The sequence below is a fragment of the Lathyrus oleraceus genome, chromosome 1 (genome assembly GCF_024323335.1).
Source record: "Lathyrus oleraceus cultivar Zhongwan6 chromosome 1, CAAS_Psat_ZW6_1.0, whole genome shotgun sequence".
Lineage (NCBI taxonomy): Eukaryota > Viridiplantae > Streptophyta > Magnoliopsida > Fabales > Fabaceae > Lathyrus > Lathyrus oleraceus.
This window is the reverse complement of record NC_066579.1, coordinates 392,850,914-392,923,002: the sequence shown is the minus strand read 5'-3', so window position 1 is coordinate 392,923,002 and position 72,089 is coordinate 392,850,914. Positions and strand designations below refer to the sequence as shown.

The window sequence follows — 72,089 nt, the reverse complement described above, 5'->3', positions numbered from 1 at the left end:
CGGAGCTCCTGATACCACTTGTTAGACTATGGCACGGATCTAGAAGGGGGGGTTGAATAGATCCCAATTAAAAATTGAGTCGGCGCTACCAATTAAAAATTGGTTTTGAAAATTTGTTTTAAGTGCGGAAGCGGCCGAGGAAAATATAGTCTAAAACAAACCATTATTGGAAAACCGGATATGCGACAAGCCTATGGATTAGTGATAATGTAGAATACGAATCACTACACTAGTCACACTATCAAGGATTTGTTTCACTAGCTCAGATTCCTAGTTCCAATGATTCAAAGAGCAAACCAAACTAGATACACAACTAAGATAGTTTTGGCTTAGGCAAATTATCAAACACTTGGTGTGCAAAAACACTCCAAGTGATATTTATGTTGAGTAAGAGATTTCAATTAGTCTAGTACAATATTTTATTGTACTTTGAATTCAAAAACAGAGTTTTAACTTCTTACTCAATTAATATCAAGGTTTGATAAAAGTGCTTATCCAAAAATCACTTAATTTTTAAGCTAAAACAAATATGCTGAAAAATAGAGAAGGCAAAGATTTGATGAGGCAGTTCCCCCGTCGTCCTCGCTTCGGGGTACGTCTGCCCTCAATTCTAAAACTAGAATTGAGATGATTTAATAGATATCACCTGTTGAATTTAACCGTTTATACAAGGATTGCAAAGCAAATATACAACAGAACTCTCAAGACGTTGAAGGTTGCTTCCACTCCTTGTTCCTTGATTCAAGGTGAATCAAGTCCTTCGATTGTTCTTGATAGACCTCCGATTCCAGCCCCTTTGTTGAATAACCCTCAGTTCTTCAAACCCTCGACCCGACTGATCTCAACTACAACAAATCGAACCCGAAATCTTCCCTTCAATTTCATTGAATCCGCTACTAGATTGACAAAGACTTCCTCTTCTCAATCACCTTCGCTCAGCTGAAAATTGATGAAGAATTCGTCCAAAAACCCCCAAACACAAACCAGTCTTGGAGGACAAAACCCTAACAGTTTTATTCAAGAAAAAACCTATCGCAAGCTTCAACCCGAACCGGATTCCCCAATCACGGCTTCGAACCTTATCACCTTTAACCAATCACAAAGCACTTCAAAAATGGTTGTGTGTAGTTGATGTTATGTGAGATGTTGAAGATGAAGATGATGAATCTTGGACACCTATTTCACTTTTTCTGGTTTCTTTGAACACTTGAAACAATTTGACAAATGTTAGTTGATACAAGCAACTAAACTTCTATATATAGTAACCAACTTACCAACCAAACTTAACAGTATTTCAAACAGAGTGGGAAATACACAAAAACTGAATTTGCGCACGAGCGGTCGACCATAGCAGGTCTATGCATCGATGCATGGCCTGCAATATCAGTATGCGTCGACCATAGGTCGGCGTGCGCTGACCCGTGGGAAAATGAAGGCTTCATGCGCCGACCCTGTGGTCGACTCAAGTCTCCATGCGTTGACCCGTGACCAACTGCACTATGCTATGCGCCGACCTGTGGTCGACTCAAGCCTCGATGCGCTGACTAGTGACCAACTGCACTATGCTATGCGCTGACCCTTGCGGTCGACTCAAACCCTGCAAATCTGCAAAAATTCATATTTTTATGGTTTTCATGCATTTTGTCATGATCACATTTTATCCACATATGTTGTATGAAATATAGCAGTTTTAGATGAGCATAGAAAAGGATATGATAGGTGATATGTTGCATTTGTTTTGTAGAAGTGGAATCGACAATGCCGATTCATCCATGGTGGTCATTTGTCATCATCGAAACCTATGATTGTATGTTGTATGACAATTTGCCCTTACAGTTGTACGTTTTATGGTTGTAGTAATGATACTTCTATGTGTGTTTTGTATTTGTTGGATTCTTGGGATTTAATGTTATGGTTGTTGATGTGTTTTATGTTCATGAATTAAAATATGTCACCAGTGGGGGTCAAACCCAAGACCTCCTTGGTATGGTACAAGTCTTACCACTAGGTCAAGGATTATGTTATTGAATACTTATGCAATGGATAAATGTTAACCTATTTCCTTGATTAAGTCAGATTGTTAAATTATTTGAGAGTTGTAACTCCGTTTTGGATGCGGACGGTTGCGTTAGAAAGATAAAGTAAAGGACTATTATTATTATTCCATGTTATAAAATGTTATGTGATTTATAAATGCTATGAATTATATCATGATGAAATTTAAATATTGTTGTTATGTTGAAGGTAAAATAACATGATTAAAAACCTTATAAAGATGAGTGAGGAAACCTAGGAGAATAACTTGGTAAATAACTTAGAAAGATAATCTAGGTTATGGAAATAAGTATACGGTGATGCTTGGGCGTAACGGTGCCTAGGTGTGTATCGCGGACAAGTATTCACGTGGTAACGAATCAATATGATTTGTACGGAACATGTGTGATATATGTATGAGAATACGATATTCATTCGTACGACGCTTATGTGGAGGTCGTGGACGAATTGTTGCCATGATTGAGAATGAGATGTATTGTATGGAACATGCCAAGTTATCATTTGTGTATTGTGGTGAATGAAGTCACCTGTGATTGATGGATTTTGTTATGGTTCGTGGAACCGATGATTGTGGAACCGATCATGTATTCAGAATGTGTGTTTTCTGTGGTGGTACACATCTCTATTGGTATGCTTAGATGAGTAAACATTAGGATATGGGACCAATGATTCAAGCCTCAATTGGGTTTGAGCCCCAACCATGATGGACATGGGGGAGAGGTGGACATCTAAGTGGGATGTGCCCCATACGGTGAAAGAGACTCAAAGTGGGTTTGAGTCCCATACGAGTGATGGTTCTTAAAAGTGGGTTCGAGTCCCATAAGGGAACCAGATATCCACCACGAAAGTCGAATCATACGAGCATGCATGAACCGGGCCTAGCTTAGACGTAAGTCCGTTCGGGAATTGATGTGTCGTGATCTGAATAATGATCGTGGTTGAGTTATGAGAACTCAGATGCATGTTGCCATACAATTGCGAGATAGTTTCCCAATCACTCAAGTCTTCGTTCCCTTGTTGACTTGAGTTGGATATGAGTTGAATATTGATTAGAAAACCCTGTAGAGCCGAGTGGACCCATAGGATAAGAGAACTCACTGAGATTATCATCTCATCCCATTATTGTTGTTATTTTTCAGGTAATCCTTGCAGGTTGAATCTAAGAGAAGTTGTCTATGGATGTTTCAAGGGACACAATTATTTAGATCTTCCGCTGTGGAGTTGTGTGGAATGAAGATATTGCACATAGTTCTTAGATTTTTATTGTTTAGGCACTATTGTATAACATGTTCCATTGATGTTTTTAGTTTGGACATGTGTATATATTGATGCCATTAGGCACTTATGTTGGATCAGTACCGATTATTAACACTTGTGTGATATTATTCTAGATATATATTATACGGGTTGTTACATTAAACATGCAGGTTTTATATATCAATCCAATTTTTTTTAGGTGAGATTTTTTACACATGCAACACAATAAGTTAAGAATCTAAAAAGATATGTAAATATATATATATATATATATATATATATATATATATATATATATATATATATATATATATATATATATGTTTATCAAATTTCCAAAGCATAATTTCTAATACATTCAAATAAGGATTAATGTAAATTTATATTAATTAGTCCTAAACTTTAAATTAAAAAAAATATTTATACAAAAGAAATAGATAAAACAAAATAACAAATCATGAATAAAAATTGACATGTCATTTTGATTCAATTTTATTAAACCATACAATTATATATAATACAATTGAAAAATCAGAATTATACTCGTGTGTAGGTGTCAGACCCCAAAATTTGCTTTTTCCTTTTTGTTTTGTGTCCATCTGACTATAAATTGATATCCATCTAACATCATTCATAATCATGCATGTTCATTCAAACCATTCATGACTTACGTTTGCTAACAGGTGTCACGAACTTAGGGTTGTGGCTGATAAAATTGGGGTTCTGGATTGAGGAATATGGTGTTACACATCATGTGGGTTGAAACGCGGATTCATGGCTTTGCTAGTTAAGGGCCTTATGTACAAACTGTCATTTGATTGATATTTATCCAGTTTGGTTCATAATCACTGGCCTAGGTCATTTAATTTAGGATATTGTGGTCCATATTCGATTTCCCGTAAGAATATAGACGCTGTTACCCAGTTGACCCAAATCGACCATTTACCTTTAAGCCTTAAATGCATAATCTCTGATTCATCTTTTCATCATGACCATCACAAATTCCGTTCTTTGTCTTTATTCATGTTTATATTGCTAAACCAAATTTTAAACCAAAGTCATCTTTCATTTTCTAAAATCATGAACCATCTTGCCTTTTAAGATCATAACCCTTGATTCATTTTTACCTCAATAAACATCCATATTACATTCACCATCCACATTACAAAATCATAACCATGTTCTACATTTTCACAAAATCATACCTATCTAAATCACACAATTACAAGAACATTCCCATACAGACATAGTTATTACATTCAAAATCTATAATTAACTCAAATGATAACCCCATTTTCATTCCATTACAATGTGCATCCTTATTAATTTCCACAATTACAACCCGTAATCATACTCATCACAAATATGGATTTTAATCATTTACAAAGTTTCAATAAGAAAAGGTTTTATATATATATATATATATATATATATATATATATATATATATATATTTTTCCTATTCCTTCATTGGAATGAATAAAGTTCGGTGACGACTCTGTTCGAACTAACATTTTCCGCGTCCATCGCGAGAGATCGCATTTTTTGAGGTGCGCCAGTAGGGAGTTCCCATAGCATCACTTACAAGTAAAGAATATAAGCAAGGAGGTGGTTGCTCAAAAAATCCTAAAGAAAGCATAGCATTTGCTCCACACTTTGCCATAAAATCTGCACATTGATTGCTTTCTCTATAAGTATGGGTAAATGAAACTCTCCAATCTCTAGAAATGACTTCTCTGATAGCCTCTAAAATATGAATATATTTGCGAGCATGAAATGATGGGTCTTGAATCATAGAGAGAGCATTCATGCAATCTGATCTACAACTCACATCTCTGAAGCCCAAGTTCCAAGCAAGAATTAGTCCATTATTTATGGCTAATAGTTCAACTTCTAAACTATCAGCAAAACTAACGGGCCCACTAAATCCTATTATCCAAGATCCATTATGATCTCTAAGTAATCCTCCATAACCAGCCCTTCCTGGATTTCCATAAGAACTCCCATCAACATTGAGGGCCACTTGATGCTCGGAAGGTGGAAACCAACGAACTAACTGCACCACGTAAATTTGATCACGATTAATTAAAATAAAAACAAAAATTTAAAGACCTATATTAATATTGGGTAATGCTAACTTGTGCCCTTGGGGCACAAGTTATGAAACCCAGAAATGAATTTTTTTTATTGAAAGTAACAATAGAATAATTAATTATGATTTTGTATTAAGTTCACCGCACAAATTCCAAGACTTTTTTACTTTATTTATCTCTTAATTTGTGCTCCAAGGACACAAGTTAGCATTATCCATTAATATTTTTGATTTTGTTGTATATTAAAAAAAATCGGAGACTATATTATTATATTTGACAACTTAGAATCCAAATTAATAAAATATCATTTTTTTTTAATTAACTAAAGTTGTTTAAATGTTTCATGCATCAATTATGATGTTTTTGGTAAAGTGACTGTGATTTGTGAAAGTTAATGTCATTATGTAGAACTTTAATCTCAAATCTCAAAGTTCATACTAATTGTTATTTTAAATTTTATGGATCAAGCATCATTGCTATCAACCGGTTTTAATGGGAATGTTATAATGTATATAAATTTATTCATTGCTATCAACCGGTTTTAATGGGATCAAGCATCATTGTTATTTTAAATTTTTATGCATCAAGCATCATTGCTATCAACCGGTTTTAATGGGAATGTTATAATATATATAAATTTATTCATTTTCGAAACAAACCAAAATAATACTAATCAGTTGATCTAGTGTAAGCAGTAAAGAGAAAATAATACTAATCATTTGATAGTGTAAGCAGTAAAGAGAATATGACAAATAAAATAAAAATTTGATATTGACATGATAAATATTTAGGTTAAAACATTTGTTATTTTAAATGGAAGACTCCAACACTATAATAATGAAATAAAATTAATTATAGAGAGAAATGAAGAATAAAAGAGAAATGAAGAGAAGCAGGAAAACAAAAGTTTGACATTAATGTTTAATTTTGATCACAAAACAATATAAAAATTATTTTAAATAACACACTTACCATGTTAAACACAGTACTTTAATTGTATTATCACAAGACAATCTATTATATAACATGAATGATAGGGTTTATGTTTTTATATTTGAATGTTAGGGTTAAGTGTCATGTTTAGATTTGATAGTAGATATTTAAAAGATATAATAATTGCTGTAAGAATATAACTGCCTCCTTTATTATTGGCGGCCTAAGAAATAGTAAGTTTTTCGTTAATATACTAACAAACTTCTTTTAATAATTTATTGTTTTTACTAATTGAATTGTTTTAATAAGTCACTTGCAAAATTTTGAAATTATTTTATGCTTATCAACTTATAAAAATTTATTCAACATGATGAATTTCCAAAAATAAAATTAAAAAAAATATTTAAAGAAGTTAATGATACTTCGCAACTAACAAAAACAAAATATTTCTGTTATTTTTAAATCCAAATTTAAGATCTAACAATAGCAATAACTTTCAACGTGATTTTATAAGTCTAGTATGTCCAAATTTATTTATAAATATTTATTATTCGTTAGTCATAAATATTTTATAACTCTGCATTTTTTATTTACCGTATATTCTTCTTAAAGAATAAATAATCTATTAAAAAGCATAATTCTATTAGATTTATTTAATTAATTAATTATAAATTGATACAATCAATTATTTATAAATTATTAATATAGTTAATGTTAACATGTACGATAAGAGTACATTAATGATTTATTTGTAGAAATATTCTCTTGGAATGTATGTATTTAAATTTTTGAAACTTAAAATATTGTTTTACTCAACACAATTTTATTTATTGTAGTATTCTTAAATTGTGTCCTTAGGGAACAAGTTAACAAGACCATATTAATATACATTAAGTTAATTGTTATTAAATAATAGTTATTGTTTGATTGATTTTTGTTTTAGAATGGACAGTCCATAATTTGTAACAAATTTCCATTTGGTCTAATAATGACTAGTCTGATTCCAGAAAAAGAGGTATACATAATTGTTGTACCCCAAAATTGCCCTCCATTTTTTCATCTTTCCATCCAACCACTTGACTTGGGGATCAGTTGCTTACATTAATAATTCACTCATATGCATCATTCATTCGATTAGTGAATCACCATAGATTCAAAAGTCTTGGCTTGTGGAGCTAGGGTTTGTATGTGGAATCATTTCAAAAGTATGACTTGGATTTTTCATCAAAGCATATGCTGTAAAACCCTAATTTCTTGATGATGGAAATATGAAATCAACAAGGTGTTATCTAAGCAATCTTCAGGGTTCTTCAAAACCCTAATTCTTGGTGATACGATGATGGATCTCTTGGAGCTTCTCTAGGCTTTGTCTGGGCTATCAAAACCCTAGTGGGGACTCATACATGGGAAGACTTGTTGATGAAGCATCTGTTGGATTCAAAAGGCTTGATTGGGGAAACAGGCCTCACCAAAACCCTAATCAATGAGGGAATGATATTGATGGACTTTGTGGCTTGACTTTCCATTTGGTAGCATCCAAAACCCTAGTTTCATCCACCTTTCACCCATTGATTGCTTGATGCCCACCTTTATCCTTGTCCTTTTGTCTTGGCTCAAGCCTTAGTTCCATAACTTCCATGCTTGGCTCCATCCATGTCATTTCAACTGATCATCTCAAGTACTTGTTCCACTCTTGGTTTGGTTTGGTCATTGGTCTTGTATCCAATCAATCTTGGTCTCAATATCTTGTTTGTTTTGTCCATGGATTGTTGGTGCATTCATGGCCTTGTCTATCCAAACAATCAAAGCCTATTGTATCACAATCTAATTGGAGGTTATGTCTATTGATTCATGGATGGCGTGTCATTCAAAACTTAGCCTTGTTTCACCAAGTCATAGCTAGGTTCATAAACCATGTTAATATGCTCATTCCATTTACAAATCTAAGTCATGTTCATAGTCCATTTCAATCTACTTCAAGTCATATGCATGCAATGGTCCATATTCAAATTCATCAATTCATTACAAGTATCAAGATTCAATTCCATGTAAACATCAAATTCAAATCATGTTCATATAAATTCTCTACAAAGTATCAATTTCATTCAAGACGTCAATTCCATTTAAAATATCAATTCCATCATTACGATACATCACAAATGTTCATACATGAAAAATTATACAAAAAAGAGGATATGTTGACCAATTGTTGACTTTGGTCAACTGTTGACTTTATGGTCAACTTTGACCAAAGTCAACTCCACCCTTTTTTTTCTATCCTAAAAACTCAACCCCTTTGTCAATATCCTAAACGTTTATCCTTGACCATTTGGTTTGCCCTTTGTACATGAATGCTCCAAAAGTAACTTGGTTACATGCTTTGTTCAAACAACCACCCACTTCATGTGCATGAGACCTATGAGAATTTGAACAAACCTGCAAATGAATATCAATTCCAAGCTGCTACCAAACCTATCAAATCAATAAGCCAAGCATGTTTTGAAAACTACAAATTAATGAACCATTTTAGCTGATTATAAACTGCATACCTGCCATGCCAAACCATAACATCCCCTGACTTGGAGTGCAACTGGACCAAGTTGGCTGCAACAGATGTAAGCAAATGACCTGCAGAGAACTCCATATCAATCCATTGCCTTGTTGCACCATGGGCCCAACCAATCCTGCAATTCAAACACAATTCAGTTCAGCTCATGTTAAAATGCAATCTGCAACCTGCTGCAAAGCTAGATCAATCCATACTTTATGGCCAATCCAAGTCTAAGCATCCCTTGCAATGAAGCCCTACAACAAGACCAAACAACACCAATACACAAGCATCATCATGTAGCAGCATAACAAATCATGCCCATTCAGGTAACATTAAAACTCCAACTGTGATTGTGGCCTCATTGATAACATGGATTTGCCCATTCAGCACCTTCACCAAAGAGGAATTCATCATCTTGCTCTGCAATGGATGGAAGCTCATGACTTGTTCTCTAGCAGTAACAGTAGTTTAGCAATGCCAAGTCTGGTAAGCAATATCCATCAACAGGATTAGCATACACACACCACACCCAACATAAATGATGCATACAAGCCATTCTGGATTATGTCATGAACACTACACTGCCATGAAGAGTATTCATTGCCCTGCAATGACATAACCACAACCAATACCTGCAACCACCTGCACTATGTCTACAACATTCAACCAACCATGTAATACTGCAGCAAAATCAGCAAGGCATGAAGACCAACATCCCCATGACATTCATGCAATGCATCATGGTCCATAAACTGGCAGAACAAGGGGTTGATCCTGCATCAAGCAAACAACAAGGACAGTGTAGCAGGGTCATAAGCATATCCTGTAAGACATTCAAAACATTGCCAACAATTTGCATCAAGCCAAGCCACACAAATGAATATTGCTACATCATTCAACATACATCCGTTCCCTTTCATAACTCAGCAAGCTACCATAATCAAATGCATTTAGAGTAGGTGTGTCCAATTATTGGAAGACATGAACATGTATTGATTTAGATTCCCACATCAAGCAATGGATAACATGGATCAACAACACATAACATTGCCTAAGTACAATTAATAACTAAGCTGGCAAAGGAACCTGTTCAACAGGTCATGAATCAATTTGCAAGACCAATTCCATTTAAGTTAACCTGCTACAACCAGTCACTCAAAATCAATTAACTAATCAACGTGAATTGAACCAACTAACTTTCGACTTAGTGAGTTAACAGAAAACTCTCTGAGTTCACCTCAACTAACTCCAAACCAAATCCTAACTGATCCTAAGCTTAGCTCCTAACCTGATAATAACTAATTCCAATCCACATCATTTCCAAACCTAACTCCTATAAATCTACATCTTCATCATCATTTCAGTTTCCTTAGCAATCATCACTCCCAACTCATTGCAATCATTTTCGAACTCTCTCTCTCTCACCCTCACTACACACATTATTCAGAAGCCATTGAAGCTCATCATCAGAGCTTCAATATAGCTTTTGGTTAGCCTCTTCACCAACTCTCTCAATTCACTACTCTCGAATCCAGAAGAAGAAGAAGAAAGAGGAGAATTCAAAAGCCAGGGCAAAAGAGAAAAGATTCAAAACCACTTACCTGGAAGCTCATCGTCGACAAATTGTCTTCTCCGACAAGGTACGTTTGAAATCTTCGTGTTTTCCCATTTCTTCATCACCAACGTGTAGGACATGATGAGAGGGTCCAAAGCCCCCATCCCTGGGGATTTGAATCATTAAGGTTAAAGTTTAATTTGATACTTTCATGTTAGGGTTCTTGGAGTGAGCAACTCTGGTTAGGTTTATAGAACTCCAATTTCTTGAAATTGACTGAAGCATCGAATAGAGTGTGAGGAGGTGAATATTGTAGTAGCTCCAAATGATGTTTTGGTGGCCACCGCCGCCGGGAGCGACATCCGGCGTGGTGGCCCATGGCGTGTCCGGCGAGACACTTTAGAAGGAAAGAATGTTTGACTCCTTTTCAAATGATGTTGGACCTGTTGTTAGTGGGCCTAATTTGGCCAGGTCCAGTAAACACCCACATTTCTAGTAGCACCTCCCTATAAGGGATTCATTCCGTGTGGGCTTTGTGACTAGGCCCACACGTGAATTATTGATGAACCCTGCACTTCCTTTCTGCATCCCTAGCCAAAGAAATTCCATTGGGCTTCCAGAACCAGGCCCATGCGCCTATTTCCATGTTGCACCTCCAGATTCCTATTAGTACCCCCTGGCCCATTTGTGGATCTATTGCATTTTAATTTTTTTAATTGTTTTTTTAGATATTAAAATTAGATTTAGAGTTTAATTAGAATGTATGAATTAATTGGAATTTTTGTATAGTTTTAATTGAATTTTAACATAGTTTTAGTTAGTTTAGAAATTAAAATGGTTAGATTTTAATTAATTTTAGAATTTGTTTAATAATTAAACATTAGGTTAATTGTAGAATTTAGGAATTAACCCATTTGTAGTTTCTAATTAGATATTAATTAGAGATAAATTTGTGTTCATAATTGGCCTTTTGGTAAAAAGACCATTTTGCCCCTTAGGGGTTATTTTGGTATTTTGACCATGAATTGCATGTTCCCTTAGATTTCTTTTGACATGGATTTTTAATCTAACTTTGATTAACTATAACATGATCCCTTAGGATAGATTGATTAATTTCTAACCATTAGAATAGGTTCTAACCTAGTTTTCTGATCACTTCAAACCCTCCGATTTAAATTGATCAAAAACAATTTTGATCAATTAAATCCTTTGAACTTGTATAATCCCACAGTCTAAGTTGAGTGACCAAAAGATCATTGTCACTTAATAAGACTTTTTTTTCTCTAATATGTGGAGCTCGAAGCCTCAAGTCAAGTTTCTCAATCAAGGCATCCTCAATCACATCAAGTAGCGGATTATACAAGATAAATCAAAGGTCAACACTTGATAAATATGATTCAAATTGTACAAAACGAGCCTTAAGCAATAGGGAATAATGAGACAGAGTTTCTCCTATCCTTGTCTAGAGTGACTTTGCGTATGGGGCGTAGGCCCCAAATATTCAAAGCGTTCGCCCTTATTCATGGACTTTAGTACAGTGCGAGTCGGATAAACTACCAAGTCTTCTTCATACAAGGCAACATCAATACAAGGATCAACAATGAAGATTCTTCACCAGCAACTTGTCAGTTAAGAGAAAGTATCATGTGCTACGATCCTTAAGTAGTAAGAAATGATGAGACAGAGTTTCTCCTATCCTTGTCTAGAGCGACTTTGCGTATGAGGCGTAGGCCCCAAATATTCAAAGGGTTCGCCCTTATTCATAGACTTTAATGTGATTCCTATCAATTGATTGTCAATTATCTTGTTAATCTATCCTTCATTCTAATCATTTGAATTAATCATTCAATCATTCTTTTGCCTCCAATCACCTTGTTTTCAACCCTAATGGGCTGAACTATGAGAGCTCTGATTTTCTTATTACACTATAAGGATGCGTAGGCAGAAGAATCCAGATTCTTCGCGAGCTACCCTATTTATCAATCAATCATTCTTCATTCATTCAGTCAATACCATCTTTTTGAGATCAATCATATGTCTCCTTGGACTCCTTGTCCATCCTTTTAGGACAACTTAGCGATAATCCATCTCATCAATCGAGAGTTGTTTGGGACTATACCCAAACACTTAATTCAATCTTTGTTTTTGGCTTTACCCTATAGTGGCGGTCTTGCTAGCCCACGTACTGGTAAATGCCTACCTTGCTCTTTGATTCAGATTCTATCTCCTTCTTGGATCCAAGATATTATCCTTCTTTGATCTCAAACTGTTTGTTCCCCATCCAGTGTTACACTATTCCTTGTACTACAGTACTGCAATCATCCCTTGAGACGGTATTTATCTTGTGAGTCCCTGTTGCTTAGACAAATATCTCTCTCCTCATTTCATGGCAGTTAATCTCTGAAGTTGGGTTATCTTGTGAGTCCCCGTTGCTTGGACAAATACCTTTTAATACCATTATGTTGATACAAGTTATACTTTTCATCACTGTATATCTCTTTCTCTGTTCTCGTGGTTCCACGAACTACGATTGCTCTGACTTTCTCATTACACGATGAGAATATGTAGGCACGAGGATACGAATCCTTGGAGAGTATACTCCTAATTATTCCTTCTTCTGCCCTATGGCATGATTCAGGAGAGATAAGGCTTAGAAATTGACCATAATTCCCTTACTTCTTTTTACATATTTCTAATGGTGCCCCTAATTTTCATTTGGTATATAATTTTACCATTAAAGGTTAATGAGGTGCCTAGAAATTATAGGGTATTACATCCTTTCCCCCATAAAATAAAAGCTGTCCTCAAATTTAAAGCTTACCAAAACAAATGAGGATATGATCCCCGCATTTCCGACTCGAGTTCCCAACTAGCTTCGCCCGGATGCAAATCCTCCCAAAGAACCTTCACAATGGGTATTTCCTTATTCTGTAACGACTTGCTTACATTGTCCGCAATTTGAATTGGTTTAGTTTAGAAAGAGAGATCCACCTCTACTTTAACATAAATAGATAGGATAGGATGAAAGGAGTCGGAAACAAACTTCTAAAGTTGTGATACAGGGAAAACTTCATGGAGACTGAAGAGGGGAGGTGGAAACATTAATCGATATGCCACTTTGCGTACTCGTTCAACGATTTCATAAGGTCCTAAATATCTTGGACTAAACTTCCTCCACATGAATGATCCTTTCTATTTCAACCTTGATCGCCAGACTTATGCCAAGAAATTACGCCCGGTATATTCTTGTGCTCCATGTGTATCTTGATTTCACTTAGGTCGCGATTGTAGGCTCTCCGTTAAACTTGAATGAAATCCCCAACGTGTTCTCTCCTTAACTTAGCGGTTTGAAATTTCGAATGGGGCTTATGAACAGTCGTACGATCCTTGTCAGTATCATCATTTGACAATAGGGCATCAAAAGAATCCCTAGAAGAAGCTCTTTTATCATGAGAGCTCCTATATACCCTTTCTGGATCAGAATCTTCGTAAAGGATATAACTTCATGGCCCATGTGATCATGGACAAGGGGGTAGGAGTTTAAGCCAGTGATATTCTCATCCTCACAAAAGAAGAAGCATCCCTCTCATAATCGCTATCTATGCGATTAAAGCTACCATTTATCTTGACTAAATAATAGAAAATGCTGAAGGTAAAAGTTTGAGGTGAAAAAGATACCTGGTAAGGAGAAGTTGGTGAAGCAAATGTAATAGAGAAAGGTAGAAGTTTTAAGTGAAGAGCTGCAACTATTATGGTAAATACTTCAAGGAGGAAAGAAAGGAAGATACTTGCTAATAAGAAACGCTCGTGAAGGAAAACTGACTTGCAAGGATTGCGAAAAAAATTCTCTACACTCAACAACCCATGTATATAGGCGAAGGTGGGCAACGAGGAAAATCAGTTGCAAATGGAAGTTACAAAACTAACAGTTGGATTTTCCTTGGGAAACATAAACAAACCCGAGTGTACCCGAGTGCACTATAAAAAGCAACATGCCTTGACTAGTCACTTCAGCCCACGTTTCAGAAAGAAGCAGTGAAATATTTTATTGATAAAAATGCATTTAATGCACATGTTCCCCACTATTTTTTTCAATTGACTTTAAGTGTTTCCACTTCTAACTCAAGGTGAACAACATTCTTTGAGGTCGACCACGACCGCTGAAGACTTCCTTGGACTCAGTACTGCCCAAAAAACCATGGGGAAAACTATTATGGGTCAGCAAAAGGCCCAAAGAGTTAAGGCCCTAATTAATGCCAATCTAGTATGAATGACCCAAGGTATAAAGTCATTCCACGTGAAATGCAAGATACACTTTCTGATTTCCACTTTTCGTTATACTCATCTTAAATCTTGAATTAACTTGCACGTTGGAATGCTAATCTTATAGGTCCGCCAGCGTATCGAAGATCAGAACCATCGATTTCGAATTCTTCATCATCAACTTACGCCTGAATTCAAATTCCAAGACGGAACAAAACATAATGTCATAAATTCATTGCAAAAATAAAATAACATTTAGATGTTCGTAAGGGCTGGACTCAGTTTCTTTTAGAGATGTTAAAAAGGATGTGGCATCTCTTGGTAACAGTAAAATGATATTGTCAAGAACTTTGTATGCTGATACATGTATTTTGAACGGTTTGAACTAAATATTGCATTGTATTTTTTCATGTCAAGAGTGATCGATGAAATTTGTGATGTTAGAAACAATGAGAGCATGATGAATTGGAGAGGTGGTTATTTTAATAGTAAATTTGAATGTTGGTTTAAAAAAAGAGTGGAAAATTTTGTTTCAACGAAACTTTAAACTTTATATAATAGGAACAATTTATATGAGTGGAAAATTCTGTTTCAACCAAAAACAGGATTTTTTACGAAAATAACCCACTTTTTCAAGGAAATTCCCAAAATACCCCTGGTTTCAAAAAAAATCCCAAACTATCCCACTTTTAGGAGAAGTCACCAATTGAATTGGAGACTCCTCTTAAAAATTGGATGGAGGCGCCAATTGGATTGGCTAGGGCAGGTTCCCTAGCCAATTCAATTGGCGCCCCTGTGTAGGGTTTAAGAGGAGGCGTCAATTCAATTGGAGACTCCTCCTAAAATGCAATTTTTTTTGGTAAGTAGTATACGTGATAGATAAATTTGATATATGACCACTTGATATTAATAAAATTTGTCGTTCACACAAAGAAACCTAATGGTGATGACCGGGATCACCTAACCGACCTCCGGTCCCACATCCTCTAGCTACCCTAACCCGTGGCCCTAACCCATGTTGACGATTCTGTACCGGTGTTTGAGCATCTGAGGGGTCAGGAGCGTCACTACCAACTACAGGAGAAGGTCTGTTGAGGTAGTCAGATAAGTCGACATAGTCTTCAGTATGCATCGATGGTGTACCGCCGTAGCTGAGCTCATGACCCATGCTAGAGAAGTTGGGATGTGGTTGACTCATTGATGGGCAACCGGGACGGTTGAAGGGAGACATGGGTGTGAACAATGCATCGAGGAAAGGTTGGAAAGGTTGTTGGAGTGTTTGGTAGAGATAGGGTTGTTGGATGTTTTGGTTTTGTGAAGTTTGGGCTTCTTGGCTACGGTAGGAGGAGGGGCGGTTGGTGTTGAATGATCGTTGGGTGTTCTAGCTTAGGCGACTTTGGTAGGGTGATGGGGTGGGTGCGAAGTGATGTTGAGTCTCAGGTTGATGGTCAATTTGTTGGTGGTGGTATGGGGTATGCTCTTGGTATTGGGGTTGGGTGTATGGAATGTTTTGGTTGTATGTCTGTGTGTTGGTTGAACGGAATGTTTGACGGACAGGGGGTTGTGTGTATCCGGTCTGACACTGTTGTTGGGGGTTTGATGGTGAGGTGTCAGGTGTGTAAGTCATTTGGCGTGGGTCGTCCAAGTATATATCCTCGATGATGAACTGAAAACCAACCGATCTGTACCAAGCCATATAAGTACGACTTGATTTTTCTTCAGTTGGCATGACTGCGTCAGTTAATACATGGTCATGACGGTGCTTCCATTTGCGACACTCCGATCTTGCAAAGCTTTGCCATGGATTGAAGTTCCATTGGTCGTTAACTTTGCGCAGATGTCATTCTTCTAGGCTAGCTAGGGGATCTGGGATATTTTGGGGCATACCGAACTGCAACTTCACACGATCACTGTTGTGCATCTCCACAGTTGTGAACCGTATTATCGGTGTGCATGCAGTCCATACGGCCGCGTCTTCAGCGTTGACCTCATGGTCATGATCCAAATTAAGGTATGGACGCTAAATGAACTGAAGTGTGAAAGAAGATATGATTATAGTCAAGGTAGAAGAAGTTAACAAAATATAACGAAATAATTAAGTTATTTTCCTTACGTCTGTCGGTCGAAGGTGATCCAACAGGTTGCAATATTGAGTAATACAATGTCTTGGACATCTGTTGTAACTCATACCACGTGCATACCATCTACACCAAAAAGTCAAAAAATATTAGTTAGAGGTAATAATCTTTAAAGAAGTAAGTAAAGATATAGCAATTTAAACAACTTACTTTTGTGCATACGGAAATGTGAAAGGGTTGTTATTGACGGGTGCTAGAGACGGTAGTCTTGACCAACCCCATGTTTGTAGCAAAACACCACATCCAGAAAATATAGATGTGTCTTTGTGTGAGTTTTTGCACAAGGAGCTATAGAGATAGGCTAGACAAGCAGATCCCCAACTGTAACTCCCTATTCTATCTACATGTCTAAGTAGAGGTAAATACATAATATGCATGCTAGAACCACTACCTTCGAGAAATAAAAACGAGCCAATTAACAGCATAATGTAATACCTAGTTTTTATTATTCGAGCATCTTCGATAGAATGCTCATCTAAGTATAAACTATTATAGTACGACTTAAGGCGTGAGAGTAGTATACCTTGACCTCTTGAATTATCATCTAACAAATCAATCTCTAAGAGATCCATGCAAATTGAATTTGCATAGTTGGTTTTACCATTAACAGCCTTACCTTCAATGGGTAGTCCCAAAAGCATGTAGACGTCTTCTAACGTCACGGTACACTCACCGGTTGAGAACCAAAATGTGTGTGTCTCTGGTCTCCATCTTTCGCATAAAGCTAGAATGAATTTGTTATCTATGGACCAAGACAAAATCTTGCTTATATGACCAAAACCGGCGAGTTCAACATAAGGTTGAATCATCGGGTCCATATGGACATATTCGTGGACCCGAGTTCGGAACCTTGATACATCCTATAAAAGAAAGAACAAAAAACTTGACTAAGTTGGTATGTTAAAATAAAAGGGGGTTGGTGAAGATGAAAGATAAAAAGTTAACAAAAGAAAAAACTTACATATGTTGCGATGTTTGCAACCGTTCCTCTATGTGATTCGCCCATTGTGAGGATAGACATTTTGTCGGGGGATTGGTGTAGATGAAACTACAAGAAGTTGTTGCAGATGAAATTGTAGAAGAAGTATTGTAGAAGAAGTAGTGAGAGTGATGGTGTGGAAGAAGTGTTGATGGAGTGGATGTATTTATAGGCAAATGGACGGGAGCATGAAAAGTTGTGCTTCCATGGTGTCTCCACTTGAATTGGTGACCATGTACAACCTTTAAGAAGGGCCGCCATTCAAATTGGCGCCTCCATAGGGACATGCATGCAAGACCTAGGTCTGATTGCTTGGTTTTGAGGTCTGAATGCATGCTTTGGCAAGGTGTCTCCACTTGAATTGGCGCCCATGTGCAAGGAATGAGTGGGGCGCCAATTCATTTGGAGTGTGTGTCTGCATGTCTGACACGTGGTTGTCCTCTCTCTTGCATGCTGAACATGTCACTTCTTAGTAGCTTGCATGGTTGACACTGTCATACCCCAATTTTGTCCGGCCATATTTAAATTTTCGTAAATCTGATTTCATTTTAGGTTTACATCATATGTACAACATAACATGCATTTTATCATTAATAATACTTGAAATATCAGTCAGGATAAATTTATTGAAAATACAGACAGATCGATTGAATCGTTCCTCAAGTATGGACAAAATCAGCGGATAAAAAGTTTCGAAATTAAAATTACAGACGCCAGTATTATTAATCTACGGTTCATGTAGTTTAACCTGGTGTGCTCGTTGTATTTTTCAGCGGCTGTTTCAGTTGCGTTTTGACCCGCCTGAGCCTTTTAACCGGTGCAAACTTATTTTAGAATTTGAAGAAACGCTGTATTTTTTCAATAAGTATATTTTGTGCTGATCATTTTAGTGTGTCTGATTTAATTTTTCGAGCAAATTCACATCCACTTCTATTTATAATCGGTCACTATTTCTCTGGTTTTAATCATTCAACTAAAGTAATCAGAACTTATTAACTTAAAATATTGTTTAGAAATTTATGAAGACCAAATTTTATTTAATAAGGATTAATTTAAAAAAAATATAATAAGGTTGCACATTTGATTCTTTGTGATTGCCAGCTGGTATTCTCCACTCCAACGAATATATAGTGACAGCTAGCGTTGAGGGAAATAAGGAGGTCACTCATTACTGACCAACAGACTCTCTCTTTCCAATGAATAAAACCAAAAAAAGAGAGAAATAAAAACACATCACTACCTCACCTCACTCATCTCTCCAATCTCCCTCTCACTCACCAAAAACACATTCTGAAAACAGAAACGAAAAAGAGAAAGAAAAAGCTTCTTCTCATTTTCCTCCACCCTTAAACCGCCGTGAACAACACCACACATCACACTATTCAAGCTACTGAACCACCATGATCTCACCATCAAACTTCATCCTCTCTCATGTCCAAACAACAAAGCCGTCACACCTCACAAAACCCCAACACACGCCTCACCGTGTCCACCACCATAAACCTCACAAAATCGCAACCCACACCAAGCGACAACCGCACCAAGCACCAAAGCCTCCGTCCATAAACGTACGCACCTCCAACCGCTCACCGTGACAAACTTTTGTCGGTGACAGCTCAAACCTTCCGCCATTTCTGTCTCTTCCAATCTCGACCCATCTCCGCGTTCCGCCGACAACAACGTTCGTCCTCCTCCACTCTTCTCCGTCTCCAGCGGTCACGCTTTTACAACATCTCCATTCATAACGCTGTCGCGAGCTCCACATCAACAACACCCTCCGACTTCACGACTCATCCACACGGATTAACCAGCCTCCGACGATTGCAACGGTTCCGCACTCGGTAAAAATACTGTTGCAATGTTAAACTTATTTTAAGATCTTGATTTTGTGTTACATTGCACCATATCTTTTACTTTGATTTCCATTTTTGGTTTTTGTTTGATTATGTCGCATATTCGTCGTGGCTCATTGGTTATATTGATTGTCCGATTTTTTTTTTTTACTTGAAGTCATGAGCTAGTAAAACTCAATGCAAACTGCATATGGTAATTGAAATGTACAGGGTATGTACATGCCTACTCTTTGGATACTCGCTTTGTACTATTTTGAGTTGATTGTACACCTTTGGATTTTTATTGAGTAACTTGTGTCATTTACAATACTTTATGACCTGTTGCAACCATAGATTTCAAATAATAAAATGTTGGACCTAATGTTTGTTATAGTAATAAAATGCTTGTGTAATTAAATAAAATGTCAAACATTTTCACCTTTCTATAATATGCAAGTACTTGTAGTTTTTTTTTGGATTTGTATTATCATGAATGTGTTGCTATTTGTAGTTTAGATACTGCTGCACATTAGCTTTGGATTTGTACTATCATGAATGTGTTTTTATTTGTAGTTTAGATATTGCTGCACGTTAAGTCTTGGATTTACATCGTCGTGAACGTGCCGTTACTTATGGTCTTTAGGCTGCTGCAATTAGCTTGGAATTTACACTGCCATGAATGTACCGATTGCTTGAAGTTTATTCTACTAATTGAGTTTTTAGCTTACACTGCTATAATATGCCTCGCTTAAAGTTTGTTTTTCTTATAAAACTTGGAACCTTGTTTTTTTTTTGCATTTTAAATTCAAGAGAAAAGAAGAAGATTGTTGTAGCTTTGTACTTTGAAATGTATGAAAATTTTTGTGTGAATCTTGCTTTGTTGATTACGTTTAACGTTTCAAATGTTGTGTTCTTTTATTGGATTTCCATTTAGTTTGCATTTATATGTAATGCATAATTTGGTATAATGATATCATGGCCAAGTAAATTCTAATCTTCATCACAAAAACAAGCATGTAACCTTCTGCTACCTCTTTCTTGTTTCAGTTTTTTTCGCACTTGATTATGAAATTTAGGCCTTAATATTTCATTGAGATATAGTTTATTTCTTTTTTTAAAATTTATTTTTCATATATTGGTATATATTCTTTATGTTTATCTTCTTTATTTTTATGGAAAATAGATAGTTTTTGCATATTGATTAAATATGATTCTATTTAGTTTTGGTATGTTTCCATTTTGATTCTAGTTTTGAGGCATCATTGAGTTGGTACATGAAGTTAGAAGGGAATCATGTTCAATCATGGTTGGACCTAGCTAACGCATTCTTGAAGCAATACAAATATAATATGGACATAGCTCCCGACCGCATGCAGCTAAGAGTCTTATCTCAGGAAGACAATGATTCCTTAAGAGGGTATGCCCAAAGATGGAGAGAGTTAGCGGCTTGCGTTGAGCCACCACTCTTAGACAAAGAATTGATGGAATTATTCAGGGACATCCTACAAAATCCATACTTCGAAAGGATGATTAGCAGCGCAGCATCAGACTTCGCTCACTTAGTGACAATTGGAGAACGCGTCGAGAGTGCCCTAAAAGTGGAAGAATCCAAGGTGCCTCGAGCAACCAAGCTAGCGAGACAGAATCCCTCAGTGATTCCCAAAAGGAAGAAGATGATGAAATAAATGCAGTCATGGCAGATGTTGGGTATTCTCACGATGCACCAGCCAAACCTTATGGTTCTTCACCTTCTCAGCAATCACCATTTCCAACACCACGTTATCCTTATAGGCAACCGGCAAGGCCTAGAGCACCATTCAAGGAACCATGGACTGTTCCTCATAAAAATCAAAGATCTCGTGGTCAAGGATATCAGAATCAGCATCTGAACCAGCATAGGCCTCGAAACAATCTGGAAAGAAGGAATGCTCCTCTCGATCCAATCCCTATGTCATACAGTCAACTTTTGCCATGTCGGATTCAAAGCTCGCTAGTGGAGCCCAAGTCTCTCAGGCCACTGTCAGAACCATACCCACCTGGATATGATCCTGATGTGCAATGTGGATATCATGCCAGAACAATAGGGCATTCAACTGAAGATTGCAATGCTTTCAAGGCTAAAGTGCAACAATTGATCGACAAAAGGTACATATCCTTTGAAGAAGGAAGCCTGTTGGTGCACGTTAATCTCTCGTCAGAATGAGTTCAAAGATTTCATAGAGTATCTTCTAATGCCATTAGTTTAGACAGGAAGACATCCTCAACACTGGCAATCGTTGGACTGATTTTTTTCTATTTTTGCATTTGTAGTTTCTTTGTTGTTAAAAGCTGCTTGTGTTTAAACATTTTTGTTTTTAATGGTAATATTAATGAAGTAATGATGCATGTTTTGAATTAATTATCTCGCATTCGCTCATTTTTCTTCTCTTATATCAAAAACAAAAATACATCAGTGTTTCTCCCATTCACTTTTCTTTATCATAACTTTTGTTTTAGCAAAGATTTAAGGGAGGATGAAGAAAACAAAATACCCATAATTGCTGACTGTATGCTTTCGGATAAAATCCTACTGATGATGTACAGACATTGTTTCAAATCCCCAAACACTGGAGAGATAAGGAGTTAATCCCTAGTCAACCACTTCGAGCCTAGAAGTAGGAGTTTCTTTCGGATCTAAAAAACCTTACATTAAACCTGGGGCAGGGTAGTGTTAAGTTAATCTAACTACACATTCGGATTACCAGACGAAATATCTTGTCTGAGGACCAACCACATGATATTCTTCGCACACATCCTGAAGTGTCGAAGGAACCTTGCAAAATCCAAAAGTTATGTTGGTTGATCTCCGAATGACCATTGACTTGGCAGTCACAAATTTTCAAAAAAAGAATCAAAGAAAAGCCCGCTAAGTCGATACCCCAAAAGGAGACTTAGGCAAAAACCGGGGCAATCCCGATGGACTAAAGCTTCAAAAAGCGGTTCATGCAAAAGTTAGAGATCAAAAGAAAAATCAAAGGTGGTCACAGAAACCCTCAACAAAATAAAAACAAGATTTAGTGACCACCATATCAAGAATCAAAGGATCATCAATATCCATGAAGAGGAAAATAAAGTGTTTGTCATTTCAAGAGATCTTACACCTGCAAACTCTCTTAAAAGTTGAATGTGTATCTTGAATTAACTGAGCATAGGATTGGAGTTCATCGTGAAGAAGGGTGGGTACATAAACAATTTTGAGCCTCATATCCTTTGTTTCGATAACCGTGAACCATGCCACGTTACAACCCTCAAAAGACCTAATTGAGGTAGGGTTATTTCCGAAAGCATATTACAGCAAAGTTGCGTAAACTGACTCCTAAGAATTTGCTAATATTCAACATCAATGTCATTATTCTCTCTGAGTCTTTCACACTTTAAATTGCTAAATCGGCATTACATTTGGACTCATGGTCCACCTGTCACATATTATCACATCATTCCAATAAATGATTCTTTTTCAAAACTTGCATGAGTATCGCATTAAAATTACCATTTCTGAACAAACAATTTTAACTGCAAGACAGTACTTGACGTTAGGGAAATTCCAACAATAAGGAACAATCAAAGGAACTTGGACATTCGTTGGTGCTGACCAGAATCAAGACTACCTCATAACCCACAAATCAGGTGAATGCCACCCAAAACATCAAGTTGATCATAGGAAAATTACTCCAAGAATTTGCCAGTCTTAAACAGTCTCCAACATCTGTTAATAAATGTGCAAATCATTTCAAGAATCAGTTGATCTAGAGTAAATCATCTTAGCACTCTATTAACTAGGGGCAGATCACCTAGAGGTTCTGGTGGCCAGGGGCAGACCCCTTCAATATTCAGTTAGGGTGAGTTAAGTCGCTTCAACACTCATACCGGGGCAAGCTACCTCAAGAACACAGAAAAGTCAACCACTCCAAGAGTCGGTTAACCAAGGATAAATCCTTTCATGGATCAAAATTCTGGGGCAAGCCATCTCCAAATTATGGTACATTTGCTTTCGAAATCCTTTCGAGGTAAACGTCCGCAAAGACCCAACAAACTGGGGCAGGAGGAGCCATATAGGAGCATGTCCTCTCCATGTTTTCAAGTTGTTCAAGCAAAATCTTTTTTCGCATGGTCATCAACTGTAGAGTTCAGGATGAGTGTCGGGGAATCACGCTACCACCCATCCAATAACCTTTCGATAGATAAGAAGCCTTGTTGCAAAGAACCTTATCTTCCAATACTCGCGCAGGGGCATTTTGGAAACCTTCCAATCATTACATAAATCATCATCATGCATTAGTCATGTCGCTTTGCTCTAACATAAAACCATGCATATCATAAAATTCATCGGGTCTAACCCATAATATGAACCTGACATCAAAAAGCCTTGAAACCCAAAATCTGACGCCAAAGTCTAATTCTCGTTTGACAATTCATTTCAAAGCCCAATTCCCGTCTGGCAATTTATTTCGAAATCCAGTTCTCGTTTGGCAACTTATTCCAAAGTCCAGTTCCCGTCTGGCAAACTATATCAAAAATCAGTTCTTGTATGACAAATCATTTGCCAAATACCAGTTCTCGTATGGTAAATTATCTCTTAATACCAGTTCTCGTCTGGTAGGTCACCTATTTCGATACCAGTTCTCGTTTGGTAGTCAATTATTTTCACCAGTTCTCGTCTGGTAGCCTACTTTAAAAGTCAGTTTCCGTCTGACAAACAAAAACAAATTCAGTACCATCTGACATTTCAATCATTTTTACCAGTTCGCGTCTGGTAACATATCCTTCAAGTGTTGTCCTCATCTGGCAGTTCGGTCTCCTTCACCAGTTCTCATCTGGCAGTTCCCATTTAAAGTCCAACCTCATTGGCAATCAAGAATTAAACCCTACAAAAACATCCAATTACCCAGTTGCATTCCAACATGCATCACATGCATCATTTCATGCATAATTTCCTGCCAAACAAGAGAATTAAGAAAAAACACAGTCATATCAATCATCAACATACTCATGCATAACACTCCCACAAAATGGGAATTTCAACAAAATAAAAATCATTCTCATTCCTACATGCACAACCAAATATCCCCCAGCGAAATTGCATACTTGCATACATCCCATGCATCATCACATGCCTGGATTTCCCACCTAAAATGGAACATTATACAAAATCAAATATAAAATAACAGGATCCAAGGTCATTCGTATATGTCTCGGACATTCCTCATTCCAAATTGAAGTTATTACCCTGCATATGCTCGTGGGATTATATCTCACAAAATCGGTTTTCAACTTTTTAATAATGATATTCCCAGCATTTTGCTTTACAGTCATTGCTCCCCAAGCAGAGGTTATCCTAAAAAGTCTCTTATGAGTTTTTTCTCCTGCAAAGCATTTCTAGTAAATCTCCCTCAAAAGGAGTCTTTTCAAAAATTTCCCCAACAGACGAATATTTGAGTTACTGCTTCATTTATCTGAAGAATCTCATTCATTTGTTCGAGATACTGCTTCATTTATCTGAAGAATCTCACTTTTACTGTTTGAGATGCTGCTTCATCAATATGAAGAGTCTCATTTCAGATTTTTTTAGGGATACTGCTCTAATATCCTCGAAAAGTCTTAGATTCAATTAAGGTATTTTTCCCTTGCTGGAATATTTTAATTCTATCATATAAGATGTTGTTTCGACTCGATACAGAGAATCTCATCTTTACTGTTTGAGATACTGCTTCATCCATATGAATAGTCTCATTTCAGATTTTTTTAGAGGTACTGCTCTAAGTATCCTCGGAGAGTCTTAGATTCAATTAAGGTATCATTCCCTTGTTCGGAATATCTTAATTCTATCATATAAGATGCTGCTTCGACTCGATACAGAGAATCTCGTTTTTACTGTTTGAGATACTGCTTCATCAATATGAAGAGTCTCATTTCAAATTTTTTAGAGATACTACTCTAAGTATCCTCGGAGAGTCTTAGATTCAATTAAGGTATCATTCCCTTGTTCGGAATATCTTAATTCTATCATATAAGATGCTGCTTCAACTTGATACAGAGAATCTTATTTTTACTGTTTGAGATGCTGCTTCATCAATATGAAGAGTCTCATTTCAGATTTTTTTAGAGATAATGCTCTAATATCCTCGGAGAGTCTTAGATTCAATTAAGGTATTTTTCCCTTGCTGGAACATCTTAATTATATCATATAAGATGCTGCTTCGACCCGATACAGAGAATATCACTTTTACTTTTTGAGATGCTGCTTCATCAATATGAAGAGTCTCATTTCATATATTTTTTTGAGATACTGCTCTAATATCCTCGGAGAGTCTTAGATTCAATTAAGGTATTTTTCCCTTGCTAGAACATCTTAATTGTATCATATAAGATGCTGCTTCGACCCGATATAGAGAATCTCACTTTTACTGTTTGAGATGCTGCTTCATCAATATGAAGAGTCTCATTTCAGATATTTTTTTAGAGATATTGCTCTAATATCCTCGGAGAGTCTTAGATTCAATTAAGGTATCTTTCCCTTGCTGGAAAATCCTAATTTTATCATATAAGATGTTGCTTCGACTCGATAGAGAGAATCTCATTTTTGTTGTTTAAGATGCTGTTTCATCAATATGAAGAGTCTCATTTCAGTTTTTTTTAGAGATACTGCTCTAATATCCTCGGAGAGTCTTAGATTCAATTAAGGTATCTTTCCCTTGCTGGAATATCCTAATTTTATCATATAAGATGTTGTTTCGACTCGATACAGAGAATCTCATTTTTACTGTTTGAGATGCTGCCTCATCAATATGAAGAGTCTCATTTCAGATTCTTTTTTAGAGATATTGCTTTAGTATCCTCGAAGAGTCTTAGATTTAATTAAGACATCATTCCTTTGGTCTGGAATATCTTAATTCTATCAGATAAGATGTTGCTTTGACTCGATATAGAGAATCTAATTTTTTGCTGTTGAGATGCTGCTTCATCAATATGAAGAGCCTCATGCCAAACTTTTTAGAGATACTGCTCTAGCATCCTGGAAAAGTCTTGAGATTTAGTTGAGGTATCATTCCATTATCGGAATATCTCGATTATGACATCCAAGATACTGTTCTGACGATTCCCAGAGATTCTCGACTGTTTCATTTTACCTTTTTGATAATTTTTCTTACTGTATTTCTCACTGCATTTTCTTTTTTGCATTTCTTCCTTGCATTTCAAAGGACAAAATTTGGGTCTTTTCGTATTTAATTACCTTCCACTACGAATGTATGAAGACTGTTGTCATTCTTACCTTCTGGTTCAAGTTAATTAAATAGGGGCAGCTGTCATACCCCAATTTTGTCCGGCCATATTTAAATTTTCGTAAATCTGATTTCATTTTCAGTTTACATCATATGTACAGCATAACATGCATTTTTATCATTAATAATACTTGAAATATCAGTCAGGATAAATTTATTGAAAATACAGACAGATCGGATGAATCGTTCCTCAAGTACGGACAAAATCAGCGGATAAAAAGTTTCGAAATTAAAATTACGGACGCCAGTATTATTAATCTGTGGTTCATGTAGTTTAACCTGGTGTGCTCGTTGTATTTTTCAGCGGATGTTTCAGTTGCGTTTTGACCCGCCTGAGCCTTTTAACCGGTGCAAACTTATTTCAGAATTTGAAGAAACGCTGTATTTTTTCAATAAGTATATTTTGTGTTGATCATTTTAGTGTGTCTGATTTAATTTTTCGAGCAAATTCACATCCACTTCTATTTATAATCGGTCACTATTTCTCTTGTTTTAATCATTCAACTAAAGTAATCAGAATTTATTAACTTAAAATATTGTTTAGAAATTTATGAAGACCACATTTTATTTAATAAGGATTAATTTAAAAAAGTATATAATAAGGTTGCACATTTGATTCTTTGTGATTGCCAGCTGGTATTCTCCACTCCAACGGATATATAGTGATAGCTAGCATTGAGGGAAATAAGGAGGTCACTTATTACTGACCAACGGACTCTCTCTTTCCGATGAATAAAACCAAAAAAAAAGAGAAATAAAAACACATCACTACCTCACCTCACTCATCTCTCCAATCTCCCTCTCACTCACCAAAAACACATTCTGAAAACAGAAACGAAAAAGAAAAAGAAAAAGCTTCTTCTCATTTTCCTCCACCCTTAAACCGCCGTGAACAACACCACACATCACACTATTCAAGCTACTGAACCACCATGATCTCACCATCAAACTTCATCCTCTCTCATGTCCAAACAACAAAGCCGTCACACCTCACAAAACCCCAACACACGCCTCACCGTGTCCACCACCATAAACCTCACAAAATCGCCACCCACACCAAGCGACAACCGCACCAAGCACCAAAGCCGCCATCGATAAACGTACGCACCTCCAACCGCTCACCGTGACAAACTTTTGTCGGCGACAGCTCAAACCTTCCGCCGTTTCCGTCTCTTCCAATCTCGACCCATCTCCGCGTTCCGCCGACAACAACGTTCGTCCTCCTCCACTCTTCTCCGTCTCCAGCGGTCACGCTTTTACAACATCTCCATTCATAACGCTGTCGCGAGCTCCACATCAACAACACCCTCCGACTTCACGACTCATCCACACGGATTAACCAGCCTCCGACGATTGTAACGGTTCCGCACTCGGTAAAAATATTGTTGCAATGTTAAACTTATTTTAAGATCTTGATTCTGTGTTACATTGCACCATATCTTTTACTTTGATTTCCATTTTTGGTTTTTGTTTGATTATGTCGCATATTCGTCGTGGCTCATTGGTTATATTGATTGTCCGATTTTTTTTTTACTTGAAGTCATGAGCTAGTAAAACTCAATGCAAACTGCATATGTTAATTGAAATGTACAGGGTATGTACATGCCTACTCTTTGGATACTCGCTCTGTACTATTTTGAGTTGATTGTACACCTTTGGATTTTTATTGAGTAACTTGTGTCATTTACAATACTTTATGACCTGTTGCAACCATTGATTTCAAATAATAAAATGTTGGACCTAATGTTTGTTATAGTAATAAAATGTTTGTGTAATTAAATAAAATGTCAAACATTTTCACCTTTCTGTAATATGCAAGTACTTGTAGTTTTTTTTTTTTGGATTTGTATTATTATGAATGTGTTGCTATTTGTAGTTTAGATACTGTTGCACATTAGCTTTGGATTTTTACTATCATGAATGTGTTGTTATTTGTAGTTTAGATATTGCTGCACGTTAAGTCTTGGATTTACATTGTCGTGAACGTGCTGTTACTTATGGTCTTTAGGCTGCTGCAATTAGCTTGAAATTTACACTGCCATGAATGTACCGATTGCTTGAAGTTTATTCTACTAATTGAGTTTTTAGCTTACACTGCTATAATATGCCTCGCTTAAAGTTTGTTTTTTTTTGCATTTTAAATTCAAGAGAAAAGAAGAAGATTGTTGTAGCTTTGTACTTTGAAATGTATGAAATTTTTTGTGTGAATCTTGCTTTGTTGATTACATTTAAGGTTTTAAATGTTGTGTTCTTTTATTGGATTTCCATTTAGTTTGCATTTATATGTAATGCATAATTTGGTATAATGATATCATGGCCAAGTAAATTCTAATCTTCATCACAAAAACAAGCATGTAAACTTCTGCTACCTCTTTCTTGTTTCAGTTTTTTTCGCACTTGATTATGAAATTTAGGCCTTAATATTTCATTGAGATATAGTTTATTTCTTTTTTTAAAACTTATTTTTCATATATTGGTATATATTCTTTATGTTTATCTTCTTTATTTTTATGGAAAATAGATAGTGTTTGCATATTGATTAAATATGATTCTATTTAGTTTTGGTATGTTTCCATTTTGATTCTAGCTTTGGTGAATTGCTACTGTATCTTGTTTTGAGACTTAACATGTAAATATAATTTTGCGTTGCTACTATTTAAGTTTATTACGTTAGATTGGATTAAATCCGTGGATTCGGCAATTTGATACTGTTATGCCACCAAAGATACAATACATCAATATGATAATTCACCGCGTTATGATCTCGCGTATGACACAAATTATATTGTCATTTCGCTTTAACCGGTTTGAGCACATTGCGGTTCACTCATTTCCATCATTTAATAAGTTAATTAATTAATGGATATTTATTTAAATTAATTAATTTTAATAATTAATTTTAATTATCTTGAATATATTGGTTTAAATCAAATGATTCTTGGTGATTATTTTTTTTTTATTATATTAAAATAGTTGATTTGATCAAATTATAATTAATTAATTCTGTTTATTAGAAAGTCATTAATTTGCTTCACCATCATCTCAACTCTCATTCCACGACAATCTCACACTCATTTACAAAAATCACTATCACGTCAATCACGATTTCATTCAATTGCATCATCAATTCCAAATCACTTTAAACCGTTAAAATCACACAATTCTTGATTTAACATCAAGCCCACTCTCAAAACAAACCCTTTGTAAGTCGATCGCTTTTAAAGCATCGCCATCAACCTCACATAGCTTACTCTTGGGCTTTCTTACAATGAGACCTATTCGATTTTATCGAGTAGAAGAACAATACACTAAATAGAATTCATTTCATTCATAAACACAAATTTAGAACCTCGATCCAACATTGAGTATTTTTTATCCAAATCAAATTAAAATGCTCAATCACAATCAAATACCCTTTCATTTTGGAAATGAAAAAGGGGATGGCTTTGAGTTTTCAATTTCTCTCCTCGGTTATTTGAATACGAGTTCTTTTACTCGGTTAGTCAAATAGTCGTCATTCCTAATCCACCTAAACACAATCAAATCGAATCATTTTATGAATAAGAAACGAAAAGGGAGATGACTTTGAGTCTTCAATTTTTCTCCCCGATTATTTGAATACAAGTTCTCTTACTTAGTTAGTCAAATAATTGTCGTTCCTCTACAGACTTTCCTAACTCGTTTAAATCAAATTATTTCATAATAACGAAATGAAAAAGGAGATGACTTTGAGTCTTCAACTTCTCTCCCAATTGTTTGAATACGAGTTCTCTTACTCGGCCAGTCGAACAATTGTCATTTTTTCACCAACATATAACCTAATCAAATCATTTTCATAACAAACTGTATGAAAGAGGAAATGGTCTTGAGTTTTCAATTCCGCTTCTCAAATGCTTGGATATGAGTTGTCTTACTCAGCCATTCAAGTACTTGTTGTTCATTCTAAAATACGTCAACCATACGCAACCTTATTTTCATAAATATTCAGATGAAACAAAAAGTAGTCTAGAGTCTTCTATTCCCTTTCCCGACTGTTAGGATACGAGTTATCTTACTCGACTATCCGAGTATTCGTCATCCATTCAGAACACCTTAATTATTATCCAATCTTTTTCATAATTACCCATATGAAAAAGAAAGCGGTCTAGAGTCTTCTATTCCCTTTCCCGATTATTAGGATACGAGTTGTCTTACTCGATTATCCGAGCATTCGTCATCCGTTCAAAACACTTTAACTATTACCAAATCCTTTCTATAATTAAGGATGAAAAAGAAAGTGGTCTAGAGTCTTCTATTCCCTTTCCCGACTATTAGGATACGAGTTGTCTTACTCGACTATCCGAGTAATCGTCATCCAACCAAAAAACATCTCAACCAATCGAAACATCCAACATATTAATCCAACTTGTCACTTCCGTATAACCAAAACTCTTTTAAAAAAGAACACCATTTAATCCTTTCTAATGTGCATAACAAACCAATGCTTAAGCCTCCGCCGAGAGTAGACAAGCCAACGTTTATCCTTTAGGATGCGATCTAAACAGTTGTTCGGTAAAAGACACCAACCAACCGTAGTTCCCCGAACTACGAATGCTCTGATTTCCTTATTATACCATAAGGATACGTAGGCAGGAGATTGCTGTATCTTCGCGAGCACACTAATAAAAAACCTCCCCTTTCCTTTTCTGAGGTTCTCATCCATTTCTATTTTTAATAATTTTATAACCCAAAGATAAACAAACAATCATAAATTAACACTCGAAACACACATTAGAACTAAAAGGTTCCCGTTGAGTACAACAGACATAAGGGGTGTTAATACCTTCCCCTTACGTAATCCACTCCCGAACCCGAATATGGTTGCGATGACCACTGTTCCATTTCCCAAAGGTTTTATCGATATTTTCCTATCCCTTCATTGGGATAAATAAAGTTCGGTGGCGACTCTGTTCGAACATAATTTTTTCCGCAACCATCGCGAGGAATCGTATTTTTCGAGATGCGACAGACACATCAGTGAAGGTGAGTATAATTATATCCCATATCAGAACAACATATACTTATATCCCATATCAGAACAACATATAATTATACTCCATCTTACAAGAAAGCCTGGATTGCGAGGACAAAAACTGTTGAACAAGTTATCGGCAACTGGGAGGATTCATACAAGGAATTGCCACGGTTTTTATGGGCACTAAAAACATATGTCCCAAGAACTGTGGCAATTATGGAGAAATTGCCAGCGATGATGCCAGACGGAACCTGTGCTACAGGTAATAGAATCTTTCACCGTCTCTTTTGGGCATTTGACCCGTGCATCAAAGGTTTCACATTCTGCAAACCTATTATTCAAATTGATGGCACTTGGTTATACGGAAAATACAAGGGTACTTTGCTCATGGCAGTTGCACAAGACGGCAACAACAATGTCTTTCCCATTGTCTTTGCTCTTGTTGAAGGTGAAACGGCTGGTGGATGGGGTTTCTTTCTTCGACATCTCAGAACGCATGTGGCTCCACAAGCCAATCTCTGTTTGATTTCTGATAGACATGCTGCCATTGAGAGTGCCTACAACAACCATGACAACGGATGACACGATCCTCCTTCTACCCATGTCTATTGTATCAGACACATTGCATAAAACTTCATGCATGCTATAAAAGATAAGAATCTTCGCAAGAAGGTGGTGAATGTTGGGTATGCTCTAACTCAGCCGTCATTTCAATATTATCGTGATGAAATTAGACTGTCTAATGAAGACACAGGGAGATGGCTAAATAACATACCAGTAGAGCAGTGGACAAGGGCATTTGACAGAGGTTGTCGATGGGGCCACATGACAACAAACATTGTGGAATGCATGAACGGGGTATTCAAAGGAATTCGAAATCTGCCGATAACCGCCTTGGTAAGATCAACCTATTATAGGTTGGCTTCTACGTTTGCAACCAGAGGTGAAAGATGGAGTGCGGTGTTAATGTCCGGGCAAGTATTCAGTGAGTGTTGCATGAAGGTCATGAAAGAGGAGAGCATCAAAGCTAGCACACACGCTATAACAGTCTTTGACCGTCATAGGCAAAATTTCAGCGTCCAGGAAACAATGGACCACAACGAGGGGAGACCAAATTTAGCCTACGATGTTAAACTAAACAGAAGTTGGTGCGATTGTGGAAAATTCCAGGCCTTCCGCATACCTTGCTCCCATGTCATTGCAGCATGCGCTTATACTCGTCAAGATGCTTACATCCATTTATCTGATGTGTACAAGGCCAACACCATCATGAATGTATATAATCAAAGTTTCTCAGTACTACCAATGGAGGATTACTGGCCTCCATATGAAGGTGATATTGTTTGGCACAATGACGAGATGCGTAGAAAGAAAAAAGGAAGGCCAAACAGCACACGTATCAGAACAGAGATGGATTCCACAGATAAAATGATAAGATTATGTAGTATCTGTCGTCAACCAGGACACAACAAGAACAACTGTCCCAATCGAGGAGCATCATCTAGGTCTTAAGCTTTTTGTAACATTGTATTTCTGTAACCTTCAATCATTATATATCATTAAGTTTTTGATACAACGAGGTTCACAACAAACATCAGTACAAAATAAGCTATCTGAAAACAAAAATATTTCTAATTGATTACAACAATCAAATTGATGTTGTCTCGACCGAACATCATTTCCCTAGCATCCTTATCAGTCTTCATTCGCACTCAACCAAAGATACTGTCAAGTCTCTCAATACTTCTAATTTTTTTCCCTTCTGGTATTTTCCCATCTAACCAACGAACCAGCTCCCTCTTCAGTTGATCGAACATAGTGATGTTCCAGAACAGCATCAGCATCTGAGGTTTGTCTCTCGCATAAACCACCTTTCCGTATCGGCGACGAACACCAAACATGATTGCCAAATGATTATATGAGATATGGAACAATTACTCACACAACGCATCTATTTATAACACAAAAATTGCATTTTAGGAGGAGTCTCCAAATGAATTGGCGCCTCCTCTTAAACCCTACACAGGGGCGCCAATTGGATTGGCTAGAACACCTTCCATAACCAATCCAATTGGCGCCTCCATTCAATTTTTAAGAGGAGTCTCCAATTCAATTGGCGACTCCTCCTAAAACTGGGATAGTTTGAGATTTTTTTTGAAACCAGAGATATTTTGGGAATTTTTCTAAAAAAGTGAATTATTTTTGTAAACAATCCCCAAAAACAATCTAAAAACTTTAAACTTTTATATATATATATATATATATATATATATATATATATATATATATATATATATATATATATATATATATATATATATATATATTTGAAGAGTTATTTTTCGGAATCATCAAACCCATTTTATATTTATATAAGTAATTTTTTTCTAAAGAATTATTTTATTTTATTAAAATAAATTAAATTTCTTATTTTAATATCAATTAAAAAATCTTTATACAACTAAACTATTATTATCCTCTTATATGATTTTACATTTAATTTTTCATAATATTTATGGCAAAGATAATTACCCACAATTACAATTGTCATTAATAATATTATAGATAATTCTAAAATAATATATAATATATATCGTTACAAACTTTATTAATAGTATATCAATCTCTTATGACTTTAAAATTTGATTTACACCATATAATAATGTAACAATATTATTACTAATCATACAGAGAAATTTAAATCAACCCGTATCATGCATGGGTCTGTAACCAAAATTTTAAATGTGGCTGCTGGGATTCGAGCCCAGGTCTCCACGGCCACAACGTGGAATTCTCACCACTAAACTACAGCCACAACTGTGAATTTTTCTGCACAAGTTTTATATCTCCCTCAAACCTTCTTTTTATTAAGTTGAAACTATTAATATTACAAGCTTAACTACACATAAATATTTCAACATTAAGAAACAAAATTTCTCCTACTTTACATTTACCAAACATATCAAATAAACTTCCAAACAGAAACAGAGTTAATTGGTGTCCCTTTCCATCCAATAACAAGACACTCTCCATTTATATCAAATGTGCAAGAATTTCCACAAGCAAATCTTTTAGCTACCAATTCAGCTTGATACAAACACATCATACTCAATTTTGTTTCCACCATTCCAAATCTACTAAAAAATGCTCTCCACACATCAATCTTAACATTTCTACTTTTTCTCTCGACTCCTTCTTCAGCGACGGTATTCCTTATACCGTGACCAAAATACTTTGATTCTAGTATCATTCTGTTTTCCTCGTCCCCTTTCATACAATCCTCTATACAATCGAAAAACGCACTAAAGTAGAATAGTGCTTCGATGAAACGTGTCACAAAAGATTTAGAGTTGTGGTTAGCTTCAATCTCTATAACAACCATTACTATAGGGTTTATAGTTCTAATAACTCGCATGATTGTTTCGAGTTGGTCTGATTGTTGAATCTTGTTTCGTAGTGCATATTGAGAATAAACAGCGATTGTTTCTTCCGAGTCTATCTTAAAATGATCTTCTCTTAGATGTAATAAATCAGATACAACAACTATTTCGAAGGAGAAAGGTACGTTCAAACTTTTTGCAAAATCTTTCAATCTTTTACCAGTTTCCTCGACTATTTGCTTCGAGGTGTCTATGTTTCCGCTCGCAATACCTGTTATCTTTAGAAGCTCGAGTGGACATTCGCTTCTTGATTGAAGTGCTTGCATTAGGATTGTCCATTGTAACCCTTTTCGGATTTCTAGATCAATAACATGAATCTTCTTTGCATCTTTAACATTCTCTATCAAAGCTTGTACACACGTGAACATTGAAATTTTACAAAACGGAAGATCTTCTATAAACGCGAGAAGTGTCGGATTTAGATCCTTGGTGTCTTCTTCGGGATTAAATAAAGACTCCGCCTTTTGCATATTCTTCACGGAAACTCTACCGGTTTCTCTATCGATTCTTTGACGAAGAGCTTCAGCAAAATAATGAACCACGCGTTTAACCGGGTTACCTGTCTTCGAAGATAAAGACTCGATTTGCGGTAAGAAAAATCTAGCGCGTTCGAACTGTTGATATCCAACTTTTTCAGCGCAAGCCAAGAGTGATTCAGCGAGTGAAACATCTTCTTTCTCTCCATCTGATAAACCAGAAAACGAAAAGCCAAAAGGGTGATTAAGAATCAAACCTGATGATGCAGATTCCGAAGACGATTGTATGAATCTCGTTCCAGCTACCTTCATGATATCCGCAGTTGACAACTTTCTTTCATTTTGGTTGTTCGTGACTAAACCGAAATCATTAACCGGATGAAGAATTTTTCCTTCATCCGGTAACAATAATTTCTTGAATCCTTTGCCATAGTTCTTCAATATCTCAACCGGCGCTAAAGGAGTTTGGTAGAATTGTCTATCATTTTCTATGTCACAAAGTGGAAGAACTTTTGTTGGACATAGTTGTTCATCGAAGTTAACCATGTCGAATTGTAGGTTATCAAAAGTTTCATAATCTTGATACTTTTGCTGATCGGTCGAAAGAAGAAACTCGTCTTCATGTGATGGATAATCTTGAAAGAAACCGAAATTAGAGCATAGAGATTCATTTCCATTAAAATCTCCTAGATTTTCTGCTACGGAAAATTGAACACTTTTTATTTCAGTAAGTTTCTTTGTTTCCCAGAAAATATCATTGGATGAACTAAGTTTGTCTTCAACTGCACTGAAATTGAACTCACCAAACTTGTATAAATTTTCCATTGCAAATTGAAACAAATTTTTCTTTAGTAATATGAGTTTCAAACTAGTTATTTTCTTTAAGCACTTTATTCTCTATCTTTATATAAGAAGATTAATATGATTAATATTATTATTAGTCTTTTTCATAGGTTAATTATTAAGGTATAGTTTCTGTTTATTTTAATATGAAGTTGACTGGTTCTAACACTAAATCCATGTAGTAGAGTTAACAAATTAACATTGATGTTTTTTTGTTGGCATTGATGTTGTCACCATAATGATAATGTGTCGATATGATTAAGGTGGCCGGGATAAAAAGGGCATTAAAATCGATAATAATTCAAAAACTATCAATATAAGAGGGTAAAAAAAGGGTATTGATTCATACAAGTATTTTTCTATTATGAAATTGTCGAGAAGGCATAGGCCAGCAAAGATGGCGTAAGTGATGACATGAAAATAAAGATGATGTATTTGATATGTCCGGAAAATAAGCATTTTTAAAATTGTTTCTGAAAGACTTAAGATATGTCTAGAAGCTATTTTTAATTTATTTTTTCACATGCTCTTTTAGATAGTTAATGAAAATCAGCTATAGTTTTTATTGAAAAAATGACTTGTTATCTTTTATTTAGAAATTATTTATCCTTAAACATTTGATTTGATTAAGTTGTTTATTTGCATAGAACTTACATCTATTTAACACAATGAACGCACTCTAATGCTAAATTAGTTTAATACTCCTATCTTTTAAACTTTACTCTCGACATAGGTAGGTTTTGGTTCGATAAAGGTTTAGTATGCAATCGAAGCCTGTTCACTTGCTGATCATGCATGTTGTAGTCGAAATATGTTCAATTATGCCGTAGTCAAAATGCTAGATTTGTTAGAATGTCAAATTTGGCATTTTGTTTAAGTCCAATTGTTTAAGTTAGTTTGTAGCCTAAGTTAACTTAGTAGTCTATAAATAGACTAGTTCTCTCAGGTTGTTGAGAGAGGTTATATGTTGTTATTCACTTGTAATCTTTAAACCATTATTGAGAAAGTGAATAGTAAAGCAGTTTTAATCAATTCTTATTCTTTTTCTTCCTTTTTCTCTATATTTCGTAAAACCTAATAAGATTTCTTGTGTTTGTTCAAGAAACACAATCTTTATCTCATATTTTGATTTGTTCTTGACGACATCAATTCACAACAAACTGGTGCGGTGAGCGTGGAAAAGAAGATGTCGCCAACAAAGTATGAGATTGAGAAATTCACCAGTGCGAATCTTTTCGATTTGTGGCGCTTGAAGATGCAAGACTTTCTTGTTCAACAGGGTTTGTTAGAAGCGTTGAAAGAATCAGAGACAATGGATGTTACACCATCAGAGAAGGAGAAGACACTCTCTTGTATGTAAGAGATTCGTTGACCTTTGAAGATGTTCAATCTGCCTTGTACTCCAAGGACTTGAACAAACGAAAGGAGCATAAACCATCTTCAACTGGCGAAGGATTGTCCGTTAAAAGAAAATTCTTGAAGAGAGGTGATAGATTTGAGAAGAAGAAGGGTAAAGTTTTACAAAATTCGAAGACTGGGCTATGGCATAAGAGACTTGGCAGTGTCGGTGATAGAGGTATGGTCGAATTGTCGAAATAAAATCTGTTGTGCCGAGACAAGGTCGAGTTATCACTGTTAAATGTGATAGTCAAAGTGCAATACACATGTCGAAGATTTCAGTCTATCATGAGCAAACCAAGCACATTAATGTGAGTTTGTACTTCGTCAAAGAGATAATCGAGTATGCAGAAGTCCAAGTGCTAAAGGTTTCGACTGATGACAATGTTGTAGATATGATCACTAAGGCATTGTCAAACTGCAAATTTTTCCACTGTATCCAGTTGATAAAGCTGCATGAAGAAAGTTAGTTTGTTTCCTTGATGTTGTAGATTTTGTTCTAAGATGGAGATTTGTGAGAATTTGGATCGAACTCTAATCTCGACAAGGATAACTTCTTGGTTCGACAAAGGTTTAACATACAGTCGAAGCTTGTTCACATGCTGATTATGCATGTTGTAGTCGAAGTATGCTCAAGTATGCATTGGTCGAAATGCTAAGTTTGCTAGCATGTTGAATTTCGTCTTTTGTTTAAGTTAGCTTGTAGCCTAAGTTAGCTTAATAGTCTATAAATATACTAGTTCTCTCAGGTTGATGAGAGAGGTTAATTGTTATTATTTGTTTGTAATCTTTAAACCTTTATTGAGGAAGTGAATATTAAAACAGTTTTAACCAATTTTGATTCTTCTTCTTTCTTCTTCTCTATCTTTCGTAAAAGCTAATATAATTTCTTGTATTTGTTTAAGAAGCTCAATCTTTATCTCATATTTTGATTTGTTCTTGACGGCATCAACGACATCAATTCACGGTAAGGTGAGATAATAGAATGAAGTGATATTTCGTTATTTTGAATCATTTAAAGCGGACTAGTATGGAATAGAATGAATTGATATTTCATTATTTTGAATCATTTAAAATATGTCCTAAAGTTTCTAAACGACAGCCCAAAAACCCATCTTCCCTACCCAATCATCATTTCCCCTATCTATTCGTTATTTAGATATCAGCAAAACAATCTAATGAAATTTTGACATTTGAGAAATTATACTTTCGCATAATCTTTTTGGACATTTAACACCAAGTTCTTTTGCCATTGAAAAGATAACAAAGCTAGAATAAAAAGTGAAAGTTTATCAAAAGAGATAGAAATAATTGATATCCTAGACATCGAAGAAGCTTCTAAGCCATGACCCTTGTGAAAGGAAATTGTTTCAATGTTCTGGTTGTGACAAAAGGGTTTACCAGTTCCTACTTTGAGACACACCAAGAGGAAATTGCATTTCTTCAGTTACTACAATGTTTTCCTTAAGTTTACAAGATTTTAGCCATGTTGTATTTTTCTGTTCTTCTGTGCATGTTCCACTGGCTTTTTTTTTACTCCTTTTGATGATTATAGTTTAAGCCGATTACAGTTTGTTACAATAATATCTTCAGAGTATCATATGCATGTAACATTTCCCCTTATGATCCATGGATTTGTTACAAGTTCATCTAACTATACTCTATTATTCAAGACAAGCAAAAGCTGTATGGGTAATTTGAAATAGCATTCAATGCTTATACCTGCTTGCTGAATCATATAAATTAGGTTTAAACCACATTAAATATACTCAAAATGCATAGCCATATATTTCAACATAGAATATTCATATTCATTCTTAAAATGACTCTAGAAACACATTGTAATAAGAAGTGCAACAGAACAACAACATTTATTCCATTTCAGAAAGTGAATAAGTAATTTCAAGCTTTCAGAGATTGCCCTGCTTTTACCAGATCTTCAAGTGCTTTCAAAATCTGTGGCTCTGTCATGCCTTCCAGTTTAATGCCTCTCTCAACACCCAGATCTAGTATAAAGATTTTAAAGTAACAATGTTGATTAGCATATTTTGAGTATTGATGCATTAATGTTAATTTCATAAAATTCCCAGTTAAGGAACTAAGGAGGTAAAAGCTTGGCAAAGATGATCTGGAATGTGAATGCAAATCATGGGATGGGAAATTCAAATAAATAAAGAATGAGATTTAAAATGCATGATACCATATCTTGCCCACAATTGGGGTTCGACTCCACTGCATTCACGGATCAATATGGGCAATTTTGGGTTCAATGTCTTTAGTTCCTTATAATTCTTTTCAACAAATTCCCTGAGATAACAAAAAACTAATAAGCACACATTAAAGATTTTAATATGTATGACATTCGATTTAATTAAGAAGCAACAAAAGATATTTAAAAATAATACTGCAAAGTTTTAGGTCCAGAGAAAAGAAACAATATACCTTGCAGATGCGCTTGCAGGTGATGACTGGCACATCAAAAGTCGAAGCTCTTTTATGTTCTTTGAAAGATTTCCTCTCCATGCCATTTCTTTCCTAGCTCAAAAATATAAAGTTTGTGAGACTTTTTCTCATCTTAAGGTGTTAGGAACCCGAATTCAAGATATATGAATTAATGGATAAAACACAGAATATAGAGAAATAATGGAAAATATATAAGTATGATATTTCTGAAATGAAAGATACAATCAGTGGAATAACATTCACACTGCCCATAGCTATGCTCCTACAAAGAGGGACTACAATTGCAAACATGTCAAGACTTAACTGTACTTTGCTCGCCCTGTAATTTCACTAACAAAATTCAAATGCCCTTCTGTACATTCATATTAATGACTTTTACGATTCAAAAAGTGTTTTCTCTGGTATGCTATTTAAACAAGCGTCATCAAATAGTTGCTATAGCATGGCAGAATTTGAATAAATCACTTACGTGAGATACACTTATTTACTACGAAGTGTTATCAAATAGTGACTATAGATAGGGTCAGCCGTCTTTGAGGGTGTGCAAGATAGACTACAACACATGAACTCAAATTTTATACGGTTAAATTATAGCTAAATAGGGTCTCATGATAGATTGCTCAAGGTTAAACCAAAACTAAATAGAGCTTTTAGTTGTTTTTTCACATTGGAAGGAACTATAACTAACCTACACGGGGCCTCCAAAATCTTAAGACAGCCCTAGTGACTATATAGCGGCGCTCTAGCATGTAGCACGATCTGAACAAACCACAATTTTCCGGGATCCTCGGTTGACAACCCTAATACAAACTCAAAAAAGATTTTGCCTTGTGAAAAAGATACACTCAATATGTCAAAATGAACCCTAGAATTTCAGAATGTTTATCAAACTTGTTCCTATGTCTAAATCTATAATCAAATGCATCCCTTACATTATTCACTTAGCTTCAAACTCATCCCCATATTACAACTAATGGACAAATTTGATTAAAATTTTACAATTTCAGGATCATTATAATAATGTGAGGGTTAAATTGATACAACCCTAAAATTTCAAATTTCAAAGACCGATTTGGGTATTTACTTTTGTATCTTTATACATATACATACAAATTTGGGTATTTAATTTTAAATTTCTAACGGGAAAATGCAATTGAATACAGAATTTCCTATATCCAAAAAATCAATCGAATTATAAGAGAAATAATGAGAATATTTTCAAAGAGAGAAGATAAAAAATGTTGAGAACAAAGGTAACGAAAATACCAGCAAAATACGATCTTGTTAGACGATGAAGACTGAAGTCGGAACTCGGAAGATCTTCCGGCGGAACAAGCAGCTGCGGAAGGGACAAAATGAGATATGGAAAACGCTAACTTTCTCCTTCTTGTTTGGTTTTTTCGAGAATCAATTTTATTTTTCAGAAAAAGGAAAACAAATTAGAGTGGATTATTAGATATTACAAAAATAATCTAAATATAATTTAAAGATGAATTTTTAGAATTTTATGTAAAAACAAATTAAAATAATTTATTTGATTATCATAATAAAAATGATTTTCAGAAATTGATTTTTCGATGAAGTTATTAAAAACAACATCTATTTAAAATAATTATAAAAATTTTAGAGATTAATTTTTTTGAAAATCTAGATGAGATTTTTTAAAATTGATTATTTTATTTATAAATAAATAAATTTCTCACAAATAAAATGGTAACAAATGACTTTTAAAAAATCACATTTTACTCTTTCACAAACGTAAATATAAAATACATACCGGATTTCTCGTTACATTGTATATATATCTCAAAAAAAAATTTAATCTTGAAATTTCTTTTCTACTGAAGTAAGGATTTGTCGTATGCATCGTTTCCATTTTGGATGTTAACATCTAGTGTGTGTTTATAAGGTTTTTTTACCGAGATAACCCTGTTTTTTGAAAAAAAATCCCAAAATACCCCAGTTTTCAGCAAAATTCCCAATCTACCCCACTTTTAGGAGGAGGCGTCAATTGAATTGGCGACTCCTCTTAAAAATTGCAAGGAGGCGCCAATTGGATTGGCTAGGGCAAGTGCCCTAGCCAATCCAATTGGCACCTATGTGTAATTTTTAAGAGGAGGCGCCAATTCAATTGGCGACTCCCTTAAAAAAGCCTCAAATGGCAAAACCTCCAACATGAAAGTTGTAGATCTTTTCAAGACAATGAATTTGGACATAAATTTTGCATCATTTGGATTTTTTATGAGAAAGTTATGGGCAGTTGAAGTTGGACTTCTGAGTTTTTCAACTGTTATCTGACCTATAATGTCTTGCACTATCGCATGTGTTTCTTTTAGAAATATGAAATTTTGTCCAACATAACATTTGAAGTAGACATCTCAAATTTTGCAATGCACTTAGTCCCACCTCAAAATAATTAAAAATGAGTGAGTTAGGTCCCTGCGAACTTGACCCAAAATTAGGGTTTCTGTCAAAATGACCTATAATGTTTTGAAATGAATGATGAGCTTCCAAGTTTCAAATGGATTTTTTATGAACATGAAAGTTGTTCATATGGCGACTGTTGTTAAAACTTGAATGGAGGCGCCAATTGGATTGGCTAGGGCAGGTGCCCTAGCCAATCCAATTGGCGCCTATGTGTAGGTTTTAAGAGGAGGCGCCAACTCAATTGGCGACTCCCTCATAAAATGCCTTTTTTGTCTTATAAATAGATGCGTTGTGTGACCAATTGTTCCACAACTCATATAATCATTTGGCTATCATGTTTGGTGTTCGTCGCCGATACGGTAAGGTGATTTATGCGAGAGACAAACCTCAATTGCTGATGCTGTTTTGGAACATCACGACGTTAGATCAACTGAAGAGGGAGCTAGTTCGATGGTTAGACGGGAAAATACCAGAAGGGGAAAAAATCAGAAGTATTGAGAGACTTGACAGTATCTTTGGTTGGGTGCGAATGAAGACTGATAAGGATGCTAGGGAAATGATGTTCGGTCGAGACGACATTAATTTGATTGTTGTAATCAGTTAGAATTATTTATGTTTTCAGATGTTTTGTACTGATGTTGGTTATGAAACTCGTTGTAACAAGAACTTAATGATATATAATGATTGATTGTTACAGAAATACAATGTTACAAAAAACTTAAGATCTAGATACAATGTTACAAAAAGCTTAAGATCTAGATGATGCTCCTTGATTGGGACAGTTGTTTTTGTTGTGTCCTGGTTGACGACAGATACTACATAATCTTATCATTTTATCTGTGGAATCCATCTCTGTTCTGATACGTGTGCTGTTTGGCATTCTTTTCTTCTTTCTACGCATCTCTTCATTGTGCCAAATAATATCTCCTTCATATGGAGGCCAGTAATCCTCCATTGGTAGTACTGAAAAGCTTTGACTATATACATTCATGATGGTGTTGGCCTTGTACACATCAGATAAATGGGTGTAAGGGTCTTGACGAGTATAAGCGCATGCTGCAATGACATGGGAGCAAGGTATGCGGAAGGCCTGAAATTTTCCACAATCGCACCAACTTCTGTGTAGTCTAACAGCGTAGGCTAAATTTGGTCTCCCCTCGTTGTTGCCCATTGTTTCCTGGACGCTGAAATTTTGTCTATGACGGTCAAACACTGTTACAGCGTGTGTCGTAGCTTTAATGCTCTCCTGTTTCATGACCTTCATGCAACACTCACTGAATACTTGTCCGGACATTAACACTGCACTCCATCTTTCACCTCTGGTTGCGAACATAGAAGCCAACCTATAATAGGTTGATCTTACCAAGGTGGTTATCGGCAGATTTCGAATTCCTTTGAAAACCCCGTTCATGCATTCCACAATGTTTGTTGTCATGTGGCCCCATCGACAACCACCGTCAAATGCTCTTGTCCACTGCTCTACTGGGATGTTATTTATCCATCTCCCCGCGTCTTCATTAGACAGTCGAATTTCATCACGATAATATTGAAATGACGGTTGAGTTAAAGCATACCCAGCATTCACCACCTTCTTACGAAGATTCTTATCTTTTATAGCACGCATGAAATTTTGTGCAATGTGTCTGATACAGTAGACATGTGTAGAAGGAGGATCATGCCATCCGTTGTCATGGTTGTTGTGGGCACTTTCAATGGCAGCAAGTCTATCAGAAATCAAACATAGATTGGCTTGTGGAGCGACATGCGTTCTGAGATGTCGAAGAAAGAAACCCCATCCACCAGCCGTTTCACCTTCAACAAGAGCAAAGGCAATGGGAAATACATTGTTGTTACCGTCTTGTGCAACCGCCATGAGCAAAGTACCCTTGTATTTTCCGTATAACCAAGTGCCATCAATTTGCAAGAGAGGTTTGCAGAAAGAGAAACCTTTGATGCACGGGTCAAATGCCCAAAAGAGACGGTGAAATATTCTATTACCTGTAGCACAGGTTCCGTCTGGCATCATTGTTGGCACTGTCTCCATAATTGCCACAGTTCCTGGGACATAAGTTTTTAGTGCCCATAAAAACCGTGGTTAATTCCTTGAATGAATCCTCCCAGTTGCCGAAAACCTGTTCAACAGCCCTTGTCCTCGCAATCCATGCTTTCTTGTAAGATGGAGTATAATTATATGTTGTTCGGATATGGGATATAATTATACTCACCTTCACTGATGGGTCTTTATTTACCAATGGCAAAATGTCTTGACATATCAAAGTTGTGCTCAGTTTACGGTGATCTTGTTCAACGTTAGTTGCAACGCAACTGTGCGGTGGGTCTATTGAAGCGATCTCCCAAGAGTCATTTTTCTTCTTGTAAGATGCAGCCAAATGAAACTTACAAAGCATGTTACGACATTCGATAACATACCTTCTAGAATCAGTGTGTTTCATTGTAAAGTCAGCAAAGTTGTTCATGTGGAATTTTTTGATTGCCAACACACATTCTTCTTTGGTACGAAACATGTCTCCCACCTTTAATTCGCCTACTGGTCTCGGATACGGATTATAGAAGACACTGTCGGATGTTTCATCGTCGTGAAGATCCATATTTGTCATATGTTGAGGAGGATTGTAGGCATGACTAGGAGGTATTGGTGGTGGTTGAGCATCATCTTCATCGTCGTTGTTCAACATGTGATCAACCTGTATCTCGGTCTCCTCTTCTTCTTCATCAACAACGTCGACTTCTACTTCTGCTTCTGGGTTGAGTTCATCTGACCATTGTGCATCATTTGCAGCATCTTCACCAGCTGCATCTTGATCGGTTAGTTGAGACTGTTGAGACGGTATACATGGTTGTAGAGTAATGTACAACTCGATACAATCCATGCCTGAATGTTCATGACTAAGAAACATGTTTTCAACATCTTCATGATCTCGTACCTTAAGGGGGAAAAACTTGCATTGACCATTCTCAAAAAATATAGGATTTTGATATGTGATCTTTGACACAATACCTGATCCTATAAAGGATTGTATTCTTTTTTTCAAATGCAAAAAGGTTGCATTTCTCTTGATCGTGATTCTAATGGTATCAGTGTTTCTAAAACAAAAACCATGAAGCTCAGACTCAAAAGTTTCACCGTTGCAGTGAATGTTGACACTGTATAATGATGAAGATGACATTTTGGAGATGAAAACTATTTTGCAAGTGCAGATGAATGTGAGTGAAGTGTCTTGGATGTTGATAGTAAGACACTTAAATAGATGGTATCAGTGTCTCACATGCTAGCTAGTTCTGAGATGATGTGTCGGACATTGAAGCTACTCTGAGATAATGTGTCAAGCATGCAAGCCAGTTCTGAGATGATGTGTCTGTCATGCAAGACAGTGTGAGTTGATGTGTCAAGCACGCTACCTAGTCATGAGATGATGTGTCTGTCATGCAAGTCAGTGTGAGCTGATGTGTCAAGCATGCTAGCTAGTCATGAGATGATATGTCTGTCATGCAAGACAATGTGAGTTGATGTGTCAACCATGCAAGCTATCAACAAGTGACTCTTCAGCATGCAGGAGACCGGACAGTCACGTGTCTGACATGTAAGCTAGGTCTTAGATGATGTGTCAGTCATGCAAGACAGTCTGAGTTGATGTGTCAACCATGCAAGCTATCAAGAAGCTAGTCATTAGCATGCAGGAGACAAGACAGACACGTGTCAGACATGTAACATAGTCAGAGATGATGTGTCAATCTAGCAAGACATCCACAAGTGAGTTGTTCAGCATGCAGGAGACAAGAATGCCACGTGTCAGACATGCAGATGGTGTCGCCAATTGGTTTGGCGCCTACACTTAAGGCTTGTACATGGTCGCCAATTCAAGTGGCGACCCCATGGAGTCAGTCCTCGAAACCAAGCATTCAGAACTAGCCTTGCATGCATGTACCTATGGTATCGCCAATTTGAATGGGGCCCCCTCTTTAGGATTGTACATGGTCGCCAAATGAGGTGGAGACACCATGCAAACACAATTTTTTATGCTCTCATCCATTTGCCTATAAATTCATCCACTCCTTCAACAATTCTTCCACACCAACATTCTCACTACTTCATCTACAATACTTCTTTTACAATTTCATCTTCAACAACATCTTCCAATTTCATCTACACTAACTCCCCAACAATATGTCTTTACTCACAATGGGCGAAGCACACAGAGGAACAGTTGCAAACATCGCAACATACGTAAGTTTTTTCTTATACTAATTTTTTATGTTTCATCTCCACCAACCCCATTTTATTTTGAAATACCAACTTAGTCAAATGTTATATTATTTCTATTATAGGATGTATCAAGGTTTCGAACTCGAGTCCACGAATTTGTCCTAATGGACCCGATGATTCAACCTTATGTTGAACTCGCCGGTTTTGGTCACATTAGCAAGATTATGTCTTGGTCTATAGATAACAAGTTCATTCTAGCCTTATGCGAAAGATGGAGGCCAGAGACACACACATTTTGGTTTCCAACCGGTGAGTGTACTGTGACGTTAGAAGACGTCTACATGCTTTTAGGACTACGAATTGAAGGCAAAGCTGTTAATGGTAAGACCAACTATGCAAATTCAATTTGCATGGAGCTTTTAGACACTGATTTGTTAGATGATAATGCTAGAGGTCAAGGTATACTACTCTCACGCCTAAAGTCATGTTATAATAGTTTATATTTAGATGAGCATTCTACCGAAGATGCTCGAATAATCAAAACTAGGTGTTACATTATGTTGTTACTAGGATCCTTTTTATTTCCCGAAGGTAGTGGTTCTAGCATGCATATTATGTACTTACCTTTACTTAGACATATAGATAGAATAGGTAGTTACAGTTGGGGATCCGCATGTCTAGCCTATCTCTATAGTTCGTTGTGCAAAATCTCCCAGAAAGACACATCTACATTTTCTGGATGTGCTGTTTTACTACAAGCATGGGGATGGTCAAGACTACCGTCTCTAGCACCGGTCAATAACAACCCTTTCACTTTTCCATATGCAAAAAAGTAAGTTGTTTAAATTGATATATCTTTACTTACTTCCTTACAGTTTAGTACCTATAACTAATTTATTTTAACTTTTTGGTGTAGATGGTCGGCACGTGGTATGAGTTACAGCAGATGTCCGAGACACTGTATTACTCAGTATCGCAACCTGTTGGATCACCTTCGACCGACAGACATAAGCAAAATAACTTCATTAATTCGTCATATTATGTTGACTTTTCCTACATTCATTTAAATCCTATCTTCTTTAACATTTCAGTTCATTTGGCGTCCATACCTTAATCTGGATCATGAGCATGAGGTCAACCCTGAAGACGCAGCCGTATGGACAGCATGCACACCGATAATACGGTTCACAACAATGGAGATGCACAACACCGATCGTGTGAAGCTGCAGTTCGGTATGGTCCAAGAATATCCCAGATCCCCCAGCTAGCCTTGGAGAATGGCATATGCGTAAAGTGAACGACCAATGGAACTTCAACCCTTGGCAAACCTTCGCAAGATCGGAGTGTCGCAAGTGGAAGCACCGTCATGACCATGTATTAACTGACGCTGTAACAACCCATTTTTTTTAGTATTGAATTATTATACTATTATTATTATAATTTTAGTTTAATTATGTGGAGTGTTAATTAATTAATTGGTGTATTAATTCATTATCTAGTGGATATGAGAAATAATTAAATAATTGAATTAATTAATTAACTTGGTTGCATAGTGAGTGGTTAATTATTTAAATTTAAATAGAGGTATTTAAATATTAGGTATTATTGGGCCTAGTGATTAAATTAGATGATTTAAGCCCAACTAGAATACTATTATAAATAGTAAGAGGTGAGGGGAGTGAGAATTAGAATTCACTTGAGCACTGAAGGCAATAGAGAAAGAGGAGAGGAAAAGTAAAGAGGAGTCAGGGTTTCCATCAGATTTACAAGGTAAGGGGGGAAATCCTTATCATTGTGGGTTAGTCTGATTGGGTTAATGGGTAGGAACATGATTTAGGTTGAAATCCTTAATTGGCATGGTTTTGGAATTATTAGGTCTTGATAAATACTCTTGAATTGTGATAATTAAATTATGCTAAAACTGTGAATGAATATATAATTGGATGAGTCATAATTTTCTGAACGTGTAGCTTTTTACGGAATCGAAATCGGAGGTCCGGAAGTCCTCCAACGGTGAAAAATGCGGGGAAATCTGCATTCTGTTCGTGTTAGCGCAGGAACAACTTTCTGTCTTGCGTTAACCGGTTAACCCAGGGCGTTAACCGGTTAACACTGTTACGATAGTGAGAAAATTGAATTCTGTCTTGCGTTAACCGGTTAACCCAGGGCGTTAACCGGTTAACACTGTTAAAAATTGCCAAGAAGCGCATTCTGTTTTGCGTTAACCGATTAACCCAGGGTGTTAACCGGTTAACACTGTTTGAAAAGTGAAAAATTGATATTTAAATGTTGTGTGCGTTTTGGAATGAAATCTATGTGTACATATTTGATGATTGGCCTATATTGGTGAATAATATATTGTATGAATGTGTATGTATACCATTATTGAATTGTGAATGATTTATGCGTATGGATGTGTATATGTAATCGTAATTGATGTGTTGTGATGAATGTGTATATGTACCAATTGTGAGTCATGGTGATATGTGGGATGTTAAGACGGTATATAGATGGTCTTAATTGCATATGTGTTGGTATGTGTGCATTCATTCATAGCATGGTTGACTTCATTGTGGAAGTGGTTAAGCGGTGATCCTTCATTGGAAACAGACGTAGCAGACGTTAATCCTTAATTGGGATTAGGCGTAGTATTTAAACGGTGATCCTTCATTGGAAACAGACGTAGCAGACGTTAATCCTTAATTGGGATTAGGCGTAGTATTTAAACGGTGATCCTTCATTGGAAACAGACGTAGCAGACGTTAATCCTTAATTGGGATTAGGCGTAGTATTAAGCGGTGATCCTTCATTGGAAACAGACGTAGGGCTTTGGTCTTGTCCGGATCGGAAGCGTGGCTTAGATTCTAGATATTGAATCGGAAAGCGGTGAAACTTTGAGTTCACATTGAGGTACCACATGCATGGAGTCACATTGTCTTGCATGGAGTCGTCTATAGTTATGTGATTATTGAATGCATGTATTGATGTGAATGCGATGTACGTTTGAAATATGTGAGATGATTGTTGGTTAATATTATTGACGTGATTATACCAAGTGTGATGAATTCTTAAATTGTGTTTTAATTCATTGTGCCTTATTATGCTATTTCATAATGATTTGAATTCTCACCCTTTCTGTTTGAATGTTACCTTTACATGGGTATCGTGCAGATACTACAGAGTAGTATTGTTGGAGTAGGTGGACGGTAGCTTGCTCAAGAATAGCTGAAGAGTTTCCGTATTTAGTTTGAATTTAGGTAATGAGTCAATGCTCTGGTCATGTAACACTGGGTAGATTAGTGGTATTGAACTCATATCTTATTTGATATGCTTTATGTCATTAATTGTTTTATCTGAATTTGAAGTGATTATTGAGAGATGATCATGGTATGGGACATGGATCATATTATGAATTACATGAGTATTCTTTATTTTCCGCTGCGAACGCATATTGCTTGAATATTCATGTTGAGTGAAATGTGTTATTTTGAATGACCAGGTGTATTGTTGGTTTTTGAAAGTTTTAAGTTTCGAAAACGTCGATGTGACGCCCTTTTCTTTATATGCGTGCTTATTTACTCTGATTATATGCTAAATAATTTGGGGTAGGAAAAGGGGTGTTACAGACGCAGTCATGCCAAATGAGGTAAAACCAAGTCGTACTTATATGGCTTGGTACAGATCGGTTGGATTTCAATTCATCGCCGATGATATGTACCTCTACGACCCACGCCAGACAAGTTACACACAAGAAGGATCAACATCTAACCCCCAACAACATTCTCAGCCCGGTTACTCACAACCACCTATCCGTCAAACTTTCTGTTCCACAAACACACAAACATACAACCAAAACATGTCATTCACCCAACCCCAATACCAAGAGCATCCCCCATACCACCACCAACAAATGGACCATCAACCTCAGACCGAACATCGCTTCGCACCCACACCATCATCCTACCAAAGTCGCCTTAGCCAAAACACTAACCGCCCCTCCTCCTACCGTAGCCAAGAACCCCAAACATCACAATACCAAAACATCCCACAACCATATCTCTTCCAAACACCCCAACAACCTTTCCAACCTTTCCTAGACCCATCATTGACACCCATGTCTCCCTTCAACCGTCCCGGTCGCCCATCCATGAGTCAACCACACCCCAACTTCTCTGGCATGGGTCATGAGCTCAGCTACGTCGGTACACCATCATTGAATACTGAAGACTATGCTGAGTTGGCTGAATACCTCAACGGATCTTCTCCTGTAGGAGGTAATGAAGCTCCTGGACCATCAGATGAACAAACACCGGTGCAGAATCGTCAACGTGGGTTAGGGCCAAGGGTTAGGGTAGCTAGGGGATGTGGGACCGGAGGTCGGTTAGGTGATCCCGGTCATCACCATTAGGATTCTTTGTGTAAACTCCAAATTTTATTAATATCAATTCGTATTATATCAAATTTATCTTTGTGTAAACTCCAAACATTATGTTTCTTTGTCTAAACTCCATTTTGGCAAAATTCACATACACATGTTTTGACAGAAACCCTAATTTTGGGTCAACTTCGCAAGGACCTAACTCACTCATTTTTTATGATTTTGAGGTGGGACAAAGTGAATTGGAAAGTTTGAGATGTCTACTTAAATTGTTATGTTGGACAAAATTTCATAATTCTAAAATAAACACATATGATAATACAAAACATTATAGGTCAGATAACAATTGAAATGTCAAAGAGTCCAAGTTCAGGTGCCCAGACCTTTCTCAAAAAAAATGCAAATGATGCAAAATTTTAGTCCAAATTTATTATCTTGAAAAGATATACAACTTTTATGTTGAAGGTTTTATCATTTGAGGCTTTTATCATTCAAACAGAAGGGCTTGAAGTTGGTCCCTTTTGGCAAAATTCACATACACATGTTTTGACAGAAACCCTAATTTTGGGTCAAGTTCGCAAGGACCTAACTCACTCATTTTTAATTATTTTGAGGTGGGACCAAGTGCATTGGAAAATTTAAGATGTCTACTTCAGTTGTTATGTTGGACAAAATTTCATAACTCTAACAGAAACGCATGCAATAATACAAAACATTATAGGTCAGATAACAATTGAAATGTCAAAGAGTCCAAGTTCAGGTGCCCAGACCTTTCTCAAAAAAATGCAAATGATGCAAAATTTTAGTCCAAATTCATTATCTTGAAAAGATTTATAACTTTTATGTTGAAGGTTTTGTCATTTGAGGCTTTTATCATTCAAACAGAAGGGCTTGAAGTTGGTCCCTTTTGGCAAAATTCACATACACATGTTTTGACAAAAACCCTAATTTTAGGTCAAGTTCGCAAGGACCTAACTCACTCATTTTTAATTATTTTGAGGTGGGACCAAGTGAATTGGAAAATTTAAGATGTCTACTTCAAATGTTATGTTGGTCAAAATTTCATATTTCTAAAAGAAACACATGCAATAATACAAAACATTATAGGTCAGATAACAGTTGAAAAACTCAGAAGTCCAACTTCAACTGCCCATAACTTTCTCATAAAAACTCCAAATGATGCAAACTTTATGTCCAAATTCATTGTCTTGAAAAGATATACAACTTTAATGTTGGAGGTTTTGCCATTTGAGGCTTTTTTAAGGGAATCGCCAATTGAATTGGCGCCTCCTTGCAATTTTTAAGAGGAGTCGCCAATTCAATTGGCGCCTCCTCCTAAAAGTGGGGTAGATTGGGAAATTTTCTGAAAACTAGGGTATTTTGGGAATTTTTTCGAAAAACTGGATTATCTCGGTAAAAAAAACCTGTTTATAATAGCACACGAGCTAGACTTCACCTCTTACATTTTCATTTTGGGAAAGAAAAAACACTTCAAAGTTTCAAAATCCATCAAATCATAAAAACTCATCCATTTTTTACTTGATAATATACAATTTGTTTATATAATTGTATCATTTTTTAGTTTCATATAACCTCGTGTAATCTTCTTAATGGTACATTAGCTCTTTAATAAGATTATGATAGATAAAAGGATGTCTTCCCTACCTTTACTATTAAGAAAGAAACAATGTGAAATTCAAAATTATCATCACCATATTTGTGCAAAAAAAAATAGACATATCTTTAATGTGTTTTATTCTTGGTAAAGGAGGACAAGTCAATTGTTTACTAATATGAGCACCCTCACTAGCAAATTTTTTGGACTGTGAAAGCATAGAATCCAGATAAAATGAATCAACATGCTTATAGATTGATGATGACTGCTTGGTTGAATTATCAACAGGAGTTGATTTAACCTTCTTTGGAACACCTTTAAATTTTACATATTACGTGGTGTTATATCCGTGATTTTTGGATAGGATATCTTACACAACTGCTCTTTGATGTACAACTTTGTATAATAGCAAACTTTCAAAAATATTTTTTGAATCACCTCTCATTCTGCCATAATAGATATATTTGATTTAACATTCTTGATCATGCTGTCATTGTCAAACTAAACCTTTTTCCAGTGCATTTTTACTTCATCCATATGTATAGGTCCGTCAAGTTTCCTCTTCTTGGAAATTGCACAAGCACATAGTAGACCATATATTTTTTTAAGCGTACAACTACACTTTGAGCTATCTTGACTAAATTTCTCTATTTGCACAACTTCGTGATAAATAAAATTCAATCTCGCACGAGAAATATTACCAATCAACTAAAATAAAAAGTCTTGTTTTTAAATTTATGTTCTAATATGATGATACTTTGACCAACGTATGTGTGTATATCATTGTGTTGTAGTACAATCATAGTGTTCATTACTTCCCAAGTCTAGTATTTGTAGTTTCAACATAATTCAAAAAATATGGATATTTTTCACATACACTTTTGAAATGGATGGCATAATCAATATATGACTCATCTTTAGATGAATTAGTTAGAACATTCCATGCTTTCATTACGGATTCCAGTATTTGTTTAGATTTCATAATTTTCCCATCTTCATCATTGATTTATTTGTTTATCATCATTCCCTTAATTTGTGATCTCATATTTGTTATACCGACACAGTAAAACATGTGAAGTAGAAAATATATATGCAACATAATTCATCAGAGAAGCATTGTGATCAGTTACAGTCACATGTGGCGTATTTTTTATTCTTTCAACAAACTTCATCACATTTCTAGAGCATAAGTAAACATTATCCTCTTTTTCACATTCCAAACAAGAAAAGTCAATTGAATATGTCATCTCTATAGAACTAATACCAACAATTTCAAATAAAGGTAGTATGTATTTGTTGGTCTTATATGTGGAATCAATATATTACTATGAAAAATGTGTTAAAAAACTTGATAGATTCTAGATGCCTACAAAAATATCTCAAACAGATTTTCCATCATGTATAGTCTATACCTAGAAACATAACCATGTTCACCCAACTGTTTCAACAATTGTTGCATTTATGATCTTGGACCATTTTATTGCCTCGTTGTTTTTCTGTTGGGCCATTTAAGCTTGCTTAATATTTGATACTCTATCATGCCTCTTTTGTTTCAAAGTTGTGAGTATGTTTTGGTAAGAATCATGTCCATTGTCATCTCATCAATAATTTTATTCTCATCACAATATAAACGAATAACAATATAATGATTTGCTAACTTGCAATCTAATCAATGATTATGTACATCATACAACATATTAAGTTTCTAACATTTTTGGTTGTATAGTACCCGTGCAACTTAAAAGGACATCTACATTGAAGGTAAATTATGATATAAAATGTATCGAAAACAAAAAAATTCTCTTAAGTTAATCCTTACGAATGGACATGATCAGTGATAGAATGGTACCTCTTGTGGTGATTAATCGTTGATGTAGAATTCATAGAACGGTCGCAAGTCGCCATGAATATAATGCCTTCAATCTCATTGATAGTTTCTACAAATGAAGACTTTGAGAGAGAGAGAGAGAGAGAGAGAGAGAGAGAAAGAGAAATGCAACTAAGGTTTCACAAAATAAATTTTATGGTGCAACAAATACTTCAGCATAATTGTTCTATTTATAGAACCTCTTGTGTGGATTGCAAGCAAAACAAGTCCACTAAGCGCATTGTACCTTATGGTGTACTATATTTCACTTAAGTGCATTGTATCTTACGGTGTTTCATATTTTACTTTAGTACATTTTACCTTACGGTTCTCCTTATTTCACTTTAAGTACATTGTACCTTGCGATGTTCTATATTGCACTTATATACACTGATGATAATATGTCAGTGCATTAATTCGATATAATAAACGAATCAAAACAAGTTAAAGAGGAGCAAAAATGAAGAAAAAAGACTAAAGAATGAACAAAAAATAGCTAAGTGTGAAGATATAGGACTTAGTGAAAAATTAGGTTAAAATGGGAGCAAAAGCGTGCGACTACTGGAATAATCACGCACAACATGGCGTACGCGATAGGGATGTATAAGCTGCATCGCGTGCGCGATGCAGGTCATCACGCGTGCATGATGTCCCATTTTTCTGGGATTTTCTGACGTGTTCTGGTCCATTCTGAAGGCTTGTTAAAGGGGATTTTGTCACTTTTTCAAGGGTTACGAAATTTGGCACAACAAGTACGAGTTTTGCAGCACCATACGGGATTTTTTTAGAGCATTTGAAGCCATTGGAGGTCAATCCTTCAAAGTTTAGGTTGTGTTTTGAATTATGAATAGCTAAATCTCTCTAGGTTAGGTTGTGTTTGATGAACCTATTTCAATATTGTTGGGACATATGTTTGATTTGATGTTGCATGAGTACTTTGACTTCTAATTCTACTCAATTGCTTCTTGTTTGTAATGCTTTTTATGTGATATGCTATTTTAATCTAATTTTGGGTACATAGGGAATACTGACCATTAGTCTATGTGTTAGACCTAGGGAAATTGTTGTGCTTACGCTGGTTGAATAAGGATAGGATACCCCGAGTAATGACTAGTGAATTAACGCTTTGTTGCATTGCCTAATCCTGCTTACGCTGGTGGACTAGGGATAGAAAACTCCGAGTAGTGATTAGTGAGCTATATCGTAAGATATTGGTTATAGTGGTTTTCTTAATTCATCATGGGATTATAATGTCAATATCAGTCATGTAATGCATCAAACATCAACAATAGAAAAATAGGGAATTCTATACATAACCTATCCCCTTTCATAATTATGTTTGAACACTTTGTTTTATTTTTGCATTTGAAGTTGAACCTGTTGGTGTAAGCCTAAAGGCTAATACTTTTGGTACTTGTATCGAATTATTTATTAATAATAAAAGGTTTTTTCTTTATTATGTTTGTTTAATAAAGTCCCTAGAATAGATAGTCCATTTAATGTATCAAGTGTGACTTAATCATGAGATCCCATTAAATATAAGGACACTATTCTTAAAGTATCCGTAGTCGAGCTTTGTTGTGAAGTGGGATAACATTAAAGCATTAGGACTATTATATATATAGACTGATGATCACATCTCATGGATCATGGATAAGGAGTTATCAAGTTTTAAACATAGGTATGAATATTAGGAGTAATATTTATACTGGATTGACCCGCTATGAGAATATTATATAGAATGTTATGAAAAGTGACATAAGTTATTCTCATGGTGATAGTGGTGTATACCACCCTTCAACCTGAAACCACTATGGACCCTAGATGTAGAGTCGAATGCCTTATTGCTGATCAAACGTTCTCCGTAACTGGATGATCATAAAGACAGTTGATGGGTACTCCACGAAGCATGCTAAGGGACATGAGTGACCTAGATGGAATTTGCCCATCCCGCGTAACAGGATAAATGTCTAAGGGCCCAATATTGAACTGGACAAGGATTACACGGTCTATACCTTGTGTTCAATATAGATATAAGGGTAAAAGGATAATTGTACACATAAGTATTATCACAAAAGGATTTGTCATATCACATGACATTTTCGTGTCTTGGGTAGCAGTGATGTGTTGCTAGATACCGCTCACTGTTTATTATGTTAAATACGTGATTTAATATAATTACCAATGTCGTGAGAACCTATATGGTCACACACAAAAGGACGGATTGATGAGAGATAGAGTAAATAAGGAACACCGTAAGGTACAATACACTTAAGTGAATTGTAGAACATCGTAAGGTACGATTCACTTAGGTAGAATACGAAATATGGTAAGGTACCACACGCTTAAGTGATTTTGGTATATCATAAGATATGGGCCACATACACTTAAGTGGGCTTTTTAGCTTGCAGCCCACAGAAGTGGTTCTATAAATAGAACCCTTGTGCAGAAGCATTTGTTCAGCTGAAAAATTTCGTTTCCCTCTCTCTCTCTCTCTCTCTCTCACTCAAAGCCTTCATTCGTAGCAGCTAGCACTGAGACTGAAGGATTCCGTTCGTGTGGACTGAGTAGAGGCGTTGTCATCATTCAACGTTCGTGATCACTCCTTCGATCTGCATCAAGGGTTTCAATCTCCACAAGAGGTAACGATTTTATCATTGATCATGCTCATTCGTAAGGATCACTAAAGGAGAAAATTTTAATTTCAGCTGCTTTTTGGATCACTATTTTCCTTCTGACCCCCCCTCCCCCCCAATTTAGTATTTTCTATGCATTGCACAATTTTGTCTTGTTAAATAGTAGTACCTATGGATTTGATATTTTTATTACTAGGACATTATCGGCACACTTGCCGCGAAGTCATCAAGTTTTTGGCGCCTTTATCGGGGAGTGTTGATATTTCAACAAGGCAACGCTACTACAACGTTTTGTTTTTAGTTTTTTATTTTCTTATTAATAATAATGCTATTGAGGTATTTCATGTTTGTGTATGTGCAACTCAGGATCGACATTGACACTGTTTGATCCAGAAATCGAAAGAACTGCACATGCTACCAGGAGATCGGTTAGAGAGGTAACTTTAGCTCGAATGATCTTAGTAGAAGATCAACCACTGATTTCTTCGGACACTGAGGACTAGATTGAATGTGTGAGAAACACAAGAAAGGGGGGGTGCATTGTATTATAAAAACAAAAGTTGTTTCTTAACTCAAGAACACCACTCAAATGTTAATAACAAAGAGATAAAAACACAAGTTTTTTTATCATGGTTCGCTTGAAACTCAAAGCTACTCCAGTCCATCCTCCAATGTGATTTTTCCTTATACACAAGAAATTAATCCACTATAATCAATTGATTATAAGAATCACAAAGAATAACCTTCTTTGTATTCTCAAGGATCTGACTATACCCTAGTCTCCTTAAGGAATCACAAAGAACAACTTTCTTTGTCTTCTCAAGGATCCGACTATACCCTAGTCTCCTTAAGGAGTATCAAACAAATAATTTGAATAATATTTTGCATGTTACAAGTTGCTTCTACACAAGAATATTTTACACAAATGAATTACAAACACTTAAAGAACAACTGTGTACAAAATTGATAACTTTTCACAAAGAAATAGACTTGTCAAATTATTGTAGTGCTTCAGCTTTTTCTTCAAGTCTCCAAGTCCCACTTATATAGCATAAGAAAAGAGACTGTTGGAAGGAAAAATGGGGATACCAAATAGAGCGACTGTCCATTGTTGGATAGGTGAAAGGAGTGATACTACGTATTGTCTTTCACCCAAAAATTCAATGACAGGTGTGATGTATAGTATTGTCCTTGCCCATGATATCAGGTAGTGGAAATAATATTTGATTTGTACTATGTACTATTTGATCACATATCCATTTGATATTATCTTCAAGTGCATTGGCTTCTGATGAAAGTTGATGAAGCATGAAATTAAGAAACAGACAATTGAATTCAGAAACTTCAGGATCTTCAGTCAGAACCTTGCCAACGTTAGCAGTCTGGCTTGAGACCTTCAACGTCTTCAGAATCTTCAGTCAAAACCTTGATAACCTCAACGTCTGGCTTGAGATCTTAAGAATCTTCCTTTAAGTAAAAAAACTTCAGAAGCTTGCCATTCTTCAGAAGCTTGATGATCAGAGTCGCGTCTAGAAGCAGAAGTGGAGAGAATGTTGCAGCAACAACCTAACGTCTCTTCAAAAACTTCTCAGGAGTGAATCAACACAGAATCAGAAAAAATATTGCAGCAACAACTTGATATCTCTCTGAACTTCTCATGATAAGCACAGAAGCGAAAATTGGAATACAAGGTTCAAAAACTGATGACGTTGCACGTCATATACTTAGAATCAGAACTAGTTGTTAAATCTACACAATAACAAACCATTAAGGTACCAAAAAATTTCTCACACAAATACAACATTGTTATCATCAAAACTCAAGGTATAAATGCAGAACAAAATGTTGTTCTAACAGAGATCATTATGGAAGCCGTACCACCACCCAATATGGGGGATTATTGCAAAAGGACTGATGAAGGACAGGTTTCGAGAGGGTTTGTATCGGAAAACACAACTAACTTTGATATTAAAAATTATGTGCTTTAAGGTCTAAGAGACAATACTTTCAACGAGAATGCAATTAGAGATCCATGGGAGTATCTTACTCGCTTCTACGAAACAACTTCGATGTGCAGACCAATTGACGTCACAGTGTAGCGGGGTATTCGTTACCATTAAAGATATTGACTAAATCCAAGGTAAATCATACAAGTCGAGTCGCCACCGCACTTCTATTTATCCAAAGGAATGGTTAGAAAGCGAACAAAAACCTAATAGTTTTATCGAATCAAAAACTAGTAAAAGAGAGTCAGAGATCTGGGTAAGGGGGTTGGTTATGTAATGGGAAGGTGTTAGGCACCCAAAACATCCTAGGTACTCCTAGGGAGCCCTTTTCATACTTGTTGCAAGGTTGTCGTTTTGTGAAAGTTTATTTGTGCAAACATGATTGAAGAGATGAGAAGAGAATATACAAGTTATTTACATTTTTGTGTTTGGATGGATAAACCCATTGCCTACGTACCATCTTAAAAAAGATTAGGATCAAAACCTCGTAGTTCGGGGTAAAAATCTCAAAATGAGTTGGTGAATTGATTGGTCCAAAAGCCTTAAGGTCTTTTGTTATCAAAGGGAGAAAACTCAACCTAAAACCACAAATCCACCATGTGAGGATAGCTTCAACATGCTAGTGAGGGGTTAACCCTATAATAAGCATGGAAGACTCATTGTCCATCACTAAGGATATAGGTGAGTATTACATCTACCACAAAGATAACTCAAACCTAATAACTAAAGGTTATGAAAGAGTTTGGATTAGAAGGTGGCCATTGAAACCACAAAAACACATTTGAATGGGTTATATTTACCAATTAGAAGTATATACAAAATGGTCAAAGTGGACTTAAAGATTCAATTCAAAATAAGTGTTATGAAAAGAAAGTTTGAAAATCAAAAGCATAAGGCTTAGGTTTCTAATGTTGAAAACAAGTGTTAGATGTTTGCACAAAAGCTTTGGCTTGGGTTAGAGTGGAGAGAAGAAGAAAAAGGGCTAAGTCCTAAGCAATGCAAAAAGGTGAGGGAAGAGAAACAAAACCACAACGGAGTTCCTCTCTTGAGATCATATTGATGATCCAAGTAGCTCCCATCCTTTGGAATAAGCAAGCAAGCAATAAACTCAAGCAATCAACAATCAAATGAACTCTTGGAAAGACTCCTCAATGTATCTTAGATCTCTCTCTCTCTTAGAAGCTCATGGTAATGGTTCCTCAATTAAGCTCAAGTTGAAACTCCTAGCACAAGAAAACACACATCAAAAGGTTCTATAATACAATCAAAGAATGGACAAGAGGGAGTTTAGAATATGGTCCTTCCAATGTTCATCTTCAAGCTTAAGCATTCTAAAGGCTCAATGCCTAGTTGCTCTTTGACTTTTTATAGCACTCTAAAGGCCCAACGCCTAGTTGCTCTTTGACTCCAAATTTGCATAGGGAAAGTCCTAAGATCTAAGTCCATTTTGTCCATTTCCTTGCATTTGGTTCACAACAATCAAAACAAAACACAAACACAATAGTATATACACAATTATGTGCTCAAGTGAGCAAAAGGCAAATGCCATTAACATAAACATGTGCTCAAGTGAGAAAAGGGAAAAGCAAATGGATAATATGTACAAGAATGGTAAATTGCATAAAAGTAAAGTGCATAAGGTAAATGTTAATTGTTAGTGGTCAATAGTTAGTGTGCCATAAGGCAAAATTTAGCTCTATGTTAAACAATCGTAATTGGACTTATGTAGAAGTCACAACTATCTGAGGTCGGTCAATAATAATGTAGGCAACAACACAAGTTAGAAGTCTTGATTAGTGAACCAAGTTCCAACAACTTGCCATGCGAAAAAGAAGAAGAGAATTGATCTTGTATTGGTTTAAGTCTTTTGCATGATTTAGGAAACAACCTATCCTTAATACAAAGCCATTCACTTGATCAATTGATCAAGATGAATTAGATTTGAATCAAAGAAGATTAAGTCTCCTTAATCAATGACAACTTATCAACCTTCAACTCATTGATCAAAAAGAAAAAAGGAAGAAGAAGAAGGAGATGAAGAATGGATAAGGAAATGGAAAGATCAAAATGCATAAGGTGAAATAAAATGTACCAACCCATGTGTGTTGACCAAATGACATTGAAAGTCAAAGTCAAACAATGAGAAATCAGAAATGGGATGAAGATTGGAGGTTAAACAATAAACAAAATATTTTTGGCAATTTTAATGTTAAAATAAACTTGAATTAAAAATAAAAGAAAAGGTCAAACTTCAAAATCACTTCAAATCAACCTTGAAAGGTCCAAGTGATTTATCCCAAGTTCAACAAGGTCAAACAAAGTTTGACAAAAAATTTCAGCATTTTTAAAAGTCAGAAACTATTTTTAATCAATTAAAAATGAATAAAAAAAAACCTAATTGAACTAAAATCTCAAATAAATCTCAAATCAATTAAAAAATTGATGAGAATTTTTTTCATAGATCCATCATCATTCAAATAGGTTAGGAAAATATTTTTGTATTTTTTGGATATCAAAAACTATTTAAAATGAATTAAAAATAACCAGAAAAGAGAAAATTCACAAAAAATATCAAATGATAAAATAAAAAATATTAAAAATCAAAATCAGAAACTAGAATTTATTTGGAGAAGAATGCAATTGGTCCCATATTTTTTGGATTTAAAATGAAGAAGATATGAATTTTTGAAAATAATGGAAATAAAAGAAATAAAATCAGAAAATAAGAAAATGCTAAAAATCCTGGCACGTTAGATCTCCTTTCATTAAATGACGTGGATGATTTGAAGGCAGTGGTATGCGCGCGCATCATAGGACTAAGTCAGCTGAGTCACACAATGCATTAAAATAAGTCATAACAACCGATGGCCACGATTAGATCTGGAAAATACATCCAACGATCCAGATTGGATCTGGCAATGGGAAGGCCACCGGAGCCACCTTCTTCTCCGATGAGAAGCCAGAATCCGGTGACATTTGCAGGTTTTCAAACCTTCATCATTTTGCACGATCCTTATATCAAAATAAAGCTGGGGTGATGTACATCACCCCTGTAACCTTGAATCACACTCAAGATTCCTATAGAGTAAGAAATCCGAGATGGAAGATTCAGGTATGAAAAATGCAGTTCAATAAAACACAAAATTGAAGCTACCACTAGCTTGCCTCTCAAGTGAGGACTTCAAAAAACACAATGGTCAGGCAAATAGATCAAAGAGTAATGAGTTTCGAAGAGAAAACCAGTTGATGATCAACCTTGGATTCTGGAAATTTGAGCTTGCTTCCTTTGGTAAAACAGAAGATTAATGGAGTAAAGGATGAAGGTCTAGAAGCTTTATATCCAAAGATTCAACCAGATGTAGTTGAATTTTAGATCTGAAAAATTTGAAGAAAAGTGAAATAGCTTCTTTGGTGAGAGGTTAGGTTTTCAGTTCTGCAGCATTTCAGGTTGATTCATGGATCAAATTTGAATGGAGTGAGGTCCTATTTATAGATGGAATGGCAAGGAGAGTGTGATTCAATCCGTGTGCATGAAATTGGACATTCATTGCATGGGCTTGCATGATCATGCAAAAGGCCCAAATTCAATGCCAAATGCAATCTGAAATCATACCAAAGTGAAATGGACGTGTAATCTGAATGGTAATTGCTTGTGCATGGAATTTTGAAGTGTTATGCATAATTGAACTAAAAACTTCTCCTCTTCGAAAATACCATTTGCCAAATCCAAACATGATCATGTGAGTAATGGTTGGAAAGGTTTTGATGTAAGGAACAATTGTTATGTTGGGCAAAAATCCATTTGAAGTGTGGAAATTGGTGAAATTGGAGTTTAAAGTGCAAGGTGCAAAACATGTAAAGGCAAAGTTTCTAAATTTGGCCAATGTTCAAGCCCTTCTGTTTTGATTATGCAAGCCTCAAATGGAAAAACCTCCAACATCAAAGTTGTAGATCTTTTCAAGACAATCAAAATGGACTTAAATTTTGAATCATTTGGATTTTTGATGAAAGAGTTATGGGCACTTGAAGTTGGACTTTTTTGCCTTTCAATGCATTTGGTCCAAAGTGACCTATAATGTCTTACATTATCACATGTATTTCCTTTGAGATTTTGAAATTTTGTTCAACATAACATTTTAAGTAGAAATCTTAAGATTTCCAATTCATTTGATCCCACCTCAAAATCATAAAAAATGAATGAGTTATGTCCTTGGGAAGTTGACCCAAAATTAGGGTTTCAGTCAAAATGACCTATAATGTCTTGGAATGGGAGATGCCCTTCCAAGCTTCAAATCAATTTTTGATGAACATGAAATTTGTTCATATTATCCTTAAGAACATTTTTTCTTTTGGGATCATCTCCATTTGACTAACACATAACAAGTTAGGTCTTAGTGCATTTCAAAATAGTCAGATGAATTGACTGATCAACTTCTCAAGTCCATGACTCATATTTTGATGAATTGATGATTGAGGACACTCAAATAAGTTCAAATATGCATGAAATGATGAATTAAGAACTTCCCTTGATTGTATTTGACCATGGGCTGAGGTTGCTTCAAGAACAAGGCATTGTGGATGATCAGATGAACTAGGGTTTCCTTGGGGAACAAACCTCAAACCCTTTGACTAGCTTTAATCAAAATGATGAATTGAGATGCTAGGGAGGCATATTTGATGGATGAGAGCTTTGGGAACCATTACCATGCTTGCTTTTATCTCCTCTTGGCCCTATCTTTGTACCAATGATCCCCTTGTGATGGCTCAAGCTACAAACAAAAGATGTTAGTGACATATTTTTGTGCTTTTGGTTAGTAAAAATATGAAAAGCAATAATATACAATCCAAGCATGTTTGGTGATCTCAAACCACTCACAAGAGGTCCCACCCAAAGGTAAGGGGAACCAAGATGCTTATGATCCTTGAGGCTATGCAAATGCAATGTTATGATGCCATGAGGGATCTTAGGGACAAAATTGGGGTCTTACAGGTGCCCCTATTTAAGGTCATTCTAGCCGGAGAAGTGAAGGTTAAAATCTTCGTCTCGACGGGGTAGAATGGGCTTAAATAATAACAAAGAGACGAATTTTGGTCCCTAAGAGACCTCATGATGCAGATGTATGCATGCAAATGGTAAAATTCTGTGGGGATATGTGTCCATAAACGCAAAGATCAGAAGAAAATTGACAATCCATATGAATAATTCATTCCATGGGGTAGAGACCCTAACGGGGAGTAAAGGAGTGAAAACGCGTGAGCAGGTCACGACTTGAAACTTGCTGAGAGACACGGAGAGAATCCATGAAATGAATCAATGGAAGGACTCGAGCTGACTTGAAGATGCATGTATTGGGGAATATGCCGATACAGCAAAATTATCCGCAACGGATACTTCGGATAAAAATCCGGACTCAGGTGGGGATGTCCACTAAGGACTCAGCTGAGAAAAAAACAAATGAGGTATTACCGGTTACTGGGTAATAAGCTCAAAAAGAGATCCCGTAATCCCACCGGCATAATGGTGAGGGGAAAACATGCTCCGGGAGAATGAATATCTAAGACCGGTATAAGGGTGAGAGATATCAATCAACCAAATCATCTGAGGAAGACCTAAAAGGTGTATTTCAACTCAGGAAAATCTGACTCCACGGGGGACAAAAGGTCATAATAGGGAGCAGAAGGAGGGAACACCAGGGATGCCGGTTACTGGGCATATAATAGGTGACCAACCAAAGCGTGAATTGGGGAAAATTCCCAAAACATTCATCATCCAAAAGAGGGCTAAAAGCGAACTCGATTATGGGATGGACATTCGATTCCAAAAAGGGATACGAATCTTACTCAACTGGGGAAGAACAAAAGGCTTCGACCAAAGAGTGCATGAGATATATTATCTATTACCGTCAGAACATAGATAATATACTCGCATGGAAGATTATCCACAACCGGTTACTGGGTTAATAAAGGATAAATCTATCGACAGAGAAAGGCATCGGGATACCGAAACTAGGTATATAATGATGACCATTCAAGGGGAGCAACAAACATTACCGACAACCGGTACATGAAAGATGACTTGTCGGGGATAAACTGCATAATCAGAGCAATTATCCGGGAAAATGAGGGGATATCAACACCAAATATTGGATAATGATAACCGTCAATGAGGGGATTACATCTACCGGATACTGGGTAGAAAACCACGGAGGAGTAACCGTCATCAATCAGGTTAACTCTACAAGGGGATGAAATAGGGTTTACAACTACCGGTATAAAGGTAGAAAACCACAGACTCTGCCGGGGCAAAGATGGATAATTACTGGTTACTGAGCAACTATTCATCTATACCACAGGGGAGTGCAGGAAATAGTCACAAGAAGCCAATCTAGGATCAAACTAAAGAGGCAAGCTGAATCAAAACTCGTCCTAGTGAGGATATAACTCAATAGGGAAACCCATCCCAATATATGTTGGGAAGGAACATAAACAACCATCATCCGCGAGGATATAACTCGGTGGGGAATATGGAATGAAAGATAAACACTTTCTGCTTAAGGGGCTGACTCTACATGGGGAGATCAGACACCGACATCTGCTTGGGAAATGTATTACCCACTAGCAGGGATAACAAACAAAGATATATGGCAAAGAATGCAATCATGAATATCTGAATGTTTGAAAACTATATGCACGCATGCATGTTTTATGTATGATGAATGCTGACAAACAGATATTTCTAATACAAACAACTCCAAAGAAAAAGTACACAAACATCTGGTACTACATCTCAAGAGAGAAAACCAGGTTCACCGGAGAGTATCCAAATCTGATGAGGGCAAGAGATACCAGGAAGCAAAGATCTCTGCAAGGGGATGAACATCAGTCATTCCAGCTAGGGACAGGAGTTATTGCACAGATAAAATCCGCCACATAAGCAACTCCACTGGGGAATCTATCCGAGGAGGTGAAGGGATTCTGGGGATCAACCACCAAACAGGAAGCTTCCAAGGTCACCACCAAGTACCGTACTACCAAAGAGATCACATCTGCTGAGGAGGAAAGGTTGCTACTCTGCTGAAGGGAAAAGTGGTGAATATCTTACCAAACACCCTGCTTGGTAGAAGAAACCAAAAGGCTCCGGCAGGAAGAGGATACAAACATGCCAGGAATATGAACAAATGTCTTACTTTGTTGGAGGATCATACCATCCTTGGGAGAGCATTGAAGATTTCCTAAGTATCCTTTCATCATTTGTGAATGTTCACTTTGTTTAAAAACAAATTATGAAAAATTCGATTATTCAAAACAATGATATTTTTTTTCAATTAAAACATGTAAAACATTTGTTGAATAGGAACAAATAAGAGTGCAAATAATTGGATAAAAGGCTCAAATTTATTTGATGGAATGGTAGTCTGCAAATGGCAAGACTCCGTAGATCTTTACAAATTTGAAATTGGTGATATATATTGGAAAAGGGCTACATTGAACATAACGACCATTTCTCCACCAATTCTGAATCCGATGTATTTGAAGCTTCGTCTGATGACGAATGAGCAAGAATCTCTGACGGATGACAGTTGTAGAACAAAGTCTTGTCGGGATGCAGTTACTTGCCAAATCCCTAATTTTTGCCTAGATTGCCCCAGGATGAGGTACTCAATCTAGCGGGATACATATATTTTTTATGTCTCTAACTTTTGCCTGGACCGCCCTTTCGGGTTTTCAATCCACCGAGACACTCATTTTTGCCTAAGCCGCCCTTTCGGGTTTTCAACTTAGCGAGCTATTCTGTTTTTATTTTTAGGCGAAGTATTTCTTGACTGCATCTGAATTCACAGGACGAGTGAAATCCTCCCTATCCATAGTTGTAAGTATCAAAGCATCGCCTGAAAAGGCTCTTTTAACAATATATGGACCTTCATAGTTTGGAGTCCACTTGCCCCTGGAATCTGGCGCGAAAGACAAGACTTTCTTGAGCACAAGGTCACCTTCTCGGAACATACGAGGCTTGACCTTCTTATCAAAAGCTTTCTTCATCCTTTGCTGATATAATTGACCATGGCACATGGCAGTCAGTCTCTTTTCTTCAATCAAATTCAGCTGGTCATAACGACTCTGAACCCATTCAGCATCAGTCAACTTGGCTTCCATCAAGACTCTCATTGATGGGATCTCCACCTCTACTGGGAGTACAGCCTCCATGCCATAAACAAGAGAGAAAGGGGTTGCCCCTGTTGAAGTGCGGACAGATGTGCAATATCCATGTAAGGAAAACGGCAGCATCTCATACCAATCTTTGTATGTGACAACCATCTTTTGGATAATCTTCTTGATATTCTTATTAGCAGCTTCAACAGCCCCATTCATCTTGGGTCTATAGGGAGAAGAGTTATGATGTGCAATCTTGAACTCACTACACAGTTCTTTCATCATTTTGTTGTTCAAGTTAGATCCATTATCAGTAATGATCCTATCTGGCACACCATAACGGCATATGAGTTGATTCTTGATAAACTTCACGACCACCTGCCTAGTCACATTTGCATATGATGCCGCTTCAACCCACTTGGTGAAGTAATCAATTGCTACGAGAATGAATCTGTGTCCATTGGACGTCTTTGGCTTTATCATGCCAATCATGTCGATTCCCCACATAGAGAAAGGCCATGGTGATGAAATCACATTCAGAAGTGTCGGGGGGATATGAATCTTATCCGCATAAATCTGACACTTATGGCATTTCTTCACATATTTGCAGCAGTCAGACTCCATTGTCAGCCAATAGTAGCATGCTCTCAACATCTTTCTAGCCATGGCGTGTCCATTGGAATGAGTACCAAATGAACCCTCATGGACCTCAGTCATTAACAGGTCTGCTTCGTGTCTATCCACGCATCTGAGCAGAACCATGTCAAAGTTCCTTTTGTAGAGTACGTCACCATTGAGGTAAAAACTTCCTGATAATCTCCTCAGAGTCTTCCTATCTTTCACAGATGCCCCAGGCGGGTAAGACTGGTTCTGAAGGAAACATTTGATATCATAATACCACGGCTTATCATCTTTCACCTCTTCTATTGCAAATGCATGAGCTGGTCTGTCCAAGCGCATCATAGTGATATTGGGGACTTCATTCCAAAGTTTAACCATAATCATCGAAGCAAGTGTAGCAAGAGCGTCTGCCATCCGATTCTCATCTCGAGGAATATGATGGAAGTCAACCTCAGTAAAGAATGTTGAAATCCTCCTCGCATAATCCCTATATGGAATGAGGCCAGGCTGATTCGTTTCCCATTCACCCTTAATCTGATTAACAACGAGGGCCGAATCACCATAAACATCGAGATGCTTGATCCTTAGATCAATGCACTCCTCCAACCCCATAATACAGTTATTCGTGCATTTGAAAGTTAGCCTTACTGTAAAAGGAATATGTGTGCCCTGAGGAGTAATAATCACTGCCCCAATACCATTTCCATACTGATTTACAGCGCCATCAAACACCATACTCCATCTGGAACCAGGCTCTGGCCCTTCATCGAGTGTAGGCTCATCGTAATCTTTTATTTTCAAATACAGAATCTCCTCATCCGGGAAGTCGTACTGAACTGACTGATAATCTTCAATTGGTTGATGTGCCAAGTGGTCAGCCAAGATACTACCTTTAATAGCTTTCTGAGCTCGATACTCAATATCATACTCAGATAACAACATCTGCCAACGGGCAATCCTCCCAGTTAAAGCGGGCTTCTCGAAGATATACTTGATTGGATCCATTCTGGATATCAACCAAGTTGTATGGTTCAACATATACAGGCGTAAGCGCTTAGCAGCCCAAGCCAAAGCACAATATGTCTTCTCAAGCATTGAATATCGAGACTCACAATCGGTGAACTTCTTACTCAAGTAGTAAATAACATATTCTTTCTTTCCTGATTCATCTTGCTGACCAAGGACACAACCCATTGAGTCTTCAAGAACAGTCAGATACATAATCAATGGTCTTCCTTCCACGGGCGGAGACAGGATCGGAGGCTCAGACAGATACTCTTTAATACTGTCAAAAGCTTTATGGCAATCCTCGGTCCAATCATGGGACTGATCTTTCCGGAGGAGCTTGAATATCGGCGCACATGTGGCAGTCATGTGGGATATGAATCTGGAAATATAATTCAAGCGGCCAAGAAAACCTCGGACTTGCTTCTCAGTTTTGGGGGCAGGCATCTCTTGTATTGCTTTGACCTTTGCAGGATCAACCTCAATACCTCTTTCACTGACAATAAAGCCCAATAACTTGCCAGAACGGACTCCAAATGTACACTTGTTGGGATTCAGACAAAGTTTATACTTCCTCAAACGCTGAAAAAGCTTTAACAAGTGCTCTACATGTTCAACTTCCGTTCTTGACTTCACAATCATATCATCAACATATACCTCGATCTCCTTGTGCATCATATCATGAAACAAGGTGGTCATAGCTCGTTGATACGTGGCTCCGGCGTTCTTCAAACCGAAGGGCATCACTCGATAACAGAATGTTCCCTAAGGTGTGATGAATGTTGTCTTCTCCATATCCTCGGGTGCCATCTTAATCTGATTATATCCGTAAAATCCGTCCATAAATGAGAAGACATTGAATTTAGCTGTATTATCTACCAACATATCAATATGTGGTAGAGGAAAATCATCCTTCGGACTAGCTTTATTCAAGTCTCTATAATCCACACACATCCGGACTTTTCTATCTTTCTTAGGTACGGGCACAATATTGGCCACCCATTGAGGATATGTAGAAGTCACCAGAAACCCCGCATCAATTTGCTTCTGAACTTCCTCTTTGATCTTCACTGCCATATCAGGATGAGTTCTTCTGAGCTTCTGCTTCACAGGCACGCACTCAGGTTTCAAAGGTAGGAAATGTTGCACAATATCTGTATCTAGACCAGGCATGTCTTCATATGACCAGGCAAAGACATCAACATATTCTCGTAGCAATTCAATCAACCCCTTCTTAACAGACTCTTCCAAGAGTGCCCCAATCTTCACTTCTCGCACACAATCTTTAGACCCCAAGTTGACTGTTTCCAGATTCTCAAGATGCGGCTTAATGATTTTCTCTTCATGTTCAAGTAGACGGGTAATCTCGTCAGGAATCTCTTCAACGTCATCTTCTTCCGCTTCAAATACAAGGAATTCAAAGTTGGGAGATGGTGTTGGGTCATTATGTTCAATGGGTTTGATCAACCTGCATAATGATTTTGGATATAAAGAGCTTTAGAATTCAAACAAGGCAAATCACTATGCAGATGAAAAGATTGATTTTTTAGGTTTTATGTGATCACCAATTTCATGCAAAAAAGCGAAAAGGAAAAAATAATTGGAAAAACAAACATTTAACATGAATCTATTGAATGAAAATATCATTGTATTTATGTGTCATCGCTCCTCCTTTTGGCATGGGAGGAGGGTTTTCAAACACAATGAACATTACTTTGACTTATGGATAACTGTTGGAATATCCACAGCGACCCAATTATTGCAGATTCCCCCAGGGATGACGAAGTTGCCAGAATCCTCTTCGTCTTCTTCCAAGATGGCAGCAACTTCCTCGTCTTGACTGGTGTGGATGAACCCTCCACTCTTGAATAACCCTTGCGTATTAGAAACCCCATATGAATAACCTATGCCAGCCCGGGACTTGTTGTCTTCTAGCTCAATTATTTTCCCTAATCCAGCATTTGCACCATGCTCAATGGCCAACTTTGCATCTCTATAGGAAGCAAATGAAGGAGTTCTCTTCTCAATAGGTTCAGCAATAGATAAATCTTGGAAAGGAGTTCCAACTTCATCCTTAGCATCTATATATGAGAAAAAAGACAAATGGCTAACCAGGAGAGCCTTTTCTCCCCCTACCACCACCAGCTTCTTATTCTTCACAAATTTCAGTTTCTGGTGTAGGGCGGATGTCACGGCGCCTGCCTCGTGAATCCATGGTCTGCCTAGGAGACAGCTATACGATGGGTGAATGTCCATAACCTGGAAGGTAATCTAGAAATCACTTGGTCCGATCTTGACTGGGAGATTAACTTCCCCAATCACAGTTTTGCGAGACCCATCAAAAGCCTTCACAACTACTCCACTCTGCCTCATGGGAGGCCCTTGATATGACAACTTCGAGATAGTGGTTTTTGGCAATACGTTCAGTGATGACCCAGTGTCCACCAGCACATTGGACATGGCGTCGTCTTTGCAACCCATAGATATATGTAATGCCAAGTTGTGGTCTCTTCCCTCCTCGGGAAGATCAGAATCACAAAAACTCAAGT

The 72,089-nt window shown here is 36.4% G+C and overlaps 2 protein-coding genes and 1 non-coding gene across 4 annotated transcripts; all 3 read right to left on the bottom strand.

Annotated features, from left to right (window-relative positions):
* Positions 1-34,732: 34,732 nt before the first annotated feature.
* Positions 34,733-34,804, bottom strand: TRNAH-GUG (transfer RNA histidin (anticodon GUG)). The gene has a single exon. It is a non-coding gene; the product is annotated as a tRNA-His (tRNA).
* Positions 34,805-34,833: 29 nt separating this feature from the next.
* LOC127074095 (DELLA protein RGL2) lies at positions 34,834-36,779 on the bottom strand. The gene has a single exon (XM_051015379.1). The coding sequence runs from the start codon at positions 36,728-36,730 to the stop codon at positions 34,952-34,954; it is 1,779 nt and encodes a 592-aa protein (XP_050871336.1). The 5' UTR covers positions 36,731-36,779; the 3' UTR covers positions 34,834-34,951.
* A 3,133-nt stretch (positions 36,780-39,912) lies between these two features.
* LOC127074079 (NADH dehydrogenase [ubiquinone] 1 alpha subcomplex subunit 2) lies at positions 39,913-42,055 on the bottom strand. 2 transcript variants are annotated; one of them, XM_051015363.1, is made up of 4 exons: positions 41,876-42,055; positions 40,589-40,681; positions 40,347-40,453; positions 39,913-40,152 (listed from the first exon to the last, which is right to left on the bottom strand). In XM_051015363.1, exons 2-4 carry the CDS (start codon positions 40,672-40,674, stop codon positions 40,049-40,051), a joined length of 297 nt encoding a protein of 98 aa, XP_050871320.1. In that variant the 5' UTR covers positions 40,675-40,681; positions 41,876-42,055; the 3' UTR covers positions 39,913-40,048. The 2 variants fall into 2 exon arrangements, with proteins under 2 accessions (XP_050871320.1, XP_050871326.1); XM_051015369.1 differs by having other exon boundaries at positions 40,589-40,676.
* Between the last annotated feature and the right edge of the window lie 30,034 nt (positions 42,056-72,089).

Coding starts and splice junctions, on each gene's coding strand:
- LOC127074079 (XM_051015363.1), bottom strand. CDS start 40,674: ATGGCATGGAGAGGAAATCTTTCAAAGAACATAAAAGAGCTTCGACTT. Junction 40,454..40,588: donor CCTGCAAGCGCATCTGCAAG/GTATATTGTTTC, acceptor TTGTTATCTCAG/GGAATTTGTTGAAAAGAATT. Junction 40,153..40,346: donor CCAATTGTGGGCAAGATATG/GTATCATGCATT, acceptor TCTTTATACTAG/ATCTGGGTGTTGAGAGAGGC.
- LOC127074095 (XM_051015379.1), bottom strand. CDS start 36,730: ATGGAAAATTTATACAAGTTTGGTGAGTTCAATTTCAGTGCAGTTGAA.